The sequence below is a fragment of the Lepisosteus oculatus genome, chromosome 22, assembly GCF_040954835.1.
Source record: "Lepisosteus oculatus isolate fLepOcu1 chromosome 22, fLepOcu1.hap2, whole genome shotgun sequence".
In the NCBI taxonomy this organism is placed as follows: domain Eukaryota; kingdom Metazoa; phylum Chordata; class Actinopteri; order Semionotiformes; family Lepisosteidae; genus Lepisosteus; species Lepisosteus oculatus.
Window position 1 is genome coordinate 1,338,782 of NC_090717.1, and position 72,089 is coordinate 1,410,870.

Below are 72,089 nucleotides of genomic sequence, written 5' to 3' on the forward strand. Positions count from 1 at the left end.
GTGAAGCCTGGCACCGGGACCCCGGAGAGGGCCGGGGTCCGAAGATCGCGCAGAGCGAACAAGCCCACAGGGAGCGGACAGCTCGCTGCTGCAGACAGGAGCTCAACCCTTCCAGCCCCTCGAAGGTGAGCAGCAGCCCTCCTGAATTTCCGTTTCGAGACCGTACACAAGGCAAGCTGGGAAAATACTGTAAAGGTGCTGGAATTAGTTTTTTTTAAAAAGCCATTTAAAAAGAAAAAGTTGTCGGCCAAATGATGAGTCCTGACGCGAAGAAAAGAAACTTCTGGATGGGAAGCAAGTCCAAAACTGTGGCGTGATAGTAAACAGGACAATAAAAATGTAACGTTTCTGCTCAGGGGATGGAGGGTGTTGTGTCCAACAAAGCAGACACAATCTGGGTGTGTATGAAGCAGGAATGACCTTTATTACGTGTACATACGGGAGCAAAAGCCGATGAAGCACTGACTCAACTCCTTGATACAAAAGGACACTTTTTATACAAAATCACAAACAGAAAACCCACCCAGAACAGTTCCAGTACAACTCCATGCCATATATAGTGTACAGCCAAGGCTGCTAGCCTTGGTACGTGAGAAACTGTAAGAATATTCTTGGGTCGCTTTAATTATTGTTTAAGCAGACATTATGTCCTTCTAGATTTTGTTAATCATGGCTTAAGCAGATATCAGGAACTCTCAGTTCTGGTCTGGCTGCCCGAAGCCAGCTCTGCCCTTCACGTTCCAGGCGCTGAGCCAGCTCACACTTAAGCTGCAGTTAGTCATTTTCCATTATTCTGGCAGGAGCGTTCGTAAAATGATGTTAGTAAATTATTCACACAGTAAAAGCAAACTAGTGAAAGAAGGGAAATAAACGTTTGATCCCTCAAAGGGCCTTAAACCTGTCCTCCTCACCTCTTTAACCGCTAAACTGCATTTGAAAACCAGGTAAAGGAGATTTTGGGCCTCCAAAACATGATGGTGCTTAAATACCTGCAGAAAGCAATGAGGATATAAATGCCTATGTAGCAGAAAAAAAATGTCCCTTAATTTATATAGCGCTTTTAAGAGCTCTCATAATGTTTTGAACATCCGGCCCCAGTAATCGTCTTTACTTGACCTAAAGGACAGACATGAATCACACATTAACCGAGGAAAGAGCCGCCTTCCTCTGGCTCCGTGTGGCACCTGCAAGTGCATCTGGCTCGGGTCCCTCCTTTAATCCATCCCCGCATGCACAGGAACAATTACTCTGGATTTCTGCCGTTCATGCAAAAAAGGAGTGAGAGATCAGAATCAGCACTGTATTCTGTGTGAGCACAGCACAGAATTCTCACACACGAATCCCTTACAGCCCACAGGCCCTCACTGATGTGCCTTCCAAACTCTTCGCGTATTCGAAATGCTCAGCCCCCCTCCCCCCTGTTTTTGCCACTTTCAAGTAACAGGCTCTTTTTTGATGTCTAAATAACAGCAGCTGGTCCCACGCGGATAGAATAATACATCTATCAGCCCAACTGCAGTAGAAGGCCGGCTCCCTTGGGCGCACCAGGGACTGCCTCATTTGCACAAGTCCTAGGAAACGCAGGCGAAGGACTTGAAGGAAACCCGCAAAAAATAAAAGACAAGAAAGGATAAGTGCCGGAGCCTGAGCCTCACTCCCGTTCTCAAGGTTACATCACTGACAAATTGGAGCTGAAAGGAACACCCGAAAAAAAAAAAAGAGAAAGAATTTGCGTCAGGAGAAACAAGAAGCAGTCGGTATAAATTGTGAAGTGCTCCATGTACCCAAGCAGAGCGCCGCTCAATAAATTTCCAGGATATGAAACCCGCTCCCCTTTCTGTGAGAATATTGCCTTTTCTCACGTGCTCGGGAGGTTATTAAACAGCAGTCTGTGCAGCTGGAGATCATTACACACCACTGACTTGGGGAAAACGCGGCACACTTATGCATCAGCAACTTAAAAAGTTAACGTCTGAAAAGAAAGCGAAAACGAAATTGGCTCCAAGTCGTTTCCAAATCATTTTCATGTGCGACTGTGGCGTCCCACTTTAAATAAAGGGATTCTGATGTAGTGAGTAAGCCGGTCTGGTATGAGGATGATACCAAATCAGGGGCACGAGTAAACACCAATGGGAGCTGTAAAGAAAATTCAAACTCCAAGACTGGGCAAACACCTGGCAGCTGACACTTAAAACAGAAGAGTGTAGAGAGTAACTTGCAGAGAGCAAGAAACAAACTAGAAATAGAAAACTGGAAACACTGAATATGCTATTAATAAGAAAGACTTAGGTGTTTATGCTGACACATCATTTACATCTTTTAGAGGCTGTCGGGAAGCAGTAGCATTCTCAAACATAATAGTATGATATACCGTTAAAACTGCAGAGCTGGTGTAAACTAAAACAGAGAAGACAGAATTCATACCGCCGTCATAACTATAATCCAACAGATAAACTGAAAGGGAAGAATAAGCCACACTGGCAATTAACCTGTTAAATATTTGTGAGTGCACTTACTGTAGCAAAAGGCCTCTCACAATTGCTTAATTCAAATGACTGTCCCTTAACTCACAGAATAAAGGGTGATATTGCTAGTTGGAATCTGCTCCTTCTTTCAAAAGGACCTAGAGTAGAGGCCATTAAAATGAATGTGCTGCCAAGGTTGCTGTTTCCTGTATGCTGTTCTTGATCCGTTCCAGTATAACAATTTCTACAGAACGTTTTAACGGGTTAATCTCAAGGTGTATTTGGAATTGAAGGAAAGAAACACGAATTACACTGAAGACGATTCATTTGGAGCCAGCAGGGGGCGCTCACCCTGGGGTCCATGTGGGTCCTGATGCCCCAGTATAGTGACGGGGACACTACACTGTAAACAGGCGCCGTCCTTTGGATGAGACGTAAAACCGAGGTCCTGACTCTCTGTGGTCATCAAAAATCCCAGGGCGTTTCTTGAAAAGAGTAGGGGTGTTACCCCGTCATCCTGGCCAAATTTCCCATTGGCCCTTACCAATCATGGCCTCCTAATAATCCCCATCTCTGAACTGGCTTCATCACTCGGCTCTCCTCCCCACTGATAGCTGATGTGTGGGGAGCGTTCTGGCGCACTATGGCTGCCGTCGCATCATCCAGGTGGGGCTGCACACTGGTGCTGGTGGAGGGGATCCCCATTACCTGTAAAGCGCTTTGAGTGGAGTGTCCAGAAAAGTGCTATATAAGTGTAAGCAATTATTATTATTATAAATTATTATTTACAGTAGCTATTGTAAGAAGAAGTGTCGTCTGGCCCACCCTGCCTAGAGATGTATCACCAAGCTCCACAGCTCAGGTTGCTTGTATGTTGGGGTGACTCAACTTCTCATGCAAATTGGAAGGAGATGGAATCCATGATTATAGACAAGCTTCCAATACAAACAGTCCTGGGAGATAAACGCTGGGCAAAAAGTATATGCGAAATTACAATAACCTAGAGAGGTATACCAATTAAGATATTGTTTAAGGCTATAAAAACTTACAACTTAAGACATGGATGACCAGAGGAATTACAGCGATAAGCACCAAGATGAAGTAAGGTCACTTGAAAACATCTGAAGTAATTTCATACCAATAAGATTGAGAAAAACAAGATTTCTTTAGATACATTCAAATCGTTCCGGCAGAGCAGTATTAGATAGGCCCGCTTTCTAAAGCTTTGGTTTGGATTTCGTTAATGACCAGTGTGAAAAGACCTGCTCTTGTGTAAGAAAACAAGGCCTACAGTATTTCCATACTGAATATTAAGAAAGCATGCATACAGTATTTTACAGCTGTGGAACAACATCAAGGCTAAACTACAGCTTCGTACCTTCATCAGGTCTGGATGGGTGGCTGTGGTACTTTGCGACAGACATCAGGTGGCGTCCGCAGACCCTGTCCGCAGAACCCCAGGCGCGCCACTCACTGAGGCCAAGCGCCCTACTGTGAAGGGAAAGACTCCACATAATTAAATGTCAAGGACCCCATTTCAAAACCTCCTGATCTGCATACTCAATTAATTCAAATTACGTAGGGTCAAACTCCATTTATTTTGTCAGCTGTACAAATGAAAACCAGGCCCCTCGTTTCCCCCAGCGCACACCGGGTGCCGGTTTTGTGTTTGACCAAAACACAGAAGGGCAGAGGGATTTAACAAACCGTGTTTGAAGCAACCCCGCCTGTATATTGTCAATGGCATTCCTCAGAGCGCCCGATGGAGGAACTAAAGCAACAGGAATTATCCACTGGGTGCCCTTGTGCGCCCCCCGCAGGCAGGGTGTGGGAGCACTGCGTCCCCGAGCAGGCGAGGGTCAGCTTGCGCTCCGGGGGACGAGACGCGGCGCCGTGTCTAATTCCCAAACCCCTGACGCGGGAGTTTTCAGAGGCAGAAATTTTGCTGCAGGTTTTTAAACTGCCAAGCCGCAAATCCTTCAAGCAGATATCTAGATTGCAGGGGTGCAGGAGGCAGGATTAATGTGCCCCTGTCAGCCGAGGGAAGATGATAAAGTAGACAGAAAGAAAAACTTCACTCTGAAGGAAACTGTCCCTCGCCGGACTTTCATTACTGTCAACCACTCGTCACAGGAAGCAATATTTTTTTCTGAATTATACATATTAGTTGAGACAGCAATTCCCTCACAGAGTGCTAGGGTGACAGGGGACACGGCACGCTCAAACTGAAAGATAAGAATAACAGGAAAAGAACTTTCAGAATTTAAAGGCCAGAGTCCCCTCCTCACTCCTACACCTCGCTTTCGCAAAAGCGCTTTAAATTTAAAGCAACAACATCGGCCCCCTATTAATAAAGCCGCTGGGCCCTGTACATGTCACAGGGAAACAAATACAGCTTGCGTGGACGATTGATCCGTGGCTGGTGTTTCAAGTTTCCTGCTTTTGCACAGACTGTGCAAGGGACGCGCACTCACCATTCAAGACTTCGAGCTCCTCTCGGTCAAGGGAAGTTGAAAAAAGGGGTGTCACGATTATAGTCCCTCCTCCTTAAGGGTGCTCCAGCCCTTTCACTTCAGACTTAATTCTGTGCTCCTGACCCCTTTTCCCAGCCCACCTTAAAAGCCAGGCGCTGACGTTCATCCTGGCTCTGCATCTGGTTTCCGCACCGTGCGAGTTCGGGACCTGGAAGCGCCTGGTGGTGCCCATTCCCTGTCTGCCGGTTCCGACCCGGTTCCTGTTTTAATTCACCTGGTTATGGACTTTCTTGCGTTTTGGGATTCCCTCTCTGGATTACTTTTGGATTGTTTGTCTCGGCCACACCTCCCCAGTGCACCAGCGCACTTTGGACACGCCCCCCCGTTTTCGTCCCCGTATTCCTGCATGACTTTTTCCTAGTGTTTCCCACTTCTTCGGATGGTGTCATCCGCATAGGATCCGGAAAGAACAGTCCGTTGCAGGGGAGGCCGTGAAGGTGGAAAGTCTGTTCTCTGCTGCTATCCTGAACTGGTGAAACACAGAGCAAAGGCACTCCGATGTGCTCCTCCGTCTGTTTTAATCTCAACATGCCCCACCCGAGTCCCAAACGCCATGAAACACAATTTCCTCCATCCAGTCCCAAAGTGTTTGCTTTCCTATCAGAAATACGGATCGAGCTCTCGGAGACTTTTCGAACTCGCCGTGGGCTAAAAGTAAGTCATTGTATGGTGTGTCAGGGGTCACAGCTTCTCATCCACAAGCAAGAGTCCAACACAACTGTCACCGGCCCAGTGACCAGGCTTGGCCCAAAAGAAAAGAAACTCCCACACAGCAGTCTTCAAATGCAAACAAAACTGAATTTACTGCCAATAAAATAGGGATAACAAAAAGAAACGTTCACAGGAGTATCTTCCACACCTTTCCTCCAAGGCACCCTCTCCATACTGAGCTCTCCCAGTCCCTTTTACAGCCCCTCCTCTTCTCAGGACCATCCTCTTAAAGGGACTCGCTCACGTTTTCTTAACAGAGATGGGCAGCTTGATCAAAATAAAGTATTCAACCTTCCAAATTTTAACAGTCAGTCATGCAACCGTGATATATTCGCTTAAACAAAACACCTAACCTTACATCGGTTATTTATAGATAGCTCACCAGTCACCTTTCCCTTTCGAGATCATTTGTGTGATACTACAAACAGGAAAGGTGGCGGGTGGCCATCTTGATCAACACAATACAATTCAATACAATACTCCAAATGGGGAAAACACTGCAGTCCCTTTAGGGAAACAACAAAAAGGGCAAGTATCATTCACACCTCATTCGTATCACATACACTCTCTCAAACATACCAGAAGGGTAGGGGGACGTATTGGAGTATTTCACATTCAGAAAGAAAAAAATAACAAGCACTCTGTCACAACGACCCACCCTGAGACTGTCCTGCTAAAGGAAAACAGCAGCAGGGAAACCACATCTGCAGCACCTGCAGAGTTACAGTATGTTCAGAGCCGGCTCGCATGTGGTTTGAGAGGTAAATTCCCTTCATACTGCTCAAAACAAACTAGTTCAAGGACATTGGACAAATATTCAATCTAAAAATAAAGAGAAGAATTATAACCAGCTGACTTCTTCACCTACAACAATTTGGGTTGTGTGTTTCAGGGCTGGCAGCTCTAATTGGACATGTCTTTGTGTAGGAAACAAGTCCTCGCATGTGGAGAAGCTACGGGAGATGACACTCCAAATGAATTTCTCCGATTTGAAATTTAATGACTGAGATTCTGAAAAGCCTGTGAGAAGATCACAGAGAAACACTGCGTGTTATTTCGACCTGGAAATGTAATGGCGACAGCACCCCATAACTCAGTAGTCATGGGAAGAGAGTGAAACCTAAAGCTTAGACTAGTACACTTCCTGTTAATCAGTCAAAACACGGGCTCCACGTTTCCTAATCACACCTTTGACTCCCCAACAGAAAGTGTGAATTAGTCACAGGCAAACGCAATACCCTGTTGGATTTTAGCACCTCATTACCATCACCGTCTTTAATTTACATTCCCCGCTCCTCTCAACTTAATTCAAAAGGAACAAACTCACAATGCAGCAACCACAATTCAAGCCGTATAATTCATGCCGTGTGGCTTCCTGGTTTTAAAAGGAGCATTCACTGTGAACACAAATGACTGAGAGCTTTTGTTTCATAGAGAGGAGAATCACAGATTTTTGAGATGGGTTTTTTCTTCACAGATCTAAAGCAGAAAAAACCCGCGCAGGTGCTCACACGGTTTAATAACACCACACATAATCTTCGATCCACGCCAGGCGTGTTACCAAACAATCAGAGGTCTGTAGAGAACACACAGAACTCTCCCGAAGAGCAGAGAATGAACTCTCATGGAGGCTCTGAGCAGAGGGTCGACGTAGATTACAGATGCACTCTTAGAAGCAGCTTGCGAACGTTTAAGCTAAAGCCATTATATTTCAGCGAGGATAGTATTCCAGTCCAGTCCTGTGCTAATAGAACACCCTTCATGCACATCACAGGGTGAGATATTCCATTAAAATGGAAATCCGGTAGCTCAGTACAATATGCAGTCAACTCCAAGACCAAAAATCAACTCTCGAGTCTGGATTAAAATAGAGAGGCTATCTCTGCCTCCCTGCCAAGACGGTAGAGTAGAGACCAGAGGGGTGCCTTCACCGCGACTGAAATCTCTGGATTCCTGCAGGTGATGTGATGGTATAGCCAAGTAACCAGACTGAATTCATGAATAATTCACTAATGTCTGAAGTCAGACATTTCAGACAAAACTTAAGACCCACCTAAGAGACCTGTCATGGTCCATTGCCAGGCAACGCAACGCAGCAGGCAGCCAATATGGTCATGCCAGTGCAAGGGCGACAGGATTGAGAGATCTGGAGTGGTTATGGGTACCTTCCTTTCCCAGACACTCCTTTAGAGAGCAGGTGGAAACCTGTGCTTCAGATGTCACTTTCAGGCTTAGGTCATCCAGGGTTGTGTGGTGTTTTACTTGGTAGCAGCCCTTCTGCTTTTCATGCAACAGTGACTCTTGGGATCTGCTGGGCTCCTGCATGCTTACAGCGACATCAGCAAGAGACATACCATGCCTCCAGTCAGTGCCACACCTCCAATCAGTACCACGCCTCCATGCCACCCCTCCAATCAGTTACGCGCCTCCATGCCACACCTCCAATCAGTACCACGCCACCATGCCACGCTCTACATTGTGCTACGCCTTTGTGCCATGCCTTTACTTTGTGCCACACCCCCAGTTAGTGCCATACCTCACACATGGTGATGTCTCTACATCACGCCACGCCCCCAGTCAGTGCCACGCCTCTACATCATGCCACAAACCCAGTCAGTACCACTACTCTACATTGTGCCACGCCCCCAGTCAGTGCGACTCCTATACATTGTGCCACACCCATAGTCAGTGCCACTCCTATACATTGTGCCACGCCCCCAGTCAGTGCCACTCCTATACATTGTGCCACGCCCCCAGTCAGTGCCACGCCTCTACATTGTGCCACGCCCCCAGTCAGTGCCACGCCTCCACTCAGCACATGCTCTCCTGTACAGCTGAGCTCTCAGCAGGTCCAGCAGTGGATGGCTAACAGGAGTGTTTTCCAGAGATTCCTCATTCTTCCCATGTGGTATGGGGGTAGTAGTCACAAGACTGAGCTGATAATCAAGGATTCCAAATTGGGGTAGGAATAAAAAAATGAAAATTATTTACACCAAAAATGACTGTCAATTCTAAAAACAGCTAATCAAGAAAAACCGTAAAGCCTCCAGTGTTATTTTTTTCATTTACAGGAGCTAGACTGTGAAACCCAATGCAACTGATCTAAAATGTCTGAGATCTGCTTGCCTACCAATTCACTAGGGGGGGCTACAGCACGTCATGTCATTCGCCAAACCGCTTTATACCCTGCGGTGTCGCGGGAAGCCGGAACCTACTGGGCAAGCAACAAGCGCAAGGCAGGGTTCACCCTGGAGGGGGCGCCAGTCCATCGCAGGGCAAGTGCAAGCCAATCACACATGGGGACAATTTGGAGGTCACGGTAAAGGCGGAAATTTGGCCCGGACACCAGGATAACTCCCTACTCTTATCGAGAAATGCCCGGGGATCTTTAATGACCACTGAGAGTCAGGACCACAGTTTAAAGTCTCATCCGAAAGACGGCGCCCACTACAGTATAGTGTCCCCACCATTAGGACCCATACAGACTGCAGGGTGGGTGCCCCCCCCCGGGTCCCACTAACACCTCTTCCAGCAGCAACCATAGCTTCCCAAGAGTCTCCCATCCAGGTACTAACCTTCAGTGGGTTGCCTGTGGAGAGCTGCAGGGTGATATGGCTGAGCTACAGCATAAACAACATTGATGGCTTCCATCATCTCAAACCCTTTTTTGATGCAGAGTGTGCGCACTGCAGATAATCACTGAGGCATCTAGTTAGCCGCAATTTATAAAGTCTGCAGTAGCTCCACCATTGCTGAGGTGTGCAGCTCTCAGATTCACAGGGAGATACTGAAAATCGTGTGCTGTACAGGTTTACCTGCTCTTGAGAAGCCAAGGCAATTGCAAATGTCAATAGGCGGCGCCAAGAACATTTAAGAGCTGTCAAGATTAGAATCCATATTGATATAACATTAAGTTAAGATTTAAACAAGTGGGATCTGAACTGTTTATTTTTTTTGCCAATTCTTTAAAGATCTGTTTCATTCTACCTTTGCACTGGAGATCCCAGTGATGGAAATAAGTGCTTGAAACCAAATAGCTAATACAGCCCTCATGCGTTTTTTAAACAGTTTCAGCCTCTATTATATTAGCTTATCATTTCGAGGTCTTTGACTTCTCTGTTTCATTGCCATGGTAACTAGACATCAATGAGAGATAACTGCGCTGGAGAGCAGACACCCACCTCTGATTCATACTGATTATTATGCATTACTGGGCCCATGATTTATTTATTTTTTCACAGCTCCGTGCAGGAGACCACGTCGTTGAATACCTAGACTGTGGCAAAGGTCAGTGACTCAGCTGTCAAAGCAGAGAGAGCTATTTCGAAGACCCTCCCTCTGAAAATACACACCCCCTTTTTTGTTCCAAGTCACCATAAGCCAGACACAGGAAAGCCAGAGCTATCAACCAGTAGAGGAATCCACAAACAAAAGAAAAAGTTTGGTTCAGACAACAGTAGGGGGCATTTCTCAAAGGAAACTAAGAAAACAGGCTGTGCTTAGTTTCTTCTTGGGCCTCAGTTTCTGTGGAGTGATGTGAGCAGTTGCAAAGATGTCCTTTTCATTGGTCTAGTGGAAGCAAGTCTTTGTGGCTTCCAAATTCCGCTGTCTCTGAATGGATCTCAGCACTAATTAAGACTGGCACATCAGCCTGTGATTACTTTAAAAATGTGCCCGGCTCCTCATTAGAAAAACACAACTGTTGATGTTCCTTCTCGCCCGTGTCCCTGACCCGTAATCAACTAACATCCACACTGGAGCTGTGCTTAATTATCACACTGACCTTTCTGCGTTTAATTTTCACGGCACTAAGATTAATAATGGGGAAGCCAAATAAGAATGCTGGGTGCCATGACAGAGATTAACTGTTTGCTACTCTAATAGAGCAGCATGCTGTGTGCGGGCCCGCATTCTTCCATGTGGACAAAATTCTGGACAGTAGGGCATGATATCATAAAAGGTTAGGGAAGGGGAAAAGTTAAGATCACTTTATTAGCCCCATACAATTTCGTGCCCCAGCTCGCTCTCCATGAGACACAGAGACAGGGAGAAACACTTGGGGTCAGAGCGCAGGGTCAGCCATTTATACAGCGCCCCTGGAGCAGTTGGGGTTAAGGGCCTTGCTCAGGAGCCCCAAGGAGTAGGATTCCCCTGTTGGCCACAGGATTTGAACCGGCAACCTTCTAGCCACAGGCGCAGATCCTGAGTCAGTGTGTCTGCGTAGTAATTATCACCTTTGAATTCCCAAAAGAGATCAATATATAGAATATGAAACTTCAACATTGATCCTTGTAGGGCAGAATCTTTATTTGTATGCGCACTTGTTTTTTCATTTTATTGTCCAGGCTGCCACGTATTCTGAGTAAGAGGACAGCGAGGATCATTAACACACAGTCTGTGCTGGAGCAACAGTTGCGCTGCACTCAAGTGCTTCTGTGGCCTCTTGCCCTGAGGCAGCCGTCGATAGTTATGTTTTCTGATACTGTTTGGTCTAAACTGTGTCCCTGAACTTACACGCACTGGTGAATACAAAATGGCTCGCTGAAAATGGGAAAACTTGCTTCCTTCGTGTGGAGCGCCAAGTGCAAAACGCTCAACTGATTGCATAATTGACTCCACAAAACAAATAATCTAATTCTTTCATCACACAGAATGTGCGGAGGAGATCCACGTGGATACCTGTCACACTGTCACACTCAGCTACACACAGAAAAGCACTTCACACAAAAAGTTAGTGATCCACAGTGACAACTTTTAAAGGAATAGCCTTCTCTAAATTTAATGATAAATCCTTTTTCCTGTTTTCAACGATCAATGCTGTATAAACATAATAGTAAATTATTAATCAATTCTCACTCTTTATAAAATTCATATAGCATGTTTTGGCAGGTTTTCTATAATGCTCTAACCCATTATCCAAATCCACTGTTCCAGCATTTCATGTCCACCTGTGCGTGCTAGTCCCACATGTTGGCAGATACGCTAATCACAGATTTGATCTTCCTCCTAAACACCCAATAATTGTTTATAAAGCGCCGCTGAAACAGATCCATAATGTCAAGTGTTATCAAAGAGGCGGGCCCCAAGCCCTTTCGGAACTATTAAATAAACGGCTCGTGAGTAATAACCAAGGCTGGGCGTGTGAATTCTCAGCACCGTGCCACTCTGAAGGTTTTAGGAGCTCGTCGTTAATAGCCGAGTTTCTGTGTCAATATGTGGGCACTACGGACGACGGGGAACCCAACACTTTTAATTATGCATGCAATAAAGCAGAAATGAGCCCAGGCAAACAAACAGATTCTCACTCGCACTGCGTAGCCTGACAACCCGGAGACAGCCCGGACAGCTCCTTCCATGGAGTAGCGGGCCGGTGTGCTGGTGCTCCCAGCGTGGAGACGCTGTGCACCAGGCGGTATTAGTAGGGCCCTGACTTCACTAAAGATCACACGGCTGTCTCCTCTCAGGACTCCCTGATAATAATAATAATAATAATTGCTTACACTTATATAGCGCTTTTCTGGACACTCCACTCAAAGCTCTTTACAGGTAATGGGGATCCCCTCCACCACCACCAGTGTGCAGCCCCACCTGGATGATGCAACGGCAGCCATAGTGCGCCAGAACACTCACCACACACCAGCTCTCAGTGGGGAGGAGAGCAGAGTGATGAAGCCAATTATTCATAGATGGGGATTATTAGGAGGCCATGATTGGTAAGGGCCAATGGGAAATTTGGCCAGGACACCGGGGTTACACCCCTACTCTTTTCGAGAGACGCCCTGGGATTTTTAATGACCACAGAGAGTCAGGACCTCGGTTTAACATCTTAACCCGAAGGACGGCCCCTGTTTACAAATCCCTGTCACTATACTGGGGCATTAGGATCCACATAGACCGCAGGGTGAGCGCCCCCTGCTGGCCCCACTAACACCTCTTCCAGCAGCAACCTTTTTTCCCAGGAGTCTCCCATCCAGGTACTGACCAGGCTCACACTGCTGGGCTTCAGTGGGCTGCCCGCTGTGAGTTGCACAGTGATATGGCTAAAAAAACCAATCCATTGCAATTCTCCGGTCCAGTCTAGAGAAGTGTGCACACGGGCTCCTGCTGTCTTTGGCTCCAGCCCGAGATGGATTTCCCAGTAGTCTCTGCAGGCACAGCGGCGAGGGCCTACTAAATTTTTAGGGCCTACGAAGGAGGGAAACACTACAGACTGACGGAAAAACAAGCTGAAACAACACGCTTGCGATCTACTCTAGGAGCTCCAAATCAATAATCCTACACTCTCTAGCGGCTGTTCTAGAAACTAGAAGTTTCAAAGTGAGTGTCGCTCGACTCTCTCCATCAATCAGGTGGCTTAGCATGAGAACAGTTTAAAGGGCACCATGTCAATCGACGTTAGGGTTTGAGGGGGTGTGTACACCCGGGTGTTGAGGGGTGTGTGTGTGTGTGTGTGTGGGAGTGTGGAGGGGTGTGTGCAGTGTGTGGTGTGGTGTGGTGTAAGTGCAGTGTTACCCCTCTTTTTGCGGATTTCGGAGTGAAAGTGCCTAGGGCCTACGAGCGCCAGAATCCAGCCCTGGTTCCAGCTCGGGCTGATCCACTTGGACTTTGGTGGGCTGTCTGAGGGGAAGCATACCCCCATCAACCTTTTTTTAAAGGAGAACTGCAAAGATGCTTTTACAGTATATAGGGGTTAGAAAGAACCAGCACTGATGAGCATTTCAAAGTACAATGAAAGGAAAATGTACACAATAACTTGGAAAAAGCTCCAATTTACTTCACAAAATAGATTCAATTTGTAGGTCTGCGCAGCGCCATGTTCTGCGATTCAGAATGAGGCAACAAAACTTCCAGTGAGGTGAAGCAGCCCTCTTACACTGTAAACAAGCAGGCTGGTGAACACAGCTCTTTTAATCCAAGAAAAATATTGGTCTTGACTTCCAGATGGTTTTGGCAACAAATACTACTCATTTGTTAACTCTGCATGCAGATACCGTTGGAACATTTCTGCAGTGAAATGTCTGCTGCACACCCTGTACTTATTTGCTTGTACATCACATTACATTAGTCATTACAGTGACTAGTGAGCAGGAAGGGCCGTTTCATTTCACAAGTCGCACAGACTCTCACTCTGGCCCATGGCAAGACCAGTGGCTTGCAACAACGTGGCGACTTACAGTACTTTTCACAAGTTCCGAGATTTTGTATTCGAAATTTGTCAAATCTTTCTATACCGGCAAAGAACGTTTAAAAGCCAAGGGCATCTTCCACTGACTGTATATCTGTCATCAGGGTGAATTGCCGACTACAGGAGAAGGAAGAGTATGGGCATTCACGGGATATTATTTCTTATGCCCTGAAAGCAAAAAGAGATCTGTGCTTGTGTGTAAGATTGTAAACAAGCTTTTCAATTGCTAAGCTGTAGAAGCACAAAGCTCAAATACTTGTGCAAGGCTTGACTCTATCTGTATATTCTAATAAAAATGAAAGATTGAGCTGTCAGCTGCCCGTGTTTACTGAGGCAGGCTGCCAAGTGCTAATTTCCAGGCTGACTCTTTCAGCTGTCTCCTGCGGGGGGGGGGGGGGGGCAGCCTGCTACAGAGCATCACACAGGGCTTCAGAGCGCAGGACTCCTTCAGTCAGAGGCAACAAGACAGAGGATGCCAAACGCCCCGCGCAGCCAGAGCTCAGCAAGGGAAAAACCAGGAGGGGCAGAGAACTGTCACATAAAACACTGCAGCAACAGTCACAAACTGCAACGGAGATTGCATTAATGAGGGCGGAAAGAAATATACTGTACAGGGTAAACTACAGTATAAATACAGTATATTAGAAATATGCTGGTCAGAAAAGCAGTTTATGGACTAAAACTTCCAGACTTTGTGCCCAGCCTGTGGGTGAGGGTGGCACAGATGCCTCACCGTCCTTGGCGCAGAGTGTGAATGAAGCCATGTGAGGTTATTCTACTGGTTCACAGCAGAATCTGCAGTGAGTTTTTTTTTTTTAAAGTACATTATCCTGATCAAACCCCTGCTAGCAATATCTCTAGCAACCTGCTTGCTTGCATTTAGAGATAGTGGTTTTCTGAGACATACTGCACAGGCCCTGAGAAAAAGAGAAAAAGCACATTACTTTGTACTGTTCTACAAATTCCACGAGAGTCTGAACTAAATCTGCTTTAAGATGAATAACAATGAACTCCTGCTTGGAGGGTAAAATCTGAGTTTGAGTCAAGTGTCAATACCCACCAAATAGCTTCTTCTTAATCTTCACCTAAACTGCCCAGAGTGACTTTAAGTGTGACGTTTTCAGAATCACAAAATCCAATTTGCTTCGAATGCACAGCATATTTTAGTATTAATCCCAAAGCTTCCTTCTTATTGCCATGCAAGTAGTAGCCGGATCTTTCTTGAATTTAGTTGTTTGTCATGTTTAAGCTTATTTTCTCCCGGTAGGCAAGCATTCAGGACAAAACAGAAAAAAAGACAACAGCAGCACAGGAACAGTTATTGAATGTCAGACCAGGATAACCTTTGGCATCTCTGGAGGTATGTTAACAAGACCAACACCGATTTCATTACAACACAGACCATTTAAAGACTGCTTTTTAAAACGGATTTCAGAGCACCTCAGATAAAAAATAAATACCATTATTTGTTCTTCAGCAGAAGCATCATTCAAGGGCATGACATCTTAATTTGTCCCATAGATCAGCATTCAGTTTTAATCTGGATCAGGTACAGCTTTGGCCTCTGCTGACCTTAGCCAAATGAGATCTCCCAGGAAGGGCTTTCAGGCTGAGAAGACCCCTTCTGTTTAACACGAGATCCAGGCACCAATTTATTCTGGCTTTTACATCGCCTGCACAGAGCCAAGCATCACTGCTGTCTTCCTGCCCCTTTAGACAGCCTCACGCAGACAGAGCTGTATCTCCACCTGCTTAAAAACCGCAGATGCAGAGAAGGCAGAGCGAGCCAGTGCAGGGTACAACTCCAGTTAAACAGAAATCCACATTTATCGCGATACAAGGAAAAGAGAATTTAACAGTATCAGCAGATAATATAACTGTGCACAGTGACGACAGAGTTCAATGGTTATGACTTAGCTTTAATGTGCTAATGCATGTTTTCCATAGTGATATTGACCTTTGGGATAGGTCAGAGGTCATGGGCAAGGTCATTCCCTTGGAAACAAAAGAGACTATGGCCACAAATATGATCCTTCAGCCTCATTTTCACTCAGGCCCAATTCCAACAATCCTGTGAAGTTGTTCAGAGTTGTTGCTGAACTGTATGGCTTTTCTATACTTTAGGGAGAAAAAAAAAGATGAACAATAACAATGGGGTTCCAGAAACTTCACTGGCGAGTCTCCTAATAATACCAACCACAATAATACCATGCCAGGGAGGAGACAAATAAATGACAGCTCATTCACACTGAAAAGCACATTATATAAAGGAAATAAACACACACAATGGCACAACAGACTCCTCTGATTTAACAAAGATGTAACAAAAGCTGGGTTTTGACATACTGTCAGTACTGTTTGTTGCTTAATGAGAGTTTTCCAGAAATCATTTTCTGCAGCAAACAAGGAAGCTGGTAGTTCAAGCTGGCTTCTTGCAAAGGAGCACATTTATTTTCTAAACAGCGGCAGTGGGGTTTATCACAGTGCTGAGGTGCGTATGCTGTCAGCTCCTCATTAGGCAGTGCATATAACACCACCTTCCCCAGCCTGGTGCCGAGCAATGGTCTCTAAGCGTCCCTGTTAGATCCTATTTTTAAAACATACGCAATATGTCCCCAAACGTTTCTGGTGTCATTCCTGCAGGCATGTGGAGATGCACTGTGATAAGCCAGCATATGTGGCAAACATCTGCTACAAGTGACAATACAGCACGATGTTGATGTTGATGGGCGGTGTGGTGGCTCTGTGGCTCAGGATCTGTGCCTGTGGCTGGGAGGTTGCCGGTTTGAGTCCCACGAAATCCTACTCTGTTGGACCCCTGATCAAGGCCCTTCACCCCAACTGCTCCAGGGGTGCTGTATAAATGGCTGACCCTGCACTCTGACCCCCAGCTTCTCTCCCTGTCTGTGTGTCTCATGGAGAGCAAGCTGGGGTCTGTGAAAAGACAAATTCCTAATGTGAACCTTTAAAATCTTTTTATTCCTGGCCTAAGAGATCTAATTTTGAGACAGGTCTTTGCTGTTGAGTAGTTTTATTTTATTGTATAAAAAACAATAAACTGTCTCGATTTCCTCCCTGCAGGATCTTTCTTGTGCTCTTCCCTCCAGGATGGCTGCTGAGGAGGCTGCCTGTCTGCAGTAGGTAATTTAGTACTGGCAGAGCCTGCCAGCACAGCCTCGCGCTTCACAGAGCTGGCCTGTGCAAAAATGATAACACAAGGACTTGCGTGTCACACCTACCTGAAGACTTCCGATAAAACGTTACCGAGTTCTGCCTCAAAATTCCTGCACGCACAGACAAAGACTCAGACTCCATTTGCGTCTCAGTAGATATGCTGCAGCTGTAACTCGGAAAGAACTTCAAAGAGCCCGCTGAGACAATCCACTAATTAAATACAAATACTAAATACCTCACTGCTGCAAAACAAGAACTCCTGCAACAAGACAGTGTGGCACAGAAAGCAATAATCCCTCTGAGTCTAACAAGACAAGTTAGGACAGACAGGAGCAGAAACCCACATCCCTTTCTCTCGAATCAGAAATCCTGCCATGTAGTCTGCGCAGGAAAACTCACAGGATGTTCAAATTAAATGTCTGACAGCAGACCTACCTTGACAAGTTTTCGAGCTCTATCAGATAGGGAAAACAACAACTGCAATTCTCTTTCAGATTCTTTGAAACCCAGGCAGGAACTTCCAGCACCGCTACATCAGAGTTGGGAAAAACGCAGTGAAAGAGGAAACTGTAGCAGCAATATTTTTTTTTGTATGTTACACCTGACAGCTGAATGACACAGGATGCGCTTGAACTAAGCAATGCTAAATCACTGCTGAAACTCTCATGTTGAGCACTCCAAGGAAGTCTCAGCTTAGGACACTCTAAATTGTTTTTATGTTCAAGGATTTGATAATGTGTTTGCCTTAGATGGCTTGATTGTTTGCAAACTGGGATCTTTCAACAATGATATGTGATGCCAATGCTAATGTCTGCATTATTTGCTGTTTCCAAACTTACTTGTGAGCAGTACCAATAAACCCCCATTTTTCAGAAACCTTTGAGGTTACGAATTTGGTCGATGTACATATACAGTATATTTGAAAGAATATATACATACTTACATTTATTTTAATTGAATTGTAATTTTGATGCTATTAGATTAGATCCAATTAAAACCAAAAATCAAATCAAGCAGATCTGGTTCGAACTGGACATAAAAGTTGCCTTATCTGGGCGAGTTCTGCATTAATATCCAGAGGTGCTCCATATTAAAAGAGCCAGATGTTTATAGATCAGTTGCATCCAAACATGCTGCTGAATCAGACACTGGCACTGTGAGACAAGTAAAGCAATTAAGCAGATCTGCTCTTTAGAAGTGTTGTTTAATGCCACCCTAATTATCATCTGGCACACAGTACAGTGCCATCTGCTGCCAAGCTACTGAGGGAGGGCCAATAATATTTTGCTCACAGAAATGCAAGAGTATTAAATAAAAGCTATTCCCAGTCTCCCTTTCCCTTGACCCACATAAAAATCCTTAAAAGGTGAAAAATCTGATTTTGCTGAGATGCCTTAAAGACATGGTTCTTAGACAACATCATTGCGGACAGAAACTCACAGCCCTGTCTGCGGCACATGTTCACTTCAAGAGCTCAGACACACCTGAATCAGGGAAGGCGGGTATCGAGTGTGCACGTTCTAGAAGCCTCATATCGTTTCACGTGATGCCACGAGACATCCAGACACCACACCTCGCAATCCTCCGAGGCTCTGCCAACCCCAACCCTGGCGCATGCTTCACTATCAACAGTGAAACACTGTTTCACTGTGTTCAGCCAGCAGCCAAATCACTCTGCAACTCACAACTGGCAGCCCACTGAAGCTCGGCAGGGTGAGCCTGGCCAGTACCTGGATGGGAGACCTCCTGGGAAAGCTAAGGCTGCTGGAAGAGGTGTTAGTGCGGCCAGCAGGGGGCACTCACCCTGCGGGTGTGGGTCCTAATGCCCCAGTATAGTGACGGGGGACACTATACTGTAAACAGGCGCTGTCCTTCGGATGAGACGTAAAACTGAGGTCCTGACTTTCTGTGATAATTAAAAATCCCAGGGTGTTTCTTGAAAAGAGTAGGGGTGTAACCCCGGCATCCTGGCTAAATTTCCCTTTGGCCCTTACCAATCATGGCCTCCTAATAATCCCCCTCTATGAATTGGCTTCATCACTCTGCTCTCCTCCCCACTGATAGCTGATGTGTGGGGAGCGTTCTGGTGCACTATGGCTGTCATCGCATCATCTAGGTGGGGCTGCACACTGGTGGTGGAGGGGATCCCCATTACCTGTAAAGCGCTTTGAGTGGAGTGTCCAGGAAAGCGCTATATAAGTGTAAGCAATTATTATTATTATTATTATTATTATTATTATTAAACACGGACCAGAGGACACACGTGGAAATGACAGCGAGGAGCATTTCATACCGAGGGCGAGAGGCACTTCTTTGAAGCAAAGGCTTGTGGGAGCCTGGAAGTAGCTGCCCGCCTGCGTTCTCGAAGCCGATGCCCCCCGACTTCTTTCGAGAAAGGGCTGGATTCCCAGCGCGGCCTCACAGCGACAGGGCCGCCAGATGCAGAGGAAGTCGTCGGCAGCCGAGCTCATTTCCGGGTGTATCGGAGCTCTTGCTTTGACGCGAACGTGCGAGATCTTTGGATCAATTGTGCTACTGAGAAACAAACTATGCCCGATGGGCCAAATGGCTCATACTGTATATTTGCGTTATATTAACTTTTTTTTTTTGGCCCCGGAGCACAGTCTAGTGCAGATCTCTGTACTGCTACTGAAGCCTGGGGAACTAATCTCTCCTTTGCCCTCTCCGTCAATTGTGTGGTTCTGTTAATGAAATTGGTTCTGAAGTTTGATATCCTTCAACAACAGCTCTGCGCTGTACGCCGATATTAACCTTTCAATAGTGTAATTACCTGTGAGACTGCGCAAGAATCCCACCTCCCCTGTCTGCAAGGCGATTTTACAGCTGTTCTGGCTGCTCCCAGCTCCTGCGGACTGCCGGTTAAGAATGTTAAGTCTTTTAACTGCCTAATTAAAACCAACCTTTTATAGCAGCTGAAGTAAAACGGCACAGGGTTCTCCAGCATGCCTTGCAACAGCGATTCTGATCAAATCCAGTTGTTTAAGCTTCTGTACCGCAGCGGGCAAAGACGAGAGAGGGACTCACGAGGGGAAGGAAATGAAATGAAAACTCAGAAGGTAATTCTTTCATATTAAAAGCTCTGGTGCGCTCTTTGCTCTGATAGCCAGCTTTAGAAAATGCGGGGACACAAATGAAGTCTGGCAGGCAATTCCCAGCAGAGCGCCCCCGCAACAGGGCCCCAGACGCCGAGCAAGCGAAGACTGTAGCTCAGCTCAATTCCCCAGAGCCGAGCCAAAAGCTGCAGCCAAATCCTGAGGTTAGCGTTAGAAAGGTGAGGACCGATATTTCTGGGCGCTTGTTGGCTGTATGTTGTTAGGGACCAGGGACGTCTTTCGCTGCTACTGAATGAAAGGCGTCAGTGCTGGTGAACTTTTAAGACTGTGAGGCAGAGATGGAGAGAGTGGGAGAGCTCCTCAACCGGTGCTCCGGGGCTAAATCTCTCTCTGGAGCCCCTTTCCCTCCCTCTTCAGAGACTGGACACAGACCGAAACCGTCACGATCGTAATCCCTCCCCTTAAGGGCGCCCTGGCTCTTTCCCGTTATTGGTGATTTTGTGCACCTGCCTCCTATCCAGCCCCTCCTTATTTAAGCCAGACGCTCCTACCAATTGGCGCTCAGCTTTGAAGACGGACGCCTGGAAGCCGCCTACCAGCGGGTCCAGGAGAGATCTGACGGCATCGGCTTCACCATGGTGTCCTGATCATCTGGGTCCGGGGCTGGGAGCGCCTGGCCCCGTTTTATTCCCTGTCCCAGCACCGGATCCTGCTCCGGTTTTTAAACCTTGTCTTGTCTGTCCTGGATGGACCACCCGGCTCTGGGCTCTTGGACTTAGCCCTGGTTTTTCCCTTCGGACACCCTTGGACTTGTTCACCTGGACCACGCCCCCTCCCCCCTCCCCGAGCACCAGTTCACAGTCGTCACACCACCCCGTTTGTCAACCTGCCCAGTTCCTCATCGTCTCCTCCCTGTGTCCCGTTCACTTCCTTCCGGATTCTACCTGTAACGAACAGTTCTTTCCGGACCCTATGCGGACGACACAATCCGAAGAAGTGGGGAAACACTAGGAAAACGTCATACAGGAATACTGGGCTGAAAACAGGGGGGCGTGTCCAAAGTGCGCTGGTGCACGGGGGAGGTGTGGCCGAGGCAAACAATCCAAAAGAATAAGCCTTAGAGGGTATCCAAAACACAAGAGTAAGTCCAAAGCCAGGAGATCCATCAAAACAAGGAATTAAAACCAGAAACCGGGTCGGAACCGGCGGACAGGGAACGGGAACAAAGATTAAAACCTTAACGGGACCAGGCGCTTCCAGGTCTTGCACGGTGCGGAAACCAGATGCAGAGCCAGGATGAGCGTCAGCGTGGATCAGGTGCAAAGAACTAAGTCTAAAGTGAAAGGGCTTATAGAGGGGGGACTATAATCGTGACACTACCGTCTGCATGGGGTCCTGATCTACCCTTTTCTTTCTGAAGCCCCTTTTCTTCCTGGCCATTCTCCTACACCTCCTGCCCAGAGGAGTGATGAATTCATCACAGGGCCCATCCTATCTGCCCCTTTCCATCGTGTGCAATCTCACTGGCCAAGTATTCAACTCCCAGGCGAGTCTCATTTAAAACCCAGCTTTCTCTTAAGGCCACCTCTCCCTCCCCCACAGTGGGGCAGAGCTCCTTCCTGGGGAGGATCAGATGCAAGGTGGCACCCAGACCTGTTCCTGCAATGACGTGTGTGATGCACCCATCTCTACACGCAGGGGAGCAAGTCTGGCCCCAGGCAGAATTATCCTCCAACAGCCAATAACACGGTTAATAACTCCAGCCAGGATTGGGACTCAAGTGCTTTTCCAGGACTTTAGCATTTTATCAAAAGAGCCTTTCAGAATGGATAAAAAGATCGTTAAGCTCTTTTCTTTGGGAGCATAGCCCGTTTTGAGCCATCATTCACCGCAAAAAAGTTTAAAAAAAAAAATGAGATCCTGCTCAAAGTAACACTTCGCAGAAGCAGAACTCTTGCTGCTCGGCCGCCCTTAGGCATGGAGCTAATGCTCACTTTCACACTGCTGGCCACACCGACGTGCTGTGCTGAAGCCCTGTAAGGGCTGACTTTCAAGTTGTACAGTGTGCAATGACTTTAGTGGATAAAATGCATGTTTCAGCTCCAGCCAGCCTGCACTGAACACCTCCAGCTGTACTTGTTCATTTCAAACCCTGTTAGGTTACGGAGTCAATATCAGGCAGTTCAGTCTCAAGAGGAGACTCTGCCAGGTCATTGCTACTTGTTAAGAGAAAGACGATCAATGAAACCTTTCTCCAAGGATATGCAGTCATTACAGTAAATGAAACACCGGCACAGGTCCAAGCACACATGACTTTCTTCAGGGCTATATCTATAATTCTCATTTCAAGCCGAAGCGATTTTGAAGGAGGTCAAAGATGTACAGTACAGTACTGCAGCAGACTACCAGAGCTCAACACTTTAATTACTTAATACAATGAATGTTTTCCCACATAAATGCAAATTTTCATTGCATTTCAGCACCTGAAAAACAAGCTTCTGATACAAGGCAGGCACAAGTACAGTACTTTCTTCCTATTCCTACAGTTTGCTAGTTTCCTAGACTACATTGCAAACTTTTTCTTACTTGGAAAATGCATGTAGCAAGCTGGCAGGTCCCTTGTGAGTTATTACCAGGGCTGATTTTAACTGCCAGAGCAGGACCTGTGATTTATTCCTGTTTACCCATGGCTAGTTATGAGATAGTTAAAGGCTAGAGTTTTATTTCCAGCTGGTAACGATCCATACGTAATGAGAGCAGGTCTAATGATAAGTATTAGTCATCTGGATGGGAATCTGAGAGGGCTGATACGCAGAATGTGCAGCGGCATCTCAGTTAATTCGAGTGAAAGGCTGTCGTGAACACCCTGAATGATGAAACACTCCTGACAAGTTAGTTGCATCATTAAATAAAAGTTTACCGTCTGTATTTAGATGTATTATCTGTTACGTTCAACTGCTCTTGCCAGGACCCGGGTTATCCATGTAGAGAAGCACAGTGACTGATGGTTTCTCTGCTAACTGCACTAGTGATGCAGCACATTCGCCATGATGTATAAACTGCGTGTCTGTTTTTTCTTTATACCAATTTGTTTTGCAAGTTGTCTCTTTATCTCTCCTCCAAATGCAGAGAGAGAGAGGAAGTAGAGGCAAGCTCTTCCCCTCTCTCTTTCCCATCGGCTGCTCCTCTCCCCTCTCTCTCCCATCGGCCTGCTCCTCTCCCCTCTCTTTCTCCCATCAGGCTGCTCCTCTCCCCTCTCTCTCTCCCATCAGGCTGCTCCTCTCCCCTCTCTCTCTCCCATCAGGCTGCTCCTCTCCCCTCTCTCTCTCCCATCAGGCTGCTCCTCTCCCCTCTCTCTCTCCCATCAGGCTGCTCCTCTCCCCTCTCTCTCTCTCCCACCAGGCTGCTCCTCTCCCCTCTCTCTCTCTCCCACCAGGCTGCTCCTCTCCCCTCTCTCTCTCTCCCATCAGGCTGCTCCTCTCCCCTCTCTCTCTCTCCCACCAGGCTGCTCCTCTCCCCTCTCTCTTTCCCATCAGGCTGCTCCTCTCCCATCAGACTGCTCCTCTCCCCTCTCTCTCCCATCAGCTTTCTCCTCTCTCCCCTCTCTCTCCCATCAGTCCGCTCCTCTCTTGGAGAGCACTGCGTGCACCACGGACATGATCTTGACCATTCAGCCCCAGGGAGGCCACAGGGGTCACTGTCATGCCGGGTGCTGAGAGAGCACTCCCTGGCTAAGTCAGCACTGAGATAACTGTGCTGCATCCCTCGGGGAGGCTGGCTCACTGCAGGCTCAGGCGTGACCTTGGCACGAGCCTGTGGAGTCTGGACCATCGAGTTCAACCAACAGTCAAATGAGAAGATGTCGACCACATGGACTCATGCTGACAACAAGCAAACTTCACCCACAGGGTACCCCAGGCTGGAATCGATCCCAGGACCCAAGAGCCACTAGACTGCAGTGCTAACTGGCGGACCAAGAACTTGAAAACAGAAAAGCCTGATACCACATACAGCAAAACAAAACCTGAAGTAAGGAAAAAGCAAGCAAGGTAGCAGTGTTTACTATAAATACGTACAGTGTGATGTGCCGCATTAATGCAATGTAAAGTTTTTAAGGGGGATAACCTGTTATACAGTACATAGGAATTTGACTCCTTTCAGCAAATACAGGTGGATTCAGCAGTGTATCAAGCAGAATGCTTTAGTTTTTCCGGACAGCAGATTTCACATGCAAATTGCAAATGAATATTTAATGCAGAAAAGTGACCCCTAGGATGACTGAATTAGAGTTTTTCTGAACAGGAAACAGCTGTTTTGTTTTTCCTCACAAGATGACTATTTTGAACTACTACTGTACTTCCTGAGCATCACTGTACTGCAAGGTATGTTTTCTTTAACGATTGCACAAAACAAAAACTACATTTTCTACTGAGTACTGAGCTGCAATTGAATGGTGATGCACTGGAATACTGAGGTCAAGAGATGTGCTTCTACCTGGGTTACCCTACATTGTTTTAATAAGAGTTAGAAGAAAAAGCATATTGGTTAAAAACAAAGATGTATATGCCTTAACACCAACTGTTTTCTGAAACGTTTGAAACCCAATTCTTCTGGAAAGCCAAAAACAATATTCAGGACCATTCGACCAGCTTGAAAACGCAGTAACACAAAATCCAGACACCAAGACGCATTTATACACTTCACTGTTAAATACTAAAGCGCAGGGGCATGTCGGGGCTTGGTGAGCTGTGGCCTGTCTGGCACAGAGGCTCTGCTCACTAATGAAATTTCTCAGAGTTTCCAGCGAAATTGTATCAGAGTTGTCTGGGGATCTGACACCAATTCTAGTGTGAAGTGATTCTGTGAATCAGTTGTTTACTTCATAAGAAAGGAACACTGTTGCTCTCAAGCTGCATTGAGGTAGCAAGTAAAGGCCAGAGAAGGCATCTCTTTGTTGACAGCAGTGTCTGGGGTAATTTACATGAAAGCGTTCCCATCTCTGGCATTGCATCATGGGAAATGGCGATAGTTAGGCATCTTCATCTGCTACCAACTGAAACCACCAAATTTATTAACCTGCCTCTAGGACTTTGCTATTTTGTGATTCCATCCGTCTTCCTTCACATCTTGTCAAGCCTCAACACTGAGCTACAGAACAGTCTGGAAGCAGCACTAGTTTAATAAATTCTCTGACTCTTTGAACCTCTCAGGATGTTGTGCTTACAACCATGGGCTCCTCTAAGCAGCTGACTGAGGATCAGAAAATAAAAATAACTGGCTCTTACAAAGCAGGGGAAGGCTATAAAAAGATATCTAAAAGCTTCCTGCTTGCAATCTCCACTGTCCGAAATGTCATTAAGAAATGGGAGTTAAGGGGAACTGTTGAAGTCAAGACAAGATCTGGAAAACCAAGAAAACTCTCCGATAGAACTGCTCATAGACCGGTCAGGGACACAAAGCAAAACCTCCATATCACTGCAAAGGACCTGCAGGAAGGTTTAGCTGGCACAGGAGTAGTGGTGCACCAGTCCACTGTGCAGCGCTTCTTGCACAAACATGATCAGCATGGAAGAGTCATCAGAAGGAAACCTTACCTGCGATCTCATCACAAAAGTCAACGTCTGAAGTATGCAACACAACACTGATATGAGCCAGAGGCATTTTGGAACCAAGTGCGCTGGTCTGATGAAGTAAAATATGAACTCTTTGGCTACAATCACCAAAGGTACGTTTGGAGAAAAAAAGGAGAAGCATTTGAAGAAAAGAACACCTTTCTATTTGTTAAGCATGGGGGTTGATCTATTATGCTTTGTGGTTGTGTGGCAGCCAGTGGCACAGGAAATATTGTACAGGTAGGGAATATTGCGCAGGAAGAATGGATTCTACTAAGTATCAACAAATCCTGGAAGCTTAGGTCCCACAGTCAGTGAAGAAACTGAAGCTGAAAAGAGGTTAGATATTACAACAAGACAATGATCCATAGCATACTGTACCTCAAAATCAGCCATGAACGACTTCAAGAAATGAAAGATTAAGGTTTTGGAATGGCCTTCACAGTCCCCAGACTTGAATTTTATTGAAAATCTGTGGGAAGATCTCAAACATGCAGTGCATGCAAGACGACCTAAGAATATTTCTGGACTAGAAGCATTCTGCAAGGAAGAGTGGGGAACAAATTCCTAAAACAAGAATAGAAAGACTGTTAGCTGGTTACAAGAAATGTTTGGAGGCTGTGATTTCTGCCAAAGGGAGTGTTACTAAGTACTGACTGATAGGGTGCCCAGATGTTTGCACATGCCACATTTACTGTTTGATTTTTTTCAATCTGTTAAAATTCAGCAAGTAAATAGGAACTATACATTAAAATTTGCAGAAACATGTTAAGTTTAAGCTTGTTTGCTGCAGAGGTTGTGTTAATGTCTTTTCACTTAGAAAATCAACACAACATGTCATTTGGCCAGGGGTGCCCAAACCTTTGCATACAACTGTACCAACATACAGAAATGTCCGGCTTAAACTAAACACACAGAGGCCACAAATTACAGGAGCAAAAATTAAATTGATAAAGTCTAGTGGAGCTAACCCCACCATGGGTCTTGGAGTCACTGAATAGAGAATTTAATATGTGGTCGCTATCCTTCCCATATGAATGCAAATCGTAATATGCAGTCTATCCCCAGCACCATATAGGGGCAGAAAAGAGGAATCGCAGAAGTAAACCAAGCAAAAAAGCATGTTCACTCTCATTACCGAGACACAGATTGATGAGAATCCACACAAGTCAGTGTCCACCTGACATTGTTAACTGGGATGGTTTGTGAATTCAATTCAATTTATTTGTATATAGTGCCTTTCACAACAAGGTTGCCCCAAGGCGCTAACAATGCAAGTGACCATACATGTTGTGAATACAGAACAGAAAAGACCAGAAGACAACGGAGGAGAGGAACCAAAAACTCCTCTGTAAGGAGAAAAGAAACCTCTAGGGGTCCAAGGTCAACTGGCTGCCCAACCCCTTTGAGCATGCTAACATTATACAATTAAAAAAAGGAATAAATGAATGAGGGTATTAATCCATCCATCCATCATGTCTTCTGTATGTGAGTACTCCATGAAGATCTCATTAGACCAGCAAAATCTATTTAAGAAAATGTAATATCAACACCAAGATATCTGACGGGTTTCATTCGCAGACCAGTCAGAGGTCAGCTGGGTTTTGCCCTTGCTTAATGTAAAGGCCTGACCTGGACCATAAGAGTGACCCTGAATCATCAGACATGCATCTGAATCAATGACAGAAGCTTTACATAAATATATAAATATAAAATTAATGGCTTTGAGCTTCCCTTTGCATTACCCCCAAAAATAAAGTGCAGGTCAACTTAGTAGTCACATCATGCGTTTTGACTTTCAAAAATAGAGCAGGCACTTCAAATGTCAAAACTAAAATATTAAATGAGGAAACTGTTTGAAAGTTTCATATGCAAGTTGCTCTCTCCTTTTTTTTTCCCAACCGCAACTAAAATGTCAGTTTCGGAATATAAATTCACCTGAGCCCAAGGCAGTTCAACTAACTTTAGAGACTGTGATGTCTTAAAATGAAGAGAACATCCATAATTTATATATGCAAATTCTCCGACGAGTCTCTCCCACGGTTGCCGGGCTTTTCCTGCGTGGAGCCACGTGCCCGCCCGTGGGTGGAGCTCAGCCGTCCCTTTCAGTGTGGCCGAGCGGCACGCTCCAGCGGGTAATGCCCACTCCTCTCGGCAACCGCGCAAAGCCAGGTTTCAGGCCGACGGGCTCCGAGCGCGCAGAGGGAAAGAAACAGCCAGACAAAGAGGAGAGAAACCTCGTCAAGCCGCCTAGGAAAATCAACAGGTTACAAAATGTTAGCCTTCCGTTTCAAACCCCCCCTTTTTTTGTGAACGATTACGCCGTCTTCACAACTTCAATACAGCTTTCGTCAAAACATTTACACTGACGTGTGCAAGAATGTTTGGAACTGCTAACATAATCCATATGGCCACCCATGGAAATTAGGGAGGGGGTAAACCTACTGTACATTGAGTCAGTTTAACGCTACTTGAAACAAATATGGGGTCTAGAGAAACGTAAAATTCATCCTTCATGACGTCACTGAGCTGAACTCTGTTCCACAGGAATTTGCGTCCTTATTGGCAATTTTTATTTGAATAGCAGTTTTAAAACGGCTTTCGCTCTTCGGCAAGTCTAATTTTCGTGGATCGGTTCTGAAACTGTTTAATGAACTCTCCTTTGAGTTACAAGAACACAACAAAGAACAACCTTTCTTCGTTACATGCGCATCCGATACTGCAGTTGTCTTAGAAACGAAACTCGCAGAAAACGATAGAATAACCGTGAATGAGGTTTGGCAATAATAATAAAACCTAGCCCCCTTTTTCCCCCCTGCTGTCAGAGATCTATAATTCACCATGGGGTGTTCCATGTTTCTCCGGAAAAAAAAATTATCCTACTGCGTGCTTGAGACGACCTGACAGTTGTACGTTTAATTGATCTTTCCCATCTACCCTCAGTTCATACTTCTAAATCTGCTTCTCCTTGAGTTTTAATCATTTATAAGTCAACATTTCTGACTGACTCTCTAAACTGACAGCTGAATCATAGGCAAGGAAAGAAGAAAATACAGACACTATAAATAACCACAGACGTTTCTGTATTTCTTATCATATTAGCATTCACAGTAACATTTCATGCTTTTAAATATGATTTATTCAACAGCTGTGTCCAGTGTTCCTCCTCTCCCCTGTCCCAGATTTCAAGCAGTACTCAGCCCTGTGTCTTGCCAAAATACAAACCCTCTTCCATTTCAAAGTGCGCAGCAGTATGTAGTTGTTTTTCCTCATGTCACCTGCCAAACTGACATTAATTCACTCTGTATAGGTATTGATTAAAAGAAAAAAATGCAGAGTGTGTCTCCCCTCCTAAACAAACACAGGTCCTAACTTAAAGAGAAAAAGATGACTGTCTTATTTGAGCTCAAAGCAAATCGAAGTTTTTTTAATGAAACCGAAGAACAATCTTTTAAATTAGGTTTTCGGTTTTTTTACATTAATGGAGGGGAGGGGGCTGGGATGAGATTGCAATATAGAATTAAAAAAAACTCATTAAAGATCTCAGAGTGGGAGTACAAGGGAGTATCAAAGAGTACATGTTTAAATCAACCCTAGTGTACAAGGAAAATCCTCTTGATTTTTATAGTTTTACAGCATTACAAGAATTTACACTGATATTTAGGAGGGAATGCTGTCATAGCCTGATTAGGAAAGTCCTGAGACCTGAGCTGCATTTGACCAGTAAACATGTGACAGCAAGTGCCTGCTGGCCAGTGCCAGGACCTCACAGCAGCCCATGCTGCCAGCTCTGGCACTGGCCAGCAGGAACACTCCCTGGTCTAAGCAGCAAGGCCTGCATCAACCAAGACACCACAGGGCAGCTGCTGGCAGTGAAGCTCATGGGCTGTGTGGGGCATGAAAGACCATTTTCCAAAAGAACACTTGTATCACCATGTGCTCTCCTGCCTCCTGATCGACCTGGGGAATCACAGACTGCTGTTTCTAAAAGGCAGCTTTTGAAATAATAATAATCCTTAGACATGTACTACACATAGCGCCTTTCTGGACACTCGAAGCGCTTTCCAGGTAATGGGGATCCCCTCCACCAGCACCAGTGTGCAGCCCCACCTGGATGATGCGCCAGTCCTCTCCCCACACACCAGCTCTCAGTGGGGAGGAGAGCAGAGTGATGGAGCCAGTTCAGAGATGGGGATTATTAGGAGGCCATGACTGGTGAAGACTAGGGGGGGATTGTGGCCAGGACGCCGGGGTTACACCCCTACTCTTTTCAAGAAACGCCCTGGGATTTATAATGACCAAAGAGAGTCAGGACCTCGGTTTTACGTCTCATCCAAAGGACGGCGCCTTTTTTAGAGTATACAGTAGTCTCCCTAGGGAGCCCCACTAACACCTCCTCCAGCAACAACCTTACCTTTCCCAGGAGTCTCCCCTCCAGGTACTGGCCAGCCTTCGGTGGGCTGCCGGTGGTGAGCTGCAGGGTGATCGAGCTGCTGAGCTGCAGAACTGTGCAGAAACGGCAATGATGGGGCAACACCAGCAATGCTCTGGCAATGTCAATCCCAGGAGGATGGAAGGATGTCCTTCAGGCACTTCTCCATCAGTAATCATGGCAGCTCGCAGGCCTGCTTGCAGTCGGCTCACACTGCACGGACCTGGCTGGACTCGGCAGTAACCAGACTCTCTGGCCTGTTGGGGTTACTCTACTGGTGAACAACTCCGAACCTCGAGGGCCACAATCCAATTAAGCAATTACCTACGTTAATTACCTAGATTAAGAGAATAGACCAATGGGATCAGTGATTCTGCTTGTTTGCTTGATTTGGCTCGTTTTAACGACCCTCTCAATGCTCAGTTCATGGGGAAACACGCTCAGTGAAACACTGGTAACGCCTGGCTAACGGTATTATAAGAATTGACACTGCCTGTCCTCTTTTCAAAGTGCCCCACAGCTAATCAGCACAGCAACGTCCTGAAGAGAACATTTTACTGTAATACCAGTTTCTCTGTTTTTTGCCCCTGTTCTAAACTGCCCTAAAAATGCAATAAAACAAGATGAAAGCCTGAGATGGAGGATCAATATAATCATTCAACAGCCCCCTCTCAGGGGAACAAAGAAGAATTGAATCATAAATATTGGCCTTCTCCCTTGCAGTCTAAAAAATTATGTTCTGAAATATTGACTAAGCCCCATACAGGTTTCTTGAGTTTAATTATTCTTCTCCGTTCTTACCGATTAGAATCAGATGCCTTTTTTAATAACATTACAAGACTGTTCAGCCAACACAAGCCCAAAGCCTCTCACTTGTACATAGACGTACCTTGTACATGCTGTCACTGTTTATACTGTCAAACAAGCCAGCACACGTCTTCAGTCTGGAAGCTTGAACATTTCAAGAGTCTCAAATAAACCCCCCAATGTCTCAGATTATTGCAGACACTGTTATTGCATGATCTGGATTCTGTACGAGGAAAACAGGGCTTCAGAATTTCTGTCACTGCAAATATTTTGGCTTTAAACTACAGCAAGTCGGGTCTATAAAAAAAAACAACAACCATGAGCACAGCCAACTAAACTTCCATCAAATATATTAAGGAGAATTATATTAACGGCACAACAACAGCAGGCACAACAACAAGAAAACTTCTCGTCTTTGCAGACGAGGAGCCCCCAATTTAAGGGAATTTGACAGTTTAATTAAAGCTGTCGCTCACAGCTTGTGAATGTTGTCACCCGTTTCAAGTTCAGTGCAGACTTTGAAGCTCACGTTTGATGCCGGTAACAAAGAGCACTGCCCTGCGCTGCTGAGGGGTTACAGGCACCTTGAATTGCCACCTTCGCTGCACCCCGACTCGCTCGTTATCAATTAGGACATTTTAATTGGCCAATGTGGGACCTGCTCCTGTCGGGGAGAACTGTTACCTCTGTTTGTTTCTGTATTGTGCTGCTATTCCCACATCGCCTGCTCGTTTGCAAGTCCTGGAAACGGAGCGACAGCTCTGAAGTCTGTGGGCTCCTTATTCGGATCCTCATTACCACGGCCCCCTTTCGTGTGTGTTTGTGTTTTTTTTTCTTCATTCCTGCAGGTGGAAAGGGCGGACCGAGAACCCGCCGTCTCCCCGTGAATATTAAACCGACGCATGACGGAGGATGAATGCAACCTGACAAACGTCTCCACCCCCCCAAAAAAAAACAAAAAGCAAAAAGAGTAAACACACTTCCGGCAAAATGCCTCTTTCCTGTTGTGCCCTGAAATGTCAGGAGACATGTATAAATTATTAGCGCTTTTTACCCAGGAAAACACAAACGTGTTTTCTTACTTCCTTTTTTTCTTGACTAGGGGGTAAACAACAGCTTTTTCTGTTGTGCACTCGTCCGCCCCAGCACTGCAGCGACCACAGAAACTTGCAGCGGGGGCTTATTCACGGTAAAAAAAAAGCACTAGGCCAGACAGATAAAGGGAACAATACCTACCCCAGGAGGCGAGAAAACAGAAGCAGGACAGTACAAACAGGCTGCAAGCTCACACTTGTGAAAGGAAGGTTAAGTGCTTGATCCACTCGCAGAGCCATTCAATGGTCAATCGCAAAAAAACAAACATTTGCACACGTCCTCACCTCTTTAGTTGGCTGGTCTTCTACTGCCTGTTAAAAGCTCTGAAGTGCAGGTTGGAAGTATAATTAGACTCTCTGAATGGGGGCACCAACACTCACACTATAGGATGCTTGGCATCAGTTCACACTTCTGCATAAAGAGCTCTTGGATAACACTGTTTTACTAGGCTGAACAACAGCAATTCAATTCATCACACAGACACAAACTTATAAACCGTGCTCTGTTAGCTCGCTGGCTCTTTCACAAAAACTCTCCCAGCCTTCATGGCCCAGGGCTCCAAAATGTGCCCAGCTGTTTTCTACTTAAGTCTCTTGACACAGTGTTGTTTTCCGTGGGCCTGTATTCTCGGCTCACCACTGGACACACGCCGTCTTCCTGGTGTCAGGAAAGCAAAAGAAAATCGCTTGCGAGGTGTAGTCGTTGAGGAATTTAGCCCCCTCCAGTTTCATCATTTCATTTTAATTCCTCTTACTTTGCAGGGGGACGCAACAGTGTAAAAACCCCGAAACGTGAGCACGTGAAGCTGCTCTCTGAAGGGGCACGGAGCGGCATTCTGACGCAAATGTGAGGTGACACAAATTTAATTGAAAAAATTGGATCGGAAAAGGCAGCTCCTTCTCATCCTGTGCCAATTCTTCCCATGTCAGCAGAGAGCTACTAGGCCAAGATCTTTTAAGAGACGCTTCTTAGATTGGAAACTTGGGTACATAAAGGCAGGGTCACATAACAAAAGCAGAAAAACCCGTGAAAAACCTTCTCCATAGTCATGTACTACACTTGCACATTGGGTGCATGTTGTAAAAAGCACATGGCATGAAAGTGACCATATTCTTTCGTCAGTGGCATATGCATACACTACGAACCTACGCAGTAATGTAGGTACGATTCAGGCCAAGCAGTTGGGAAGGAAAGCGCACTGTGTTTGATTTGCACCTCAGCGCGATGTTGACTTCAGCTTCTCACATTCGATTTTCTGTCTAAAGAAGCCAGTTGGAATAGAGGCCAAGCAAATGAGATGAGTTACTGTATGTGTAAGTGCTCCTCTGTGAAGAATTCCATTCTGGAAAGTCTAAGTGTTTAAGAACATAACTACATGGTGTTTCCTAGAATTAAGCATCTAAACCATCATTTCTATGATTACATATTTCCATGCAACATCTGTCTGCCTATTAACCTATACCCTTCAGACATTAAGCCATAGGCACTCTGCAACATTAATGAAGGCCTTTTTTAAAATGGACACCTGTACCAATGTGTTCACATTTTGGGTGGAGCGGTGGCTCTGTGGCTCAGGATCTGCACCTGTGGCTGGGAGGTTGCTGGTTCAAATCCCACGGCTGGCAGAGGAATCCTACTCTGTTTGGGCCCCTGACCCAAACTGCTCCAGGGACCCTGTATAAATAGCTGACCTTGCACTCTGACCCCCAGCTTCTCTCCCTGTCTGTGTGTCTCATGGAGAGCAAGCTGGGGTCTGTGAAAAGACACATTCCTAATACAAGAAATTGTATAGGGCTTATAAAGTGATCTTATTTATCTTATCTTATTTTACATTCTGCTTTCAAGACACTGCTAACAGACAAGCCTCCTTGCACAATCAGCTTCCTGTGCGTCTCGAGTGGCTCGGCCCCTCAAGGCATTTGCAAGACAACAGGCCGAGCTCTACGGCCGCAGGTTCGAGCCTGCATCATGTCGCGATCCTCCTGTGACTGGGCTTCCTTTGCTGAAGCGCAGGGTTTCTCGGCAGTTCTTCTTCCCACTGCTGGCAGAGGGCCAGAGCTAATTAATACTCCCCACCAGGAAATCATAACAACACTTTTGAGCTTCAGAAACACCACAGCCTTCGAAGGTGTTCTTTTTTGGAAGATGTGAAAAGCGACCGATAAACCGATCCTACTGTCAAATTGTACTGTCTCCTGCAAGGCAGGCACGTTCCAAACGCTGCCGATCACCGTATAAAAAATGCCACTCTCGCATGTCTTTCATTCACTGGGAGAATTAGCCGGAGATCTGTGGGGCTACGAATTTATGTCTTCGATAATATTTCTACCAACATCTGGCTAAATGCAATCTGACAGCGCAATGATTTTCCCTCGACTCCACGCAGCTGAAATGACTTTAGCTAATGCTGTCAACGTCCTTCGCTTGACAATAACTTTTATTTATTGTCTAAATGATTTCAGCATTTGACAAAACGCATTACCTCGATTAAATGCCTCCCCTTCTGTTAAAGTAGATCTGGCCCAACGTGTCAATCATTCTTCCCTCCGCAAAGCCTGACAGCTGAAGCAGGTTATTACAGTCACAGCCACAATCCGTGCCTTTAAATCAAAGCGCATGGAGAGGGAGATACTTACTCTACAATGAGAGGAATGGATTAACCCAAGACAGCATGTGGCATCCCTTCTCGCTGAACTCGAATCCAATATTTAATACGCAGGACCAACAGACAACGTTTAAGATCTTAGTAAGAAAGCTCTAAATACAGATTGATGTGCATATTGACTTACATTGGGTGACAGATACGAACTGAGAAAAATGTGTTAAAGTGCCATTTAAATCACAAGATATTAAACTGAGCTACAAATGAAACCTATTCGACACTTAGAGCTGAAGCATCCAACGTGTCCAGTAGGCATCACGGAGGAGAGCCGTTCATGCACATGTTTCAAATGAGAGGAGAGCGTTTGGCAAATGGGCCTGTTTGACAGTTAGTAGCTTGTTGATCTATGGAACTCATCCAGCTGCTTCTTGAAAAAAGGGTTACATGTACATGGCTGAGCGGTTTGTTCTACACTCCTACACAACCCTTTAATAATAATAATAATAATAATAATAATTCCTTACACTTATATAGCAGTGTAACACTTTTCTGGACACTCCACTCAAAGCGCTTTACAGGTAATGGGGACTCCCCTCCACTACCACCAGTGTGCAGCCCCACCCACACACCAGCTCTCAGTGGGGAGGAGAGCAGAGTGATGAAGCCAGTTCAGAGATGGGGATTATTAGGAGGCCATGACTGGTAAAGGCCAGGGGGAAATTTGGCCAGGGCACCGGAGTAACACCCCTACTCTTTTAGAGAAATGATTTTTAACGACCACAGGGAGTCAGGACCTCAGTTTTACATCTCATCCGTAGGATGGCGCCATTTTACAGTCTAGCGTCCCCGTCACCATACTGGGGCATTAGGACCCACACAGACTGCAGGGTGAGCCCTCCTACTGGCCCCACTAACACCTCTTCAGGCAGCAGCCTTAGTTTTTCCCAGGAGTCTCCCCTCCAGGTACTGGCCAGGCTCAAGCTGCTGAGCTCGAGTGGGCTGCCGGTGGTGAGTTGCAGGGTGATATGGCTGCTGGCTTCATGCAGAAAAACATGCCTCCTGCTCTCAGATTTAATTTTACCTCCGCGATCCTGGTACGTTACCTGTTATAAGAACGCGCCGCCCCAGGACTGGAGGATCTTGAGCTGGTTACCAGTAACTTTTCAAACAGGTTTCAAAACCTGAACTGTGAGAGTCTTTCACAACCCTTCTGAATGCCAGAAGACACATTTTTCACGTTCCAGATCATTCCAGCCAATCCCGATAATGCCGGAGCGATGGTTGTTCCCAAGACCCTGAAGTCAGATGAAGCGCCGAGACTCCAGATTCTTTTCAATCTGTGCTGAAAACCTCTTTCCTGATGCACCGTTGTGTACTGGACCAGAGCTAGAGCCTATTTTGTCCTTGAGTCTGCCGTCATTATTATGTGCGTCTGGAACGTCTCGCCACACCAGGCACCAGATGAACGTTTGTCAAACGTCTCGTGCTGCACTGAATAACAGTTACAACCTGTTTGAAAATGTAGTCAAAGATGTCATCACGTTGCCAAGATTCCCCGGGTTTCGTGATCCTGAAGAGGCAAAACGACGAAGGCCGCCCTCAGTGACATTTACTCCTAAGCAGCTGTTGAGTTATCCTCACCTTTCCTTTTACAGTAGAACATTTATTCTTATTAGGGTGCGGGGCGATCGAAACAGTAATCAGAAAACTGCCAGCGCATCTATCACTGCAGGAACAAATAAAATGTCCTGTTCTGTACTGCGAGGGAAAATTAGACAAATAAATGATTCTCCCGGGCCCTCTCAGGCAAGGGCTATTTGTTCTTGCGGATGATGAAACCAGGCTGATATTTGCAGAGACAGGGAGGCGAAGTCAGGACAGACCGGGTGCTGTTTATTTTGGTGGAAATGGGATGGAGGTGGAGGAGGGAGGGGGTATTTCTCATCAGCCGCTGGGTGTGTGGCTCCATTCGCTCTCCCGGATGAGAAGTGAGGTTGACGGAGCAGGTCCCCCATCGACATGCCGGCAAGCCCTGGCCGCTCGGATGCACTCAATTTATCCGCCCCGGAGAGCGCCGTGGTGACGCCGGGAGACTGACAGCACGGAAGTCAGCTCTCGGGGCCGCCAGCACACTGCGTTTCGCCCAGTCTCCCCCACCCCCCGGCTTCACTCTGATCCGGAACATCTTTCTTGCGACACCAAGAATAAAATCGGGCTGACCGTCTTCTCTTTGCGACAGATTCAGGGGCTGGAACTGTCATGCCCCCTGCAGCCAGAGGGCGCTCCTTCTCTGTCCTGTCTGTTGTTTCCGGTGCTTTGCTGTCCTTCCGGTTTCTCTCTCTCTGAGGCTGTATATTTCCGGGTCACTCATTCACCTTCGCTCAGCATCGATGTTCGGATGTTCTGAGACCCGCCTAGCACCAGGTCGCCCCACGTCCGTGGCCTGAGGGCATAGGTTTCTATACGGCATTTCCTGTACAGCTGAGCCCGGGCTAACCCCCGTCTCGCCGCTACGCATAGGGTCTTTTACGCTCTCCTGCCATTCCACTGTTCGTCCTTTCCGACATCCGTGACAGGAACGCACTAAGCAAGGGTTCGAAAAAAAAACTAGCAGCAGCAGCACACGCACGGGGAAGAAAAATGTTTCGCTAGGAATGACAACACCCAAGACGAAAGCGTCGGAACAAAATTGTGGCTTTAACCCGCTTGGCTGAGGGCTGACCTCCCGGCCAGGGTATGAGGAGGCCAGGACCCCCCTGCAGGGTGACCGGGGGGCAGCTGCAGAGGGGGAGATGGGGTGGAGGTGGGATGCAAGAGAACATGTGAGAGAAAGAGAGAGGCTTCTTGTGGGTATTTATCGCGTTTGGGAGAGGAATGGATGGCAGGAGGGATTGCTAATTACTGACTGCCGAGTCTGATTGAGCTCGGTTGTTGTCATTCCTCCCGAACTTTCGTTTTAAACTCCATTACGGTTTCCTGCCCTGAAGCTCCGAGCTGCTGGTGTACAATGCCATCGATACCCTCCAGAGCAACAGTGCGCACGACCTTTCCTGCTCTCAGATATTTTCATGAAGCGTTCTTTCCAGACCCTATGCAGACGGCATGATCCGGGGTTGAGGGGGGAAACACTGGGGAAAAAGGCATGCAGGATACAGGGATGAAGACAGGGGGGCGTGTCCAAGGAGTGCTGGTGGTCGGGGGGGGTGTGACCGAGGCAAACAGTCCAGGGATGAGTCCAAAGAGAAATCCAAAAACAGGGCAGAAGGCCAGGGGATCCATCCAAGACAGACGATTAAAAACCAGAACTGGGTCGGGACCGGCAGGGGGAACAGGAACAGGAACAGGAACAGGAACAGGAACAGGAACAGAACCTTAAAACCATAACGGAGCCTGGCGCATCCAGGTCCCGGGCTCGCATGATGCAGGAACCAGTGCAGAGCCCGGATTAGCGTCAGCGTCTGGCTTTTAAGGGGGAACTGAAAAGGGGCTGGAACAGGGAGCAGGTGCGGGGGATGAATAACAAACAAGGAAGGGCTGGAGCGCCCTTAAGAGGAGGGGCTGCGATCGTGACAGGTATCCTCCCAGACAGTCCAGCCCCAGCGTCAGAGATCTCCCCCAGCCACAGGAATCTGCTTTGCAGAAACGTGCCGTTGAGTGTCCAGCTTCTGTTGTGAGGTTTTGCAAAACTTTTACCATCCACATGTGGCAGTGCTACACATTGTGCAGCTCCTTGGAATGACTGAGAGTTTAAAGGCGTTGTATAAGTTAAGGGTTGTTATTAGAACGTGTAGATTTGAGGGTCTTTCAGGGTGGATAAAATGCATTATGACACAGTTTTAAGATGATCTGGGAAACAACAGCCCTATCTCTGTCTGCTGCATGTCCTCGAAGGCTTCTTCTTCCTGGGGTTAAGTGAAAAATTCCTCTATGTGCGCCGTTCTGGGAGAACCGCGACAGTCGTGATGACAGGTATTATGGTACTACAATTTCCCAATTGCATAGGTTTCAACAGGAAAAATGGCTGTTTTCTTCCCTCAAGATTGCTGGGAGACATGAAGAGCCCATTATATTACTATATAAACCAGAACAAGCATAGACACTCCAGAGATCAGCACAGGCAAGATCGCCTGCTAGGGAATATTTGCGCACATGAACTGTTGTGATAAAACTTTCAGGGCTCAGCTGGTAAATTCCAACTCACAACTACAATAATCTTTAAATTAAACCAACTCATTTTACCATTTGCTTAATTCAGCTATTTCATAACGTAAAGAGATCATTGTTCGAAAAACGGAATGCTCATTTAAGATTTTAAACCTACAGAGCACGTACCATCTGCAAAGCACACGGAGATAAAGGATATTTTTAAAACAATCGCTCCAATCTCCATTGTGCTTGGGGAAGGCACATGAAAAAAGTTTGCAAAAAAAAAAGAGAGATTAATCCAACCAAAAAGACTGGATATTGAATTATCACCGCGGTATTAGCATATGAAAATACAGACGCACACATATTTCGGATGGCTTCTGCTGAATGGAAGCATCAATTGCTTTGTTCTTTGGCTTGCCTTAGTCTTTGGGCTTTGTAAGAGAAAGCCTTGGAGAGTTTAGCTTTGTTCTAGCCCCATTACCACTGCTGTAGAAATCTCTAACAGTGCCAGCCCACGTTTTTTTTATAAGACAAATGTGACCGAGCTGCCGTTCCATTATGCATCATTGAAGCAGCCCGATAGATGGAAAGACGCATGACTCGACGCACAGAAAATCTGTTTTTGAACCACAGACCAATGACAAAGTAGGACTCTGAGCAGAATACCATAAGCTTGTTCTCAGGCTAACACAGGAAAGTGATCTATTCTCTGGGCAATTATGCTAGCAACATAGTATTTGATTTCCTGCAGTGCAAATAAAAGCCGGAATGATGAATTCCTTCCTTTTCTCTCTTCCCGCACTCACTCTCAGATGCTGGATGAATAAAAAGTAGCTGGCAACAGTTCACCTTGAAGCTCAAACAACAGACACATACTTTGATTATCTGGCTCTGAGAGTAATTCAAGATAAATGCTGTTACATAAGTAAAGCCTATATAGAATATCCTTTCCTCCACTTAGAGGATGATCCACACTCCTGAGCTTCTGTTTAAAGGGAGAAACCACCTTTAAAAGAAACGACTGCAGCAGGACGATCCAGCAGTATCTTATGAAGATACTTCATACTTATGAAGTATCTTATGAGACTGCAAAGGAACAAGTAATAGGTTTATTCCATGCTGAAAAAAAGAAGAAAGAGAACACAACGCTTCTTCAGGTGTCACACCTACAGAGCTATGAAGAACCTTTTTCTTCTTTATTACTTACACTTTTCTGTCCACTTCAGAACACCATAGTCACGTCGGCATGCTGATTGACACTACTGCTCTCCACAGTACCGGGGTTTCAGGTTCATTTCAGCTTGATATTGCCAGCTATGCCCGTGTGTGGTGGAGTCTGCATGTTCACCACAGATTGACAAAGGTGTTCTAGTTTTCTACACATTACACTATATTAAATACTCCATTGGGAGGAAAGATAAAAAGGAATCAATGCTGATTTATTTGTCCGCAGTCCTGCGCTAATAGAAAAATATAACCAAATGATCTCCAAGGGGACAAACGGTCTCCGGTTCAAGTTAGCCAGTGAATTTTGATGAAGAAAAGCAGAGCAGCTGTTTTTCAATACAGTGCCTAACTCCCCTGTCTATCACACGAGCTTTATCGAGAGTGGACTGTGTCACGGATGTCGGAAAGGACGAACCGTGGAATGGCAGGAGAGCGTAAAAGACCCTGTGCTTAGCGGTGAGACAGGGGTTAGCCCGGGCTCAGCTGTTCGAAGGACAGCAAAGCACTGGAAACAAGAGACAGGACAGAGAAGGAACGCCCCCTGCAGCCAGACTGACAGACTGGTGTTCGGCTTGGGCAGTCACCTGGGAAAGGTGACCCAGCTGCTGCCACAGGCTATGACTTCATTGTGACACGAGACAAAGGAGAAAGTAACCTCAACCCATCCCAACCCAATCCCACCTCCTCCTGGATTAGTGTTGGGCAAACACGCCTTCTAATCACTCCTAGCCGACTTCCAGATCGCACAGTGATGCAGATGTCATGAGGCACTGACATCAGAGTAAGGCATGGAGAAAGATGGCGAACCATGGTACAGGAAAACAAACCGATGGGAGGAATATGCATATTTACTGTTGCAGATTCCCCGTGAGAGAACCCAGGATCAATGAGCACGGCCACTTTCCAACGTACAAGCCCGACCTTGTGCATTTCACTTGCCCAAGCTGATCGTCTGCTGAGGAAAGGATGAGGCAGATGGGGGCCACTCTTGCAAGGACTAAGGAAACGAGACACAAACCTTGAACTGGAACTGTATTGTCCTATGTAACCGGTAAACCTGCGCTTGTGTGAGTAATAGGGAAGTGGGAACACTTTTTGTTGAGAAATAAATGCCGTTTGCTCAAGATGTTGGGAAAAGTAACGACATATATCATACTATGCCAGTAGCCATATCAGCCTGCAACTCACAACTGGCAACCCACTGAAGCTCAGCAGGTGTGAGCCTGGTCAGTACCTGGATGGGAGACCTCCTGGGAAAAACTAAGGTTGCTGCTGGAAGAGGTGTTAGCGGGGCCAGTAGGGGGCGCTCACCCTGCAGCCCATGTGGGTCCTAATGTCCCAGTATAGTGACGGGGGACACTACACTGTAAACAGGCGCCGTCCTTCGGATGAGACGTAAAACCGAGGTCCTGACTCTCTGTGGTCATTAAAAATCCCAGGGCATTTCTCGAAAAGAGTAGGGGTGTAACCCCAGCGTCCTGGCCAAATTTCCCATTGGCCCTCAATAATCATGGCCTCCTAATAATCCCCATCTCTGAATTGGCTTCATTACTCTGCTCTCCTCCCCACTGAGAGCTGGTGTGTGGGGAGCGTTCTGGTGCACTATGGCTGCCGTCGCATCATCCAGGTGGGGCTGCACACTGGTGGTGGTGGAGGGGGTCCCCATTACCTGTAAAGCGCTTTGAGTGGAGTGTCCAGAAAAGCGCTATATAAGTGTAAGGAATTATTATAATAATTATTATTATTATACTGTATATACAGCACGTCATGTCATTCGCCAAACCGCTTTATACCCTACGGAAGCCGGAGCCTAACTGGCAAGCAACAAGCGCAGGGCAGGGTACCCCCTGGAGGGGGCGCCAGTCCATCGCAGGGCAAGTGCAAGCCAGTCATACATGGGGACAATTTTGAGGCCACGGTAAAGGCGGAAGGGGGAAATTTGGCCTGGACACCAGGATAACTCCTTACTCTTATCGGGAAATGCCCGGGGATCTTTAATGACCACTGAGAGTCAGGACCACGGTTTAACGTCTCGTTCGAAGGACGGCGCCCACTACAGTATAGTGTCCCCGCCATTAGGACCCACACAGACTGCAGGGTGGGCGCCCCCCCACTGGTCCCACTAACACCTCTTCCAGCAGCAACCATAGCTTCCCAGGAGTCTCTCATCCAGGTACTGACCAGCCTCAACCCTGCTGAGCGTCAGTGGGTTGCCTGTGGAGAGCTGCCGGGTGATAATATCACATATATATGATATATGTAAATATAAACATCTCTTCCTTCACAAACCTTAAATGCCAGAGCTACCAAGCTTGCACTCTGCTGCGGTCCTAAACATACTGTCGATATCGTAATCATCCTTATAGGTACACCAGCTACACATCATATAACTGTGAGCATGCAACCATTCTGTGTTGATATAAATGACTATATTCTGCATTTACATAGAGAGAGTGCAGGTGTGTGTATATATAAATCTGATCTCTCAGCTAATCATCTTGTAGTTGAGAATTGCTCAACCTTTTTTCCAAATTGATTTACAGTACATTTGTACCCAAATATACTGTACAGCTGGACTTTGTACTTAAGCGAAATAACACGAGCGAAATAACAACAATTTGGACAAATTGCAGCTTCCGTCTGTGAAATGCTTTGAGAGGTAGGTTGTTTATCTGGAAATAATAAGTTAATTTGTCATACTAGGAAAAGATGTATTAGTTGCTGGTCATCGGAATAGTGGTAAAAATCTCTGTTCTTACTGAGCAGGCTGAATAGCTCCATCTACGATGAACCTGAGCCACCTTACACTGGTGTTGTAAAACAGACTCTAAACAGACTCCACCTGTCACAATGACGAAACAGAATTAACTTCCTGCTGAAGTAAGAAGTAAAGAACTGAATTTTTTCCAAATGATTTTAGGAAAACACGCATTACTTTCTGTAGGTGTTCTGTAAACAGTAACAGGTCTGGATTGCTTTTAAAGAATCCAAGAGTGACCCAATAGTTCCCTACCAATTACAGCGACAATAAAACAAAGCAACCAAGCAATCAAATAATAATAATAATTGCTTACACTTATATAGCGCTTTTCTGGACACTCCACTCAAAGCTCTTTACAGGTAATGGGGATCCCCTCCACCACCACCAGTGTGCAGCCCCACCTGGATGATGCGCCAGTCCTCTCCCCACACACCAGCTCTCAGTGGGGAGGAGAGCAGAGTAATGAAGCCAGTTCATAGAGTGGGATTATTAGGAGGCCATGATTGGTAAGGGCCAATGGGAAATTTGGCCAGGACGCCGGGGTAAAACCCCTACACTTTTTCGAGAAATGCCCTGGGATTTTTAATGACCACAGAGAGTCAGGACCTCGGTTTTACGTCTCATCCGAAGGACAGCGCCTGTTTACAGCATAGTGTCCCCGTCACAATACTGGGGCATTAGGACCCACATGGACTGCAGGGTGAGCGCCCCCTGCTGGCCCCACTAACACCTCTTCCAGCAGCAGCCTTAGCTTTCCCAGGAGTCTCCCATCCAGGTACTGACCAGGCTCACACCTGCTGGGCTTCAGTGGGCTGCCAGTTGTGAGTTGCAGGGTGATATGGCCACACAGAACACTGAACACAGAAAAGACACAGAAATAGAAAACAAATTGTTCTGATTGCATGCATTCATGTAAAATCCAATTACTTTTTTCTGCCTCCTTCCTTTAGTCGGCAGTGTGGTGGGGGTCTATAGCAGCGCTCTGATCAAATCAGAACTTCATATGTGCCGAAAGAGCAGAGCCTCAGGTGAGCAAAGAGACAGCATTAATGGCTGCAATTGGACATTATGTGTGACTGTCAGCCGGGCCGAAGTTCTGATTTAATATCAGAGGACATTACGTCTCACTTTTTCTCAAGATTCATTTTTTAAGCACTTGAGAAGCATCTGTATTTTATGCTCCCTTCAGAGTTTGGGACTGTCCCACATAATAAATCTGATCTGATAGCATTTCACGGTCCATCTACAGCCTAACAACGTCAAAGAAAGGCTGCACCGCTTTAGAGAAAGTGAAAGACAAATTCAAAAGTGCAGGAGTCAACCAATGTCAATGGGATTTTCCATATTAGCGCAGGTGTCTGTTTAGAGGTAATACACAATATCAAAATGCAGAAGCAACTAGAAGCAATTTTTCTTAAAGAATTTTGCATCGGCTGTCTCACTACTTCTGCTTATCAATAATGCTGGAGTTTTATTACAGCGCATGGAATTGTGTGAGATTGTTTGATGCATTTTTACTGGCTGAGTTAGTATTGGCGTTTCAATATATTAGGTGCTGCAGGATAAATCTATATTGATGATTGTGAAGCCCTGTTGGGAAGGATAGGATGAGAGGCAATCCTATATTACACTGCACTCTCGAATTGCTTTTGTAATATTGTTTGGATAGATGGCTGCAGAAAAACGCGTGTATCATTTTGAGATTTAAAGGGTGTCGTTTTTTTTTTGCTCTGGTGTGAGGAATAGTAATTGTTTTTTTTTTCTCTTCTCTTCCTTCTCTGTTAAACCGGGACAGATGTGACACGATCGGCTGCAGGAAACCACAGGGCGCTCTTACTACTGATGGGTATGGTAACAGAAGAATATTCATGGCTTTATCCATACCCCCCAGTGGAAGGCACTCCATTTCACACAGCACTCTAGGGGATTGACTAAAGATCACTTTCCCTCTCCATCCAGGGCTCTGGCGGTGCAATTTCTTTCTCAGTACAATTAATAACGCTTAAACAGAACACACTTTAAAAGCAACAGAATTTCCACATTTCATCTCGATGAATCATCAGCATGAGATCAAGTACACTGCAAGACATATGCCATTTCTTAAGCATTATGTGGCACGGCACATTGAGGTGATGTGATCTTTGGCTCATTGTCACCGTGTGGATCGCAGTGCGTCAGGCTGATTGTGACTCAGAGGCTGGGAGAATAAGTGATGCTGTTTGACCTTTATATTCTGCAGTCCTCCTTGCTGAATGTCCAAGTGCACAGATTCATTCATGTACATTTGGAGCTTAGAGCTCAGAGAGTTCAGTTCAATAATGATTAGCATGAGGATGCAAAAGAGGAGAGAATACAGAACCTCTATAGTCTGTCTTATTTCTTAGCCTCTAAGAGACACACAGACCATAACATATCTTACAGTTTATTTAGGTGGGAGGAAATGTTGACAGCAAGCAGTTATCTTCTTTAAAAGTGTTATTTTCACCACTCCTGTTCGATTCCTGACTTTGGCTTCAATACAGGAAATGGGTTGCATGTACTTGAGAAGGTCACTAGTTTGGGCATATGCTGCAATGCTACACATGCGAATATCACTTTCCAGAGACCACCCTTCTGTTAAAGAGAACCAGCCAAGAAAATGTACCCACTGGATTTGTAAACAAATATGAGAGCCAGACAAGATCACTGAGATTGGAGGGTTTCTGAAGCATGCCGATAAGGTGCAGCTTTCCTGTTTGTGCTATCAGGTACACTTGGAATGTATGTTTTTTTTAATGATCAGGATATAAATTCGCTCTGCCTGCTTACTTTGGGTAAGCTGTTCTGATCTATTTTAACCGGGAATAAAGTTTACCATCGGGAAGTTGAAAGCTGGCCCAAATTTCACTGTTTCTGTTTTCAAACAGAGAAATCTCATTTGCAGACAGGATGCATTTAGAGAAATTCAAAGTTGCCTTGTGTGCCTGTTCATTCACTAGACCGTAGAAGCCACAAGCTCTGAAAGTTTCCTTGGTGTCTTGAAGTACTAAAGGCTGTGCTAATGCAGTCTGAGACTGTGTTGTGGTTCTGCTGTATTAAATGATTTAAATAATAATGTGATTACAGATGAAAAATGCATCTGCGGTCAACCACAATGGGCAATCAATCAGAGAGAAAGGCAGATTTCATTTGCGGTTTGCTCAACGCTTTCGGTATAATCAAAGTGCTAAAACTCTTTATTTTATTTAAATACAGTCATCAACAAGTGGGCTGTGTCATTACTGCCTCCAGGGAGTGCAGAGTGCTTTTTGCCACGGCTTTAAAGGAGAGATGGCCAGCAGCTTCTGTGGTCTTTCAGCTGGGGCGCTGTTTATTCAAGGTGAAGGAGCTCACTCCTCAGATCACAGGACAGCAGGATGTTGTCAAAACAGCACATTTCACAATGCTCGATTAAGAACTAGAAATTAAACAGCTCTAGGAGGACCAGAATTGGTAGAATTCTGGCCATCACAGAGGACAGTCACCACCCCGGGTATGAGCTCTTCACCCCACTGCCCTCAGGCAAGAGATACAAGAGCATACGGACACTGACCACCAGATTCTTCAATAGCTTCTACCCACAAGCAGTGCGATGGGCGAACACATCTGGCCATGCCCCTCGGACCACACCTACACCATCTACCTCATTGTAATTTTATTTATTGCACATCTGCAGTCATTGTTTCCATTCGAATTGTTTACTTGTACATTGGCTCCTGTTTGTTTATTGTCTTGATTCACTGTCTGCACTTTGTGTTTTCACACTTGTTTAACAAATCGAGAGACTTTCTGCAAGTAAGAATTCCATCGTACCAGTACATGTATCGGTTACATATGGCAATAAAGTTCAAGTCCAAAGTTCACATTTCAGTGTAGAGGTTCTGCGAAGGCAATTGGCATTCTGCAGCACGTCAGCTGCAGCCACAGACAGGGAAGGAGCGAAAAAGCAAAAGAGAGAGAAGGAAAAGAGGGCAGAGGAGAGGCCAAACCCATTTTCCCCGGGATTTCTCCCTGGGGCGATGAAGAACCACGGCCCATTATTTCACATCTGAACACAAAACACCCTGCTTAGCCTCGGGGCTCTAGAGACACGCAGAGGCTGGGTGAGAAGCAAGTAATGTAATCAGCCCAGCTCCCCTCTGAGAGAGAGACAGATGAGATTAGCAAAGGCCAGCGCGACCCTGACAGTCTCTATTCCATCCGATGGCTCCTGTCTCCCGCCTGTGCAGAGCACACAGCTCCAGGTGGACGGGGAAGCATTCCAGAGCAGACCTCCTAGCTGGACATCCCGGGCTCCTGTGGGGAAAGAGCCTGAGACCAATCTCGGAGATCACGCCGTCCCACTGATCCATAAATCTCCCTGTCCAGTGATTCACTCCAATCCCTCCCCCCCATCCTCAATCTTTGTAGAATGGCTACATAAATTCCACTCTTTGCCACTGTATAATGGGAATAATTCAGGGGAGTTTACGGTTATGGCTATAAAGTATCCATTCTGAAGTGTATGAGGTCATGCCATCTGCCATGAAGTAACTTGATTACTTGTTGTTGTAAAACTTATCCAGTCAGAGAAATGGTCATACAGACCGCGGAGGACTGACCAGCTATTGATTGCCACTTAGGCATGGAAGGGATGGGGAAATGGGTCTCTTACAGCCGTGCAGGATGGAGCAGGCGGGACAGGGTCCTGGGATTCTGGAGTGGGTCGCTCCCGAGCTCCTCCCAGGTCTCAAGAGCAAAATCTTTCGCAGGAGCCCCCAGCGGACCCCCAGGAGCCCCCGCTTTGGCAGCTGGACAGCAGCACTGTCCCGCGGGTGACAGAGAACAGAAAGACACGATCTACAATTACACAGCTCTCCATGGCTCCTCCCACTCCCCACCACCACTTCCCTACAACCTTCGCAAAAAATGCAATAAAATAAAAATAGACATTAAGGACAACTGAACTGTCACAGCAGGAAGAGCCCCAGACCGATTCCCCCGAAAAACTCATGCCGTTTCCAGCATTACATCATGATGGCTTAAGCTCCTGCACGCTGCCCAGCCACAGGTTACAAAGGACAGCGATGTCGTCTGCACTTTCGCCTTCCTCTGTATTCATTCCCACCAGAACACAGCAAGACCTCTTTCCCTCTCTTCTTTCATTCTTTGTACCCCAAAGGAAAAGCCTTTCTGTCATGAAAGCCTTCTTTTGGGACCCTATGCAGACGACACAATCCGGGGATGAGTGAGGAAAACACGGGGAAGAAGGCATGCAGGGGTCAGGAATGAAAACAGGGGGCGTGTCCATGGTGCGCAGGTGCTCTGGGGGGTGTGTCCGGGGCAAACAATCCCAAATCCAAAGTCCAAAGTCCAAAGGGAAATCCAAGACGAGGCAAAAGTCCAAAGGCCGGCGGTCCATCTGAGACGAGGACAAACAGAAGTAAAAACCGGAGCGGGATCCGGTGGAGGGTCGGGGGGAACAAGAGGGGAACGGGACCAGACGCTCAGATCCCGGACTCGCTTGGTACAGGAACCAACGCAGAGCCCGGAACTCTTAAGGTGGGCTGGATAGGAGGCTGGAACAGGGGGCAGGTGCACAAAATCAGGTCCGAAGTGAAAGAGCCGGAGCGTCCTTAAGGGGGAGGGACTACAATCATGACACTTTCTTGGGAGTTTCCAGGGCTCTCGGGAACAAAACCCAGCCCCTTTGACATCTGGATCGGCATGTGTTTCCAGCCAGAGAGACACAGCGATCAAGGCTGTGTTCTGGATGGCTGCGGGTTCGGGCTCAGCGGTCCTCAGAGGAAGAGGACATCAGGGAGCTGGTCCCTCCTGAGGCACAAGGTGGAGGAACTCTGCACCCACACACAGCAGCACTGCAACCAGGCCTACAGTCTTCGAAGGAGGATCAACACCCGATGATGCCTGTATTGGAATTACCTGCAAAGAAACCTCGATTTAGCAGCGTTTACTTCAGAAACTGACACTACAAACAGAAATGAGAATGCCAGGTCTCTTGGAAACAGAACACATCGTTACATCACGCCCCTGGAGAACTGACCGCCCTTAATCAACTCCTTCACATTCCAGTGCAGTTTCCAATAAACTAATCAGACACACCTTCTTTCACCTGCTTACTGATCCACGTTTTTGGATAAACTCCTGCTGGTCCATTTGGGTTCAGAGGATTCTGCTTAGGGTCTTTCTTCTGTACCGTACTGTACTGTAACACACACACACATACACGCGTGTTTCCCATCCTTTTTACTGCAATACAGCTACAATTTTCACCCCTTCCCCAAATCACAAGAATTGAAGCATACAGTAGGTTACTCTACCCTCTAAGACACTGAATAGAAATAATGGAGCATATCTGATTGGCAGTGTTTAAAAGTGACTGCAATAGCAGTTTTTGTAATGCCTTCAACCTAAACTTATTTTTCACTTAATTCGGGTGAAACAAATTCGAACGCATTTAGATATTTTTCTGCCTTTGGAAAGAACGGCTTTAATCAAATCTACTCTGACATTGCGATTTCTTTGTTGTTATCTGCTGGCTCTATCAAGCAATTGCTGTGTTCAGAGAAACACTGTGTGCATTGAGTTATTCATTATCAAAATTGATTTAGTACCATCCCACTGGAACATTATTTGTCTCATAGTTCCACGGCCAAGCATTCTTTATATAGATCCGTGCCCAAGATAGCAAATACATAAATATTGAACAGAATCTTAATGGTTTAATTCCACTTGCATTCCAAAGCCAGCATAAGAAAAATTCCTGTCCTTTCAACGCTCTGATCAGATGCCACACAATCTAATCAGCAGAAGCTTTATGAATTCATAAAGAAGAAGCAAAAATCAATTCAATACATGCATGATGAGCAAGTCAAAAAAGTACTAATTAAAATTTCCAGTCAAAGGCCCTGCATTTTAATTGCAAAGTGACAGAAGTACTCAGCAGCGGGCTTCAGGCTACACTGAACGCGTACAGAAACAGCGCCTGGAATCGTTTTGATCATGAGCACCTATACATTTATGCTACGTATTGTATTTAAATGCTGCAACGGAAGAGATTATTATGTAATTCCCTGGATGTTTAAATTCATTTTCTGCTCCTGTTCTGGAACATAAATGATTAATTTCCGTGAATTCCAGCCGCAGAATTTCCAAAAGATATTGCTGTCCTGGAATCCGTCCACAGCAGAACGAACCGATACAATCTGGGGTTCAAAGGCACGTCCCAAACTGAGAGGCTCAGAGACATGAGTCTGAGAAAAAGACTAAGAGAGGACCCAGTTCTAGGATTCCAAATTGTCAAAAGCGCTGACAAAGGCTTCAGAATCAGCAGAGGACACAAGGAGGTTCTTTACACAGAGAGTTGTGGGGGTCTGGAACGAACTACCCTGACCTGCTGTTGAAGCCAATACCCCCGCTTCTCCCTGGAAAGTGCTGGATGAGATCCTCAGATCCTAGAATTCCAACAACCTGGATGGGTCAAATGGCCTCCCCTCCTTCGTAACTCTTTATATTAAAACATAAGTCAGCAGTCAGACATAAAATAGCCCTCTAGAGAATTCAACAGTGTTACAATGTAACACCAGAGATATCTTTTTTTTTTCAACATTGCTGTCCAACCCAAGTCCAGGTCTTATAGGGGTCTTCAAGCAGGGGCTAAAAATCACAATTAAACTAAAGGATTGGTCTTTGGTTGTTGAGAGGCAACTCTCAAACTGACCGAGGAAGTTCAGTCAGCACTGATGTTAGGAATGGTCGGGAGCCAAAAACATATTCTTAAAGAATGGAAATCTGTAACTGTGCCCTGTTTCAAGAGCTGCCTCAGTGAGACGATCGTCTCAAATTCCCATGAAGAGGATTGGTTTCTGAAGGAAAAGCACTGTGGAGCGAATTCAAGATCTGGGGTCCCTTTACTCGAAAGTTCTGAAAAAGACTGAGCTTGGCACTCATCCCTGATTGTTCAACACATCCAGTCATTCTGCGGTTACCTTTATCATAGATTTCCATTCTCATCTCCACCAGACAAACGTTTTGCTTTGTTTTTTTTAGGTGTTTCTATGTATTTAGTTTTTAAAGTCTTTTTTTAAGATGCTAAAATTCCTTAAACAATAAAATACTTCATTAATCAGTTAATTATTAATGAAAATAATGAACCGGTCCAATTAAGTTTTTGATTGCCAGATTAGGAGACCCCTGCAACTCTCCAGAGATGGGCCCCCTGACTCAAATATACTTGTTGTACATACTCATTATAAATCAATTAGCTTACACACCAGGCTGGACAAAACATGAATTACTTTTCCTGTTGTGGTTTTGAAAACTTTCCAGCGACTCCAGGCGCATAAATATGCTCCGCTATTGTGACAGCAATTAGTCCTCAAGTAGCTGATCACTCCCCTAATGGAATTCACTTTTCTCTTTCACAAAACAGACATGAAGAATAAAGCAGTGGACCTGCGCCAGGCTGAAGAAGATTGAAATAAAACCTAATTCCATCAACATCTGCTAGAGATCATGAGGTGAAATGCAAAACTGCTGTGCTTCTCTCCAGGACCCATAGCAGCAAGGCAAATAACACCTGTGAGGACAGCAGCGTATTGGGAATAAGAAACACAAATACAGGAGAGAAATACAGGAAAGGATTAGATAAGATCAGATCACTTGATTGGCCATATACAACTTCTTGCATTAGGAATTTGTCTTTTCACAGACCCCAGCTTGCTCTCCATGAGACACACAGACAGGGAGAGAAGCTTGTGGTCAGAGCGCAGGGTCAGTCATTTACTGTATATGGCAGCCCTGGAGCAGTTGGGGTTCAGGGCCTTGCTCAGGGGCCCAACAGAGATGGATTCCTCTGCCAGCCGGGGGATTTGAACCGGCAACCTTCCAGTCACAGGCGCAGATCCTGAGCCATGATTACTCAAAGGAGCACCACCCTGGAGCAGGCTAATTAAAGAGCTACAGGCACGGGACAACACACTGGCAAGACAGGCTGAGAAAGAGATAACTGCACGAACCTACACTGTGCTTTTCAGACTGAAGGATTGCAAAGGGCTACACATGCAAACACATAACGGTCCCACTTCACCCTCGCCTGCAGTGCAGCCCCACTGCAGGGCCGAGCGGGGTGGGGGGGGGGTCTCCTGCACCAGGGGGATAAAGGGGGAACTTTAGGGAGGTCAAACTGGACAAATCCAGAGTGGGCACCCATTAACACCTGTTAGTGGAGTGGTGGCTAAGGAAGTTGCCGGTTCAAATCCTGTGGCCGGCAGAGGAATGCTGCTCTGTTGGGCCCCTGAGCAAGGCCCTTAATCCCAACTGCTCCAGGGGTGCTGTATAAATGGCTGACCTTGCACTCTGACCCCCAGCTTCTCTCCCTGTCTGTGTGTCTCATGGAGAGCAAGTTGGGGTCTGCGAAAAGACAAATTCCTAATGCAAGAAATTGCATATGGCCAATAAAGTGATCTGATCTTAACCTCCCGAACATGGTCATGGGATCTTTAAAGACCCATTAGGCTGGACCTCAGTTTCATGTCTCAGCTGAAGGACAGCACCTCCTACAGGCAAGAACTGCCTTGTCACCCTACTGGAGCACTGGTGTGGATACTCTGGCCCAGAGAGAAGAGTGCCACCCACTGGTCAACAAGACCACTTACAATCGCACAGAAAGAGCTGCTCCTGCGCTGCAGGTGCCTTATTCTTTCGTGTTGTCAGCTGAGGTTATTCCGTATTTAACACGGAAAGATAAAGCCTGACATGTTACCTTTTTTACAGCACACACAGAGCTCAGTCAGTGGTGCTGCTCCTGAAAATGGCGGGCTGAGCCCCATAGCCCAGGCTGAAGGGGCCCAGGAAGGTGCTGTGACTAGCTAGCTGGGACCAGAACCCTTCCACCAGGGACACACGCCTCCCCGAGTGCCACCAGCCAGCTTGCTGAGGAACATCATCAGGAAGGTCACAACGAGAGGATGCCATTTGGCCTCACGTGATCCCAAAATCTCACCCAGCAGTTTCCCTAAAGAAACCCAGGTATCGGCTTCAACGTCATGGCTGGCGATCTTGTTCCAGACCCCCACCACCCTTTGCGTAAAAACACATGCCCCCCCAGATCTAATTTTTAAATGCACGTCCATGCTCTTTCAGCTGGTGCCCTTGGATTTTTGAGCCACTGCTGATCCTGAAGAACCCCCGCTCAGTGACCCCTGAGGGTTCAGTAAGATGCTCTCATAGCCTTCTCTGTTCACAGCTGAAAAGATTCAGTTCCTGTCGCCTGTCAGTGTGGGGGGCACTACTGTAGGCTCAAGAAGGAGTGCGGTTGCCACGGCAGCAATATTTTTTTGTAACGTGCCGACCAAAGCTGCACAAAGTATTCTGAACGAGGCCTTGCTGGCGCTCTGTAGAATTGTAACGAAACGCGCCTGGACTTTAAATTCAACACCTGTCTCTACACCCTAATGCCGTTTTCCGTTTATATTGCGTCCTCACAGGGTCTAGGAGAAGAAAATGATGTGTCAACATAAACACCCAAGTCTTATTCTGAAGTATTCTTTTTCCTCAGCGTTTGCGCAGACCGAATCAGTCACGGTATCCGTGACCTTTTGGTGACTCACAGGCTGAGCCCTGTGTCATTCCGTGTTAACAGTCCGTTTTAATCACAGACAGCCAGAACGCTGTTCCGTTCAGTGCTCACCCTGCTGTATGCAGAGCTGGAAAGAAAAAGATTTATAACAAGCCATGTGGAGCCCTTGTCCCTCCTGCAGAGGTGAGCAGTGACTACAGGCAAATAAGAAATTCCAAATTAAACAAAACAGACCTACCAAGGCAAAATAATCCTCTGTAGCTTACACTAACTTTGAGGGATTAATGGAAACACGGCTTCAGTAAGAGACCTCACACGCTCCGCCTCTCCCTAATGCACTCGTGGAGATAATGCACTGTGCTTCAGCAGGATGTGTAGATCAGAGCAATTTTCTCAGCACAGCAGTGACTGCCCAAGTCCATTATGAAACCAGGAGCTGGGGAAAGGTCAGTTAATGAAAAGCTGTAGCTGCCAGAGAAAATTAAGTTCTGCCTTTCTTCGAGAGAGAAGCAGAAACAATACATAAGAAGCAGATTTTTTTTTAACATGTGGTGAGACCCAGTTATGGTTTAAATGAGCAGTTCAATGGGATTAAATTCTGTTATTATGCCAAGCTAATGTGCCTGATATCGCTTGTAGTTTATATCTGCTAGCATGTGACTCAAGTCAAAAACAACCCAAAGTGGCTTTAATACAATAACAGCACTGCTTCCTTTCTTAGTAGCTGAAGTTCTTCTGAATTAGCTTAATGCTCTTTTATTTACTATTGTGCCTTCCTGGCATGATAAAAAAACATTTTTTTAAAGAACTGGATGAAAACAGCGAAAACGTGTTTGAAGGCAGGGAGTGTTAGTACAGCACTGTAATCTAAACTAAACTGGGGAGATTGCAGAGGACAGGAGCACTAGCCTGTCACAGCCTGCTCGAGATTGATATTGACATCCCTCTTGTTCATTCACGTTTCTTGCATTTTTTCCCCCATCCAATGCGTTTTGGAGTCGCCAAAGGGAATGGACGTTCGGGAGGAGGGCTGGACCTGACCTCGCCTTCTTTATCTCACCTTCAGGACTTCAGGATTTCGAGCACCCCTCTCGCACCCCTACTGCCACCCCATCTGCACCCTTGAAGCAGCTCCCTGGCTCATTCCTCATGAAAGTGATGTGGGCGATCAGTCAGTCCCATCCTTACAGCCAGGCTGATGTTCTCTCTCAATTCGGGGAGTTGCGGCAAAAGACCTCCAATACATTATTGCATCCTTTAGGATCTTACCGTACTACTGAAGTGTATCTTTCCATCTCTGCTCCAGGTAGCGGACCCCGCTGTACCCACACCGAGGAGAAGGAGCGACTGCATGCCCAACAGAGCCATGCTGACACAGGAAGAGCATGTTGTGGCTGCAGGTGAGTCACATGTCTCACCGATGCCACTGCCAGCCTGTGGATGCCCAGGGGTCACTGGGAGCCCAGGCTGCCCAGGGCCTGCTAATCCTACCACTATCCCCAGTGCTGCCTGCAGCTCAAGGCTTGTTCCCATGTGATTCAACAGTAGCAATACTATACACAGGATCCATCCACGATCTCATCTCTTCATCCAGTTCAGAGTCACAGAGGAGTGGGATCTTATCCCAGGAAGCAATGGGCACAAGGCAGGGTGCAGCCTGGACAGGATGCCAGTCCATCGCAGGGCACACACAGAGACACACACACACGCACTCTCACCCCAGAGCCAATTTTCCCCAAACCCAATTAACCGGTATGTTTTTGGACTGCGAGAGGAAGCTCCACACAGACAGCAGCCCAGGGCCCCAGCACTGCCAGCCAGCAATGCTAGCTGCTGCTCCACTGTGGCATTAAAAGGAAGGATTAAAAGGACCAGGGAAGTCTGGATGGACAGCCCCCCTGCCTGCTGACATCAGTGTGTGCTTCAGTGAGCTGCCAGACTATCGGGGGCACAGGCGTGCGCTTGTCACAGATGCTTCTCGAGCAGAGGCGAGCAGGAGCGAAGCTCACTTGCTGCAGGGCATCCTGTACGGCAGCATGTTACTGGCTTCGCCGGCGGCCCACAGGAAATTGGTTTTGCTCAGACTCGGGGAGCGCATGCCAGACCCTCGCTGCACTGGAAATGACAGGGCTCTGGTACATAGAAATTGATTCTTTCAGGAGTTCTCAGGGATCACGGAGGAAAAAAAAAGAGCCAACACACGCAGAGCACAGTGCAGCATTGAGTTCTCCGTGAGCTCCCTGACTCCTGCACTGTGAGCTCCAGTTCTAAAGATGGATTAAGGATGAGGCTCTCAGTCTCCAGCACGTTCGGTGTTTGATTCCCACACAGAAGGCTTGATGAGATGTCTAAAAGTGACAGAAGAGCAACAGTCATAATGACCTTAACTTCACATTTCTGCACTGACTAGCTGTGCACTAAATCCGCCATGAAGATCACCGAGCCACTGAAGTCAATCTTATTATACTGAACACACAAAACAGAAATCAAAATAGATTTTCCCGTACTGGGGCAACTGTGCATGGTACAATCATACGAAACAAAGCGCTTTGAGAAGCCACCTTTAAAGGCGCTATATAAAATAAAGGTTTTTAAAATGATTATTTTATTACAGTAGTGGCAGCAGAGACACACAGGGACGGTGCAGTTACGTGCATCTCCACCGGGGGCAGTAGCGAGAAGCACATGGCGTTGAGACTGAGAACTGTAGTGCCATCGCCCTTGGTGGTCACTACGGCGACCGCATCCACCAAACCTGCAGAACGCAAGTCTCTCGGTCACGATCACGACAACCCATGGAGGGGCTGGAGGAGCACATTAGCAGAGCCAAACAGAGCTAAAGATCACACAGTTGCAAAACAATAAGGGTGACATACTGTACCAGGTCCTGCCACTTTAAATTGAGCAGTGCTGGCATGGGGCGGCAATGTTGGCATGAAGTCACCCAGAAACACAGAGGAAAAGAACCTCAGACGTCTGTGGACAGCAGCAGGGCCTGATGCCTAAGCTCCTGCACCAGTTCGCTATTTTGTAGCCAGGGCACGGGACAGAGTTGCGGGCGAAAATGACAAGAGAGGAGCCGAGCACTGAACTCCTTTACTGTCGGCATGAACAAAAGAAATGCCTTCCACAAAAAGCAATTGTTAGAAATGAGGAATCCCCTGAAAACGTACCAGGCAAAACGCTGAATTGTCCATCTCCGTCATTTGCTGCCAATCCAGTATGAGTTGGAAAATGACTCAGCTGGGGCCTGAAAAGGCTCCTGTCCCTTGATCCGAAAGGCTTCCAGCCAGGAGAAATGGATTCTGGAAATAACAACGAACGACAACACGATGGCCCTGCAACTTGACTCTTAAGGGAGCAACAAAATGCATACGTTAAAAAAGAGAGAGAGTGATGACGTCCTTTGGGACTTGGTACTCGTTCCACCGAGATCTGAGTCAAAGCCCCGTATTTCACAAGAAGTCTTGTGAATTTGCGTGGCAGGAATAATGGAATTCAGGACAAGCCAAAAAAAAAAAAAGAAATCTTCCTGTTTATCGGGAAATCAATATCGGATTCAGAGAAGGGATCTTCAGGGTAGCAAGGGAGATGTTCTGTGTTCTTGGAATTAAACACCTGGGACAATTTATCGACTCACAATTTCTAAAAATATAAGCTGCAGCTTTCTGCAACTGTGGCTTGTTAATCCAGGGTGTGAGCATTTGGTTTGCTTTCCCATGAATGGCGAGAGCAGAAGAGATTTTATAAGGCCAAAGCCATGCTGGTGCACTGCTGCTGGTTAGCAAGGTAAGTCAGCGCAGAGAAATCACAGCCGAGCTCTACGATGATCTCAGACAAGTGCTTGGATGTTGCCACGATTCGAATCGCTCCGGCTCTTTCACATTTGACCCGATCTCCTGCACCTGCCTCCTGTTCCAGTCTCCCCTTTAAAAGCTGGACGCCCCCACTATTCCGGGCTCAGCTTTGGAAGATCGAGGCCACAAGGCTTGCCTATTTTCCGGGTTGCCCGAAGGCAAGCCTCTTCCCCGGCGTCCTGACCATCTGCCCCCGGGGCTGGGAGCACCTGGCCCCTGTTACCCCTTTTTTTATCCCCCAACCCTTCACCGGATCCTGTTCCGGCTTTTAACTTCGTTTGTCTTTGTCATGGATGGACCACCCGGCTCTGGACACTTGCCTCCCTATGGATTTCCCTACAAACACCCTTTGGACTGTTTGCCTGGACCACGCCCCCCTCGAGCACCTTCGTTACGACCCCCTGTTCGTCTACAGCCCTGTTCCTCGTCTCCTCCCCGTGTCTGTTCACTCCCTTCCAGATTGGGCTGTCTTCGTAGGGTCCTGAAAGACGCTATGTGACAGACGTGCAACTAATATGTAAAAAAGAGAGAGAAGAAAAGATCACTTTCTTGGCCATATATACAATTTCTTGTATTAGGAATTTGTCTTTTCACAGACCCCAGCTTGCTCTCCATGAGACACACAGACAGGGAGAGAAGCTGGGGGTCAGAGCGCAGGGTCAGCCATTTATACAGCGCCCCTGGAGCAGTTGGGGTGAAGGGCCTTGCTCAGGGGCCCAACAGAGTAGGGTTCCTCTGCCGGCCATGGTATTTGAACCGGCAACCTTCCAGCCACAGGCGCAGATCCTGAGCCACACTCCACCCCTGTAGAACAAACCTTTATGAAGAAAGCACACTGGTTAGCATAGAAGAATGCCAGAACTATTCTGGGTAATATGATACAGGCTACATGATAAAATGTACTGCAAATTTTTAGCATGCACTTAAAACAGTGCCTGAGAATTGAGAACAGGAGGAATAATGTTCTTTACACAAAGGGTTGTGGGGGTCTGGAACAAGCTATCCAGCCATTTTGCTGAAACAATGCTCTTTCTTCTTTCAGTAAATGTCTGGATGAATTGGATCAATTAACTACTAACGAGCAAAAAGGCTAGACAAACAAGCTCTCGTGTGTGACTATGTTCTTATCACAGTTCGCCACCCTGTTTGTGCTTCATTGACTTTAATCGGTAATCTGCTCTGCTTTTACTGGCAATCCTGGAGAGCCACTGCCAGTCCCACTCCCCTCCTGACACCCACCAAAACAAAAAAAAAACAGAATTCTACATTTATATTGTGCTACCATTACACCATAACAACAATGGGGATGAGAAAAGGAAAGCAGACTGGACGATTTAACCTGGGCAGCAGTCTGGGACCAGACGTCTGTCTGCAACAGCAGAGAACCCGAGTCATGCTCATTCCCTGAGAGAACATACCGTGACTGAACGATACCCACCTCTCTGTCAAGACACTGGTTAATCCAGTTGCAGGACAGGAATGAAATAAAGAGGCTACACTGACAGTGTGGATCAGAGCTGGGCATCTTGTCCTCCTACAGGAAGTTGAAGTGTTAACATACAAAGAAGACAATTAAAGGGCCTTTGGCTTATTTAAAAACGGACAGAAGGGGATCCTGCAGCGCTAACGATTGCAGACTCACTATGAACAGGCCCTCAGCTGCAGCTGAACTCCCACAGGGGGCCAGACGGCCTCAGAGAGATCAGGTTTGCCGCGTCAGAAGGAGGTTTCGCTTCATCTGATGAAACAGCATCTGGGAAAGATCAAGGTGTCTCGTTAGCTGTCAACCTAGACTTGCCTCACGCCAAACCACAGCTTCATGGGGACGCAAGAGCAAAATTAACAGGCAGAAAGCATTTTCTTTGAAGCCTCTAATTTTGTTAACCCATACACTACACCTGAGTGACTGTGAAATAGCAGGTGGATGGGAGATTTATACAAACTTTTTTTTTTTAAAAAGGATGAAAATAGTTCAGCATGGTTTTCTAAATTGTCTTTATTTTTGTGCAATTTCTCCTGATGAACTAAATACTAATAATTCCTTACACATACAGTATATAGCTCTTTCCTGGCTCAAAGCACTTTCCAGGTAATGCGGATCCCCTCCACCACCACCAGTGTGCAGCCCCACCTGGATGATGCGCCAGTCTGCTCCCCACACACCAGCTCTCAGTGGGGAGGAGAGCAGAGGGATGAAGCCAGTTCAGAGATGGGGATTATTAGGAGGCCATGATAGGTAAAGACATGGAGATTAACAACCCTACTCTTAGTAATATACAGTATACCAATTAATAAAATAAAAGTTTAATAAGTAATAATACTACGGTATTTAACCACAATCCAATAATTTAATTATTTCAGTATTGCAAGTGCTGCTCTCTCCAAGCCCATAAACTCTGGTGTTTAAGTTTGAGAGGGATTACAGGCAAGAGGAGAGTACTTGGTCAACCTTGCTTGCTTCCGGTGGGCTCAAGTGGCTGATCAAGCGAGTCCAGCATCTCGGCAACAACAGGTCAGGAGCTGTAGTTGTGGGGGTTGGAGTGCAGCAGAGAGACACACTCCATGATTCAACAAGCTGACAGACGTCACCGTCCGGCCTGTCCCAGTGCCGCTCGGCTGCATCGCAGGACGCCGAAAACACACGCCAGCAAATTCTCCCAGGAGAAAAGCGCTTCATTAAAAAATGAGCGGGGGAAAAGAAATTCGCAGAGAATGGATGACCTAATTCTCTCAGTGATTCGGAAATTTTCAATGCTGTCGCTTATCATTGACACAAAGGCTTAATTCAACTCCGAAGGTGTAAAAAAAAAAAAAAAGCTAATTGAAATACTGGTTTTTGACTCATTCTTTTGAAAGGTCTCGTTGGAATAACTGTCATTATTTCAAGAAAGGACAAGCTGCACGTTGCCGTCTCTTTAATTACTGAAATATGATGACCTAACCCACTCACCTTCCCAAAGCAGAGACTAAAAGACGGTGATTAAAAATACAAGAGTAAAGGTAAAATGTTTTTTTTTTTAATGTATAGAGAAAGAAGGATTTTTAAAGCCTGTAAAAACAGCAGCTGAACTTTGACCCGGAAGAGGAAGTTTTCTGGAACACATCTACAAGGACCACCTACAGTAACTGCTTTATTATCCTTCCTTCTTCCATTGTATCAAAATGACACCTGATATTGCAATTAGCACCCATCCAGCCTATTTTGATGAGGAAATTCTTCATTTTTGTTCAGTTTCTGAGATTATTTTTCCTGACTAGAATATTAGGGAGGGATGGTGGGGTTAAGAGTCACTAGCGTTTGGGGCTGTGGGTGGCCATCTGTTTTGCAGAGAACTGATAGAAACTCCCTGGAGAATAAAACACATTTTAATTGGCCAGGTGGGAATTGTTTAATAACGAAGAGCTGTTGGAAGATGGAGTTTGCATACAGTCCTCAGTACTGTGACAATTTGCTGCAGAGAAAATGCTCATTGTATTCTGTGGGAGGGAGCAGTTCACCAGCTGGGGCTTTCAAGTAAGCTGGCTCTCGGCTTTGAAGTATTAGTGCCCCAGTTGTACCCTTCTTTACACATGGGGGAAAATAAATCACAAATCGAAATCAAAATGTCAAAGTCAACTCACTGGTTAGAGGCTGTCACTGATACAGTCAGTATCGGAACTAAAATTTCCATCCCGAGGGAAGTGTTTAAAATAGTGAGACCGGCATGTCTGTGGTGTAAAATTAGTGATCTTGATCAACTGTTCCTGCAGGCGTTGCTTCACCTTCGAGTGTATAATTGTCTCCGCGACGCTGGCCTTTGAGTTTCAAGGATTGCCTTCGTATTCGAGCTGAGTGAAATGTCAAGGGCTGGCCTTCCTGGAGAGTTTTCTTACACACATTTCCAAAGCCTCCTCTTGTCTGAAAGAGCGCCTGACTTGTAAATGATTCTTCCACACGGTGGTATTAACAAGGCGGCACTAGTTAGAGCTGTCAATCCCAGCAAAATTCCTTAAAACACTGCTAAAACTCCATTTAAGCCTGTCATCTTATTCCATAAACTGGATAATTACTGTGGCTTGTAAAGAATAATGTGACACTGACTCATCCCTGCTTTTTAATTTTCACTAAGGAGCTTTAGGATTAGAGAACAATAGACCCCTCTGACAAGCAGAATATTAAACAAGCTCAAGGCAGCCCTGATGTCAGGTGAGAAAGAGGCGATAAGCTCCCAGCAAGTCTGTTTTCAGCTCGACAACTTCCCCCTCTTAAGACCGAAATTAACAAGTCAATCAGTAGGGCCCTTCCTCTTTTCAAGTGCGCCGAACAGGAGCAGTTGTGCAGAAATGGGGAAAAAAATAATTTCGACTTTCATCTTTCTTTTCTCCAGCTCTTGAGTTTTCCTCTGTATTGCTGAGAGCTGGTGTGATTAAAAGTGACTCTATGCTACCAGGTGCCCAAATTAGAGAGCAAGGCACAAGATGGCTCTTATTAACCGTTTTTAAATGATAAATTAACCAGATTTTGGCCAAAATGGATGGGGTGCTATACCCCCATTCTGTCCTCCACATTCCTTAAACCTGCCTGCGCTTGCTGTGCATGTAACATTACGATGCCCATGAACCAGGAGCAGAAAGAGGATGTTCTAACTATATCGAAGTGCAGTTTTTTTTAGGATCATCTCGGTTCTCCGCTGCAAAAAAAAAATTACCACGTTTGAACCTGTATTTAAAAGATCAAAGGGGTTAACAATCGCCTACGCTTTAACGGCTTGGGGAATTAATTTAAAACGAAGGGAACAGTTCAGGAGGTTAAAGGAGCAGAGCCACATTAGACCTGGGAAGACATCCGAGTGGTTAATATGTTTTTCATTCCATGTGAGCCTCCCTCTTCCAGTCTCCTGCTGCTGGCTGGCCTTATTTCCAGAGGTGAGCGTTTGAAAGACAGATTTATTACAGAGCGACGGGAAGCTCTAAGGGGAGAAGAGGTAACAGGCCAGGGCTCATCTCACAGTAGGACGACGGAGGATCGCAGGAAACCAATTTAACATGTTGGAAAATGAAGAAAGATTCGGCACTAGGCAACAAAAACATAGCTGTGTGCGCAATTATCATCCTGGACCATCCTGTGGTTTCTCACCTTTTATTTTCCAATGTACTAATCATTCAAGTGAAACACAGTAACAGTTTCTGTGGTGTAACTTTATTATTTTAGCTTCAGGAGCTTGACTAGCAGGCAGTGTGATGGTGTGGTAGTCAGCACTGCTGCCTTGCAGCCCTGGGACCCTGTGTTCAATTCCTGGGGTGCCGTCTGTGTGGAGTTTGCATGTTCTGCCCGTGTTTGCGTGGGTTTCCTCCAGGTGCTCTGGTTTCCTCCCACAGTCCAGAGGCAATCCTCACACGGACCCAAGACTGGGCTTCTGAGAGAACTGGCCTTGGTGTGAGTGTGTGTGTCTGTGTCTGTGTGTGGCGTCCCATCCTGGAGGTATATCCCCTCTTGCTCCTGTTCCCCTGCGAATTGGCCTGGATGTAGCAGTTTAAAAAACAGATGGATGGACCTTGAACAGTCTAGTCCTTTGCTGCTTAAAGATCTAGCTAGCACCTGTACCTTTTCAAGCTCTCTTTGACATGATGTTGCTGAAACTACACCCCTGCTATAGGTGGCTATGGGTGACCAGGCGTTCTGCAGGTAGGGTCTCATTCCTTGTACAAGAATGAAAGACTGGATGTCTTAAAGCACATTGTTTTAAACTGCTTTATAATAGGGCCTGGTATAAAAAAGTCTTTATAATAGGCTTTGGTATTTTATATTGGCTGAACCTTTTGTGCTGTTGTGTTTCTTGTCTTTGGTTTATTTTACCGCTGTAAAGCGCTTTGTCTTCCACTCACAAAAGGAACTACATAAAGGAAAATGATTGAAGTGGACATTTATGATATATAGCCTACTTTTCTCTCTCTCTTGTTTAGACAGACACCAGTGTAATTAACTATTTTGTTCTTATTTTTAGCGGGATGTGATTTTTAAGTTAAGAAATAAGCAATGTCTTCCTAGAAAATGACATTAGAGTGCAATTAACGATTTCAAACCTTTCTGCACATTTCGACAGAAGTGGGCACATCAATCTCAGCCAGCGTGAACATACACAAGACATGCTGTTTTAGAAGACATCATGAAAAAATTGTATTAAATGAATTGGTTTCTCCTGTATTGTCTATGACCAATGCTTAGCTCTGATCTAGCTGTATGACTGTGTGGTGCACAAGACTAACAACGCAGTCATGTCACGATTGTAGTCCCTCCTCCTTAAGGGCGCTCCGGCTCTTTCATTTCGGACCTGATTTTGTGCACCTGCCCCTTGTTCCAGCTTCCATCCTGTCCCCCTTAATGTCACGATTATAGTTCCCCCTCCTTAAGGGCGCTCCAGCCCTTTCACTTTAGACTTTATTCTGTGCACCTGATCCCTATTCCCAGCCCACCTTAAAAGCCAGGCGCTGACGCTCATCCGGGCTCTGCATCTGGTTTCCGCACCATGCGAGTCCGGGACCTGGAACCACCTGGTCCCGTTAAGGTTTTAACCTCTGTTCCCGTTCCTAGTTCGCCGGTTCCGACCCGGTTCGTGTTTTTAATTCCGTGTTTGGATGGATCACCTGGCTATGGACTTATTCTTGTGTATTTGGATTCCCTCTATGGATTACTTGTGGATTGTTTGCCTCGGCCACACCTTCCCCGTGCACCAGCGCACTTTGGACACGCCCCCCTGTTTTCAGCCCCATATCCCTGCATGACGTTTTCCTAGTGTTTCCCCACTTCTTCGGATTGTGTCGTCGGCATAGGGTGCGGAAATAACTGTTCGTTACACTTAAAAGCCAGACACCCACTCAGTTCGCGGCTCTGCATCTGATTCCCATATCGTGCGAGCCCGGGTCCTGATGCGTCTGGCTCCTTTATGTTTTTAACTTTGTTCCTGTTCCCCCTGCCGGTTCCGACCCGGTTCCTGGTTTTAACCTGTCTGTTCTCGATGGACCGCCCGGCTTCGGACTTTGCCTGTTTTTTGGATTCTCCTTTGGACTTCTTTGGATTGTTTGCCTCGGCCACACCTTCCCCGAACACCAGCGCACCAAGGACACGCCCCCCGGTCTTTATTCCCGATTCCTGCATGACTTTTCCCCCATGTTTTCTCACTCTGCCCCGGATTGTGTCGTCTGCATAGGGTCTGGAAAGATCTGTTCGTTACAGTCAGCTTGCAGATTGCTGTGTGTTCGTTAAGGAGGCCCAGCCGAGATTTTTTTTCTGTAACGGATTCCAGCCAAGACAAACGACCCCTCTGGTGTGTCCTGTATTGGTCTCGAGGGCTCTGTCCAGTGGGATGTGCCCGGCAGAGCTCCAACAGTAGCGTCCCAGGGGAACCATCCGCATGAGATGCCCAAACTACTTCCCCCGGGACCCCTCTCGGTTTGGAAGGACAGCTGTTCACAACGCAGGCTCTACGTACATCTGCACAGTGGATGACTGGCTTAATTGGCTGGAAGAGGTGTTAGTGGGGCCAGCAGGGGGCGCTCACCCTACGGTCTGTGTGGGTCCTAATGCCCCGGTATAGTGACGGGGACACTATACTGTAAACAGGCGCCGTCCTTCGGATGAGATGTAAAACTCCTGACTCTCTGTGGTCATTAAAAATCCCAGGGTGTTTCTCGTAAAGAGTAGGGGTGTAACCCCGGCGGCCTGGCCAAATTTTCCATTGGCCTTTACCAGTCATGGCCTCCTAATAATCCCCATCTCTGAATTGGCTTTATTACTCTGCTCTCCTCCCCACTGAGACCTGGTGTGTGGGGAGCGTTCTGGTGCACTATGGCTGCCGTCGCATCATCCAGGTGGGGCTGCACACTGGTGGTGGTGGAGGGGATCCCCATTACCTGTAAAGCGCTTTGAGTGGAGTGTCCAGAAAAGCGCTATATAAGTGTAAGCTATTATTATTATTATTATTATTATTAATCACAGCAGTTCTTCTTTGTTAGGCTCCTAAGCTGGTGCCAGGCATTCAAAGAAGCACAGTCAGGCTCACAGACCTCACTACAGCAGCAGTCCTCACCCAAGTCACTCCTGTCTGTGGCTTTCTGATTTTTGCAGGGAGCTAAACAGTTTTCTTCATGTGCGAAGGCAAACCTCTGATTCACTTGAGGGGCAGTATCAAAGCGGAGTCAAAGCGTCTCCTTGCTTTAGTTTTGAATGACAGAAACACTGCTGCCTGGAAGGCCTTGAGAGGCATGTGTGAGAGGAAACCGAGATGAAGTCTGGCTCGATACCACCCGCCAAAGACACAAAGAGAAAAAAGGAAGACGACTCTCTTCGGCCACCAAGACCCCAGCTCTCTCCTGAACGGGAACTAAACTGGGATTTCAGGGAGCAGTGCTCAGATTATGTTTCCCAGTACAGATCACAGACACCTGCAAGACTTTCATTTCAAAGGCGGGAGTGTTTTTTTTTGGGGGGGTATTTTTTTTCTGACCTTCAGAACGAGTTTGTGAGCTAGCATGGAGAATATCAGGCCCCTTTTGTTGCAAAAATGTGAAAAGAAAATAAAGAGACAAGAAGCTGGGTTTCTATTAAGGAATACGAAAACCAGAAATCACAAGGGGTGCCATCTGAATGTGCGAAGGATTTGTGCCATGTCAGAAGAACTGGTATATTTGTCTGACTAGCTATCTGTCTAATCTGGGCATATTTCTATTCACACTTTAAAAGCAATAATCACACTGTCAAAGGCATCTCCATCAGTATCAAAGAACACACACTGCTGGTGACCTACGGGACCCTTCTGTAGACAATAGCGATATAGGTTCGGCTTTTGTCAAATGGAAGCTGTTTACAAAAAACAGTTCAGAATCTTCCACTGTGTCTAAGAAAGACCCAGCTTTCTTTGCATGGACACCCTCCATGATCAGCTCTGATCCCAACTGCCTTTGCTCATCTCTCACTCGTTCCACATGAACATTTTAATTTGTCTCACGGCCCTTCACGTTGAGGGGGAGGCCAGCGACGCCGGAATCGATGGGTCCAGTCTCTCGCCACACTGAACTGCCTCTGATTGGTTAACGAAACTACCCTTCCCATGGGCCATAAAACTCCCGCTGTAAATGAGAAATGCTTCCTTCTGGGCACCGCCAGCTCAGTGTAGGTTTCATGGTTTAATCTTTGGCCTGGAAATGAACGCTGGGTGAGGAAGTAGCCCTTTGCGCCCAGGGTTTGGTGGAAGAAAACCTGTGACTCAGCTTGGTGAGCAGGCTGGCTCGCCCTCTCGTTGTTCAGTAGCTGCAGAGGGAAGGGCAGCCGATCTCCGGGTCTCCAATCGGAGAATCAGGAACCAGGGCTCCTTTCCCAATCCCGAGGACGAGATGATAAGCGAGAGGAGACCCTTGACAATTAGTTGTCATTCAACATCAAGAGCCCTGCCGTTGGGACCTATGGCTCCTGTTTCACACATCTCAAGTATTTTTTTTTTGTTTCTCCGAAAACAAAACACTGTATGTGTACAGTTTGAAAAGACAGAAAGCCTAATCTTTTATCTAAAATTATAGACATTTCTTATCCTTTTTCTCTCCGCCGCAATTAAAATAATCACTAATTAACTGCTGCGAGATAAAATCATGGTTAATGAGTTTCTCCTTACCGGTCCTTGGCAATACTGTTCCCATCTGCTCAGTCTTGTTTTGTCCTTTTCAGCCGTGAATGGAGATGTGTTTTTTTTATCTGCTTAGAATTAAAAAGAGAGAGACGGTGGTTGTGGTGGGGGGGTAGAGAGAAAAAAACATTCCTTTTTCACTGACGTTTGCAGATGATAATATACAAAACCATAATTTGTCATTAAGGCCTGGTTAGAGGACTTTAAAATGAAAGAAGCCATACAATTCAAGGTAGGCATTCAATTGAAAAGCCTTAGAACTCTCCAAGGTACTTCTGTCTGTCACTCCCAGCTCACACCAGAGGAGAACACAGGACAAATGACGTCTCTTCATTTGCAAAGCCTCTTTTCTCACTTGTACTTTCTAGCGGGTAATTGATCGGGGGTCTCGTGCGGCTATTTCATGAATGAAACCTGGGTTCAACATCACGGCTGGGCAGCTTGTTCCAGCTCTCCACAACCCTTTGTGGAAAGTAGTGCCTTTCATTCTCTGTTTTAAATGCCCTTCCCTGTAGATTCTACTTGTGTCCTCTGCTTCGGGTGTCACTGGTTATTCTGAAGAGCTCCGATGGGTTGACTTTGTGGGTACCTTTGAGGGGTCTGACAGATGCATCTCATCACCTTGTAATCTTCTCTGTTGAAAAGACCCAGTGCTTTTATCCTGTCAGAGAAGGACAGCAGGACAGGCTAATATACGTCTTTTTCAACAAAGGCATTCTTAAGCCAAGTTATGGGATAGTTATGCTTGAATTGAAGCAACACAAACATTTCCTATTAAAACAAATGGCAGCATACAGACAAGAGCGGACCATTTGCCCAATCTAGACCATTTGATTGTTAGTTACTAATTATAATAATATTAATCCCTACACATAGAGAACGCTTTACAGGTAATGGGGATCCCCTCCACCTCCACCTCCGCAGCCCCCACCTGGATGATGCACCAGTCCGGTCCCCACACACCAGCGCTCAGTGGGGAGGAGAGCAGAGGGATGAAGCCAGTTCAGAGATGGGGATTATTAGGAAGCCATGATTGGTAAGGGCCAATGGGAAATTTGGCCAGGACACCGGGGTTACACCCCTACTCTTTTCGAGAAACTCCCTGGGGGTTTTAATGACCACAAAGAGTCAGGACCTTGGTTTGACGTCTCATCTGAAGGACGGCGCCTGTTTACAGTATAGTGTCCCCGTCGCTATATTGGGGCATTAGGACCCACACAGACCGCAGGGTGAGCGCCCCCTGCTGGTCCCACTAACACCTCTTCCAGCAGCAACCTTAGCTTTCCCAGGAGTCTCCCATCCAGGTACTGACCAGGCTCACCCTGCTGGGCTTCAGTGGGGCTGCCAGCTGTGAGTTGCAGGGTGATATGGCTGCTGGCCATACTCTGAGGAATCTCATCTAGCCGTTTTTGAAAGAAGCCGAGGTATCAATGTTGCTGGACATCTTGCTCCAGACCCCCACCACCCTTTGTGTAAAGAAGTCCTTCCTGTTCTAAGGTTTTAAGTGAACTTCCTTTCTGTCTTCCACCTGTGGCCTCTGTGTCTGTGTTTTACGGCTGTCCCAGAGAAGTCAGAACAGTGGCATGAGAGAATTACAAACAAATCTTTTGAATCGTAAAACCTAAAATTTGGTTTCATTGAATATTGTGTGTAGTGCATTGTAATAAATATTTATTTAAGTGTGCCTGGATTATCACTCCTCTCAACAAAGCTGGGCCAGAGGATAAAGAATTCATGTACCTCTAATTATACCAACTGCTCGGCTATATTGCAAAATACTTACAAGTTGGGGGTCTTGAATAAATATTTTGCTTATTGACTAATCCGCTCGGTCAAATCCTGATTTTCATCATTTTCATAACCCCCCTTAATTGTAACAGTATCAAATACTTGGTGAAAATGTTGGATTTCTTTTTAATTGTACCTGGATCATGGCCTGGTAAAAAAAAAAGATCAAAGAAGACGCATAACTGACACTGGGACACACAATGCCTTAAATTTCTTTTTTCTGAAGTGTGATTCAGCTCTGTCTGATATTGTCGTCTCACAGGCTTCTGTAAGCTCTGAGATTAATATGAAAATGAATAACAAGAGAGAAAGAAAGTGAAATCTGTCCAATTTCGGGAGTTAATGAGAAGAAAAGGCGAGGAGCCCTTAGACGGGTACAGCGGACGCACACAAGAGCCTTGAAAATGTAAATTAACCAGAAATAATTGGGCTTGACAGACCGAAAATTATTCTCAAAGCAATTAAATAGACATTTGTTAAAGTTCAGTCACTGAGGAGTCTGCGTGATTGGATGAAGAGAATTCAAGACAAGCAGGACGGACGGCAGTCTTGATCAGAAGATTAGGACCCTCCACGCAGAGCTGCTGGAACAGGCTGTGGGTGCCCCAGGGCTTTGAATTATTCGCATCCCAGGTTGCTTTGCAGTCTCCCAGCAGGCTTAGCGCCAGCGGCGGCCATGTTGGGGGGAGCAAATTGCATACCCCACCTGTTCACCTCCCGTCAGGGGGGCATCCGGGGCTTCTTCCCGGCTGGGAAGGGATCCTGTTCTGCAAACCAGCCTGACGTCAGCGAGCGATGAGTACTCAGCTGGTCTGGGTGGGAGGGGGGCTTGAATATCTGAACCAGTGAGCGCAGACACTTCCACAGGTATTGGACACGTGTAACTGTTAGAGTTCATGCGATGTTGGATCCTCTGCCTGTGAGGTTGGGAACTGGATGAAGACAGGTGGGGCTGCACACTGGGGGGGATCCCCATTATCTGTAAAGCGCTTTGAGTGGAGTGTCCAGAAAAGCGCTATATAAGGGTAAGGAACTGTTCTTAATTAATATTATCTAGAAACTGAAACAGAGAATTCTATATTACTCAAAAATATTGAATGAAACTGAATGAAATGACAATATCAATATTGTCACACAGCAATATTGCTGTGCTGAATTCTGTATTGCACAAAGTTCATTTTCATTACAGCAGGGCTTCTGTTGCCAAGAGAGACTTCATTTTGCCAAGATCCGCAGCTAGACGAAATTAAATATAAGGTGGGCAGGTGGGCGAACGGCGGATGTGATATGGCGCGCCGGACCGCACGCAGCTCCTGCAAGGCCACCCGGCGCCGCGCGGGACAGGGGCGATCCCTCTGCCGGCGGCGCCGTTAGCGGGGAGATAATGAAACACCTTGCGAGTCCCGGCGCCCGCCAAGGCCATCTCTGGGCACCGCAGCTCCTGCCACCTGGCAGGAAGGAGATGATTAAAAAAAAAAATTCCCTGGAACAACAGGCCCCTGGTAGCGCAGGCCCAGGCTCCTCCAGGGTGGGAAAGGAGGATGATTCCTCTGTGAGACCTGGGGGTAGCCCAGGAGGAATCTGATCGGACAGCCTGACATTCTTCCGAATTTCTGAATGCTCTGCGTTAGTGTCAGCACACCGAAAGCACAGCAGATGGTGTCTCTTTTGCTATTTCCTGAGTATTTCGGTGTCTCTACCCTTTTGGTTTCCTTATGTTCTCTTTGGCTTCCCACAGCTTGTGCCGTGCTCTGCTGTTGAAAAGGGACTGCAATTAGAACTGGTGTCCGGAAGCACTCCTTTACACAAAGGGTGGCGGGGGTCTGGAACAAGCTGCCCAGCCGTTGTCGTTGAAGATGACCTGGAATCTTTCAAGAAACAGCTGGCTGAGCTCCTGAGAGCAGGATGCACTTCCTAACCCAGAGAGTTGTGGGAGTGTGTAACAAGCTACTGAGCCACACTGTTGAGGCTGATGCCCCGGCTGGATCAGATCCTGGGATCAATCAGCTACTCGCAAGCCACACGAGCTGAACAGGCCAAATGGCTTCTCTTGTTAATTTATCTTGTTTACGAACTGTCCGATGTTCTTTTTATTTCGTGCACTGCGCTGTGCTTTTCGTTTTTGCAGTTTTCCAAATTTCTGCACGTTATGTCTGTGGTTTCCGGCATCATAGCGCTTGAACACATGCTGGACGTGCTGGAAAGTTAGTCATGCTCTACAAGGGCCATCTTAGAAGAAAACAATAACAAAACATAAGCAAGTGTTTTATAAAGCCAAATACAGGAGAATCTATCTGTTGGCCCTTTTATCTGTCACTATTCTGCCAAGGTGATTATTTCAAAAATATAATACAATCTCATGATTATAAAAGTATTAAATGACAAATATTTTTTAGATTATTTCCTGATGTTTTCAAAATAATCAACTGGTTTCTTTTTTTCCCCGCATAAATCTATCTCCTTAATTTTCAGCATTTGGTAAAGGCAGGTTTCCAACTTTACTTACGTGAACAAATAGCTTAATTAAAACTGTAAATGAGTTAATAAATGGCATTCTCTGGTCTCTTTCACACATCAAAGCCTGTGAAACACTCTTTCTGTACCAGCCTTTCTCTACCTCATCTATAAATGTAACTATTCAGTCAGAAAGCCAGATTAAGCTAGCAGAACATATTTAATTGAAGTTTCTTCTTTTTTTTTTAACCAGACCATGAAGAAGACACCGTCTGCTAAATTTATCTCCTCTTTCAACTTAATTCATAAATTAAATTGTACATTAGCCATTTATTAATTCTCAAAGACTTCGGAGGAGTCGCTCATTTCCCCCCAATGCATTTAATCAAAAAAGGTTGAAAAATTGGCTATATAACAGAAAACAATACATTAAAATACCTGCATAGATATAATCCTGTTAATGAGCTCGAGTCGTTTCTCAGCTCTGTGAGACGGGACCCTCTGAACAATGGTAAAAGAATAGAAATCACTTTCACGAGAAGTTGACTATGTTCTTATTAATATTATTAGATCACTAGGGACAGGCAAACATGTTGACTGGAAGGAATCAGGACCGAGGCCCAGGTGATGCCAAGAGTGTGGCAATGTGCTCCGCGCGTGTGCGAGGCACAATTACGGGACCCCCCGTGTTCATGACAGACCCCGCAGGCGCCCGGCCCCCTGCTCTGGGAACCCACATCAAACTGCCCGAGATCAATCGTCTTTGCTGTTTTCTTCAGCTTGCTGTTCTCCTTCGTGTTCAAAAACGATAACAGAAAGGGAGGATGCAGACACCAAAACACATGGATGAGCAAACATCGCCTAAATCTCACAGCTTCAGAGTGCCAATCTCTTCCCTCCAGTCAAGTG

The 72,089-nt window shown here is 46.3% G+C and overlaps 1 long non-coding RNA gene across 2 annotated transcripts; it reads right to left on the reverse strand.

Moving 5' to 3' along the window:
* Positions 1-403: 403 nt before the first annotated feature.
* LOC138224486 (uncharacterized) lies at positions 404-31,889 on the reverse strand. Of its 2 annotated transcripts, none has more exons than XR_011182978.1 (3): positions 31,679-31,889; positions 3,844-3,956; positions 404-1,256 (listed from the first exon to the last, which is right to left on the reverse strand). It is a non-coding gene; the product is annotated as an uncharacterized lncRNA (long non-coding RNA). The 2 variants fall into 2 exon arrangements; XR_011182977.1 differs by lacking the exon at positions 31,679-31,889 and adding an exon at positions 4,940-5,917.
* Between the last annotated feature and the right edge of the window lie 40,200 nt (positions 31,890-72,089).